Raw genomic sequence first — 72,089 nt, forward strand, 5'->3', positions numbered from 1 at the left:
GTTTTACATCATGAATATGAAACCTAGGTTTTGTTTCAATGGTGAACTCTTTTGCTTGTTCTATTTACCTATATTTTGTGTTTTGTGATGATGTTGGTTGTTTATATGAAGCGTTATTATCATGAAATTACTTGATAGTTTGAATTTTTGGCACTACCATTGTTGTTTATCATCTTCTTCCATGGGTTTGGGTAGTAGCATTTTTCCATTATTTATATGTAATGTTATTTATTTTATATGTAATGTTCTTTTTCAGAAAGGTAATGTTCTTTTTCAGAAAACATATATACTTTATGTTCGTTTGTAATGTATAATAATTATAACTTCGATTGTTTATTTATAGGTTATGTTCCCTAATTTATATGTAATGTTCTTTAATTTATAGGTAATGCAAGTATGTAATGTTCATTTATAAGTTAGGTTCTTTTATTTATAGGTAATGTTCTTTTATTTATAACTTTTGTTCCTTTATTTATAGTATAATGTTCTTCTGGGTGTACCATGCACATGGTACACCCGCCTGTACGAAACAATAATTGGTATCCCCTTTATATTTCTCTTAATTGTTGCAAGGAAAATATGCCAATTACTACTGCGTATCAAAGCCATAATGAAAATTACTATGGCAAAATAAAAAACTCTTGTGACTTACCACCACAAAAAAATTTCAAAAGTTTTATTTTACCACCAAGCTCCACTTCAACTCAATTGTGACGTCACTAACTCACGCTTGACCCCTGGTTAAGCAATTTAACAAAAAAAAAATCTAGCTAGCCTATGGTTTCCCCTTTAAACTAATTAAACCTCCCCTTTTCCATTCTTTCTTCTTCTTCACCAATTGTAAAAATCCCTCAAATTAAAGTTGTTTCTCTAAATTGACCACTAATTCTTCCTATCTATCCTCTAATCGATTTAGTTAAAAGTTGGATTTGTTTAATTTTCCTATCAAAAATTAAACTTTTATTGTTTTTTATTCTAGGGTTTAACGGTTTTTTACGGATTTTGTAATCTAGGGTTTTTTTTATTGCGATTTAGGCTGATTAACGTAGTGCTATTGTATTTTTCTTTGAATTAAACTATGAATTGAACATAATATGTGATGCAAGTTTGAATTTTTTTTTGTTTTTTTGTTTTTTTTTTGTTTTTTTTTTTTTTGTACTTCATACTTGTGACTGGAAGATGTTTAAGGGGATAAGGTCAATGGGTTGGAAATGTAAGGGTCTATTCTCTTCAACTTATTTTCAGTTTAGTTAAGTTCTTATCTTAATTTCCTTCTCTCATAAAATATTCAGTTAAGTTCAACTCTAATAAGTTCAGTTTAGTTCAGTTCAGCTGAGTCCAGTCAATTAGAACAAGCTCTAAGTGTGGGTTGAAGACTTAAATTATGAAGTCTTGGACCAAAGAAAATCCAGGAAGAAGGTTGATACCTTGTCCAGATTTTGATGTGGAAAATATTACAAAGGGACACTCTACTATAACATCATTCTTTTTACAAAGACTAGAATAGACTCGGTCTACAATAACTTATTGTAGACCCAACCTTCTTGTATATCATATGAATGTGATTATATCATACGAGATGTGATTATATTACTACAAAAGTGATTATCTCATTTTGAAACTGTTATACAAATGTATAACTCAAAAAGTGAATTTATCATTATAAAAAGTATCAAATAGTAAATTACATCATTTCAAAACATGATTTTAAAATTTTATCATCCTAAATATAATTATATAATCTCATTAAATGGTTTAATATGAGATTATATAATTCAAAAAATGACTCACAAAAAGATAATTATATCATCTAAAAAAGTGATTATATCATCCAAAATGTGATTATATTATTTAAAAGTGTCAAATTTTGGGTCTATAATAATTTATTGTAGACCGGGTCCATACAAAACCAATTGCATTCTTTTTGGGTCCTCCTCCTTCATTGCTCGCATCACTGTCTGCTTAATTTAGCAAAGAAAATATTTTTTTGCAGAGTAATTGTCACTTGCAAACTGTTCATCAGTGGAGTTCAAAGTCAGAGTATAGGAGAGAGAGAGAAAAATTGGGTTGGGTTAATGGGGTAACCATGGGTTAGATTAATTTTAATTTTCTTTCTAATTTGATGGTTAAATTGCTTAATTAGGGGTTAAACGTGAGTAAATGACGTCATATTTGAGTTAAGAGTGGAGATTTGGTAGTGGAATAAACATTTCAAAGTTTTAGGGGTAGTAAGTCACAAATTCTTTTTTTTATTTTATTTTATTTTTAATTTTTATTTTGCGGTAGTAATTTTCGAATTGGCTTTAATACATGGTAGTAATTGACCAATTTTCTTTGTTTTAATGATATTAGTGATGTCTTTAACACTTTAATGCTTTGTTTCGTAAAGGTTACATTACTACATTTGCTATTCATAATTAGCCTTTTTTTTTTTTAAAACAAATGCAAGAATATTTGGTAAAAAACAGAGGATTATTGGTCAAAGTTTATGTCAATACTCTCTCTATTTTTTTTAAAAGGGCTCCTTCAATATATATATATATATTTTTTAAATGCATCACTTGCATTTACACGGAGTTTTAGGTGAATTAATTTGCTTTAGTGATATTGTGCATGTGGTAAAATAGATGCTTAGTTTATTTGCTATAGGAGAATGGGTTGCTGGGTTCGGTGGCTGGTGGGCGGTGGGGATGAGGTGGCCAGGGTAGGAGGGTGGGGATGAGTTTCTGATTTTTTTTTGTTTTTTTTTTTTATAGTTTTTTCTTTTAATTATTTTAGTTTTTTAATAATTAAAAAAAATAATTTGACCTATTAATAGCTTACACGTGGCATATAACTTATAAAAATCGGTCATCAACAGGTAATGGATCTGTTAGAGAAGGTGGGGTATAAAAGTTGAATTTTTAAGGAATAAAACGAAGGTTGGATTTTTAGGAGGAAAAAGTACAAAGGTTGAATTTTTCTTTTCCATTTTTCCTTTTTTTTCCCTAAATGCATCATTTGCATTTACACAGAGTTTTAGGTGAATTAATTTGCTTTAGTTATATTGTGCATGTGGTAAAATAGATGCTTAGTTTATTTGAATAGAAATAAAAATACAATGGGACTCTAGATAGATACGAGTACCTCCGTGTTTTTAAATAAGTGAAACATTTAAGGGTGTGTTCGGCACAATATAGCTGTGAAGGTAGCTATAGCTGTGGAGATAACTGTTAGCTGTGTAGGTAGCTGTTAGCTGTGAAGATAAATAATTTAAATATGGGTGTTCGGTAAAGTAGCAGTTGACTAGCTGTTATGTATAAAAATCAATATTTTATTTTTAAAACTATAGATTAAAATTTTCAACAGCTATGTAAAAAGCTACCTCTAATTTCAAAAGCTAATCTTTCTAACTTTTCATAAAAGCTACCCCATCACTAAAAACTACCTTAACCACTACTTTGCCAAACACTCACATTACCACTAAAAGCTGCCTTAACCACTACTTTGCCAAACACTCACATTTTTTGTTAAGCAGTGGTTCACTAAAAACTACCTAAATGTACTCAAAAGCTGACGCCAAACACGTACACAGCTACAAGTATGATAAGCAAAGAATAAATGAATTCAAGATTTTACAGTTCCGAGTTTCGAGAAGCGGACGTTAGTAGTATTTGAGTTGGTGTTGAATGGCCGGCAATAACACCGTCGACGGAGAGCATGATTGGGTGGTTCTGGAATGCAGAGACCCCATTTTCTCCGACCATTCATCGGAAACCGCCGCCGAAATCTTCATTTCTACGGCTGATATTTCTTCCTGGAATTTGCCTTTTATTCTCACTCATCAAATTGTCAAAGTCAAGATCAATCGTTCTAGGTAACTCAATTATTACTCCAATTTTTATTTTTTTTGATTAAATTTCAGCTATAATTACGCTTTCTTTGCTAATTTTATTTCAGGTTAATTGAACATTCTTCTTATTTCCAGAGCTTACTTTGTGGAAGTTTTAGGTAATCAAGTTTTTATTTTTTTTTTTTGAAATTTGCTTGTATTTTTTTAACTTGCTTGTTTCTTTTTTCCTCTTTAATTATTCTCAGCTTTGGCTTTTTAGGAGATAGAATTATGTGTTTGTTTGCTCATTTTATTTATAATCGAGTTTTAGAAAGCTGATTAAACTAATGAATTCACTCTTTGTTAAGAAGTTTGAAGTAATTAATTATATAATGTGTTAAGTAGTTGTTACATTATTAGTTCAAATTACCCTATTAACGTAACTATCACTTTTTTTTTTTTTCGAATGAAAGCGTGAATATTACTTTGTGGAGGTTTGAGGCATCCTAATTTTATTAGACTTTTAGTAAAATATCAATGGAGGATATTGTCAATTTGAACTCACTGTGATTGTTCAATTTTGGGTAATGATGAGCAAGCCTATAGTCAAACCATCCATAATTTTCCGAGTTTTCTTTTACGTACTAATAAGTTAACAAGGAGTGGTAGATTTGTCCGTGATATAGAATTTACCGAATAAAATCTTTTTAGGTAAATGTATTGTATATTCTTAATATTTTAAGGCTTGAAACCAATTTGATACTGCAAATATATTGTATATTCTTCATTGTTTTCTGATTCTTTGGTTTCTTTCTCCTATTTAAAAACATTTCCTTTATGTGTATATCCTTGATCATCATGATTTTGTTTGACTTGCAGTGAATCATCCATGCTTTGCATTTCTATCCAATGGAACCGTGATACATTTCTACATATATTGAGGTTTATACATGGATGCCACACAGAAGTCACAATTTCTACTTTTCTTCCAATTTGTCATGTAAGCGTTTTTAATCCTGGAAAAGAGTAAAACGCAAAATTTAATGCTATTATTTATCATATACCAATTCACCTAGGCATACCCAATGGATATTGCATGTCAATTCGTTGCATAATAATTCAGTTTCTCGCATATACCAAGATACAAATCATGCAATTACCCCTTTCATTTTTGAGTAGCACATTTGATCTGATTACAAAACCGATATTATGGTCATATAACTTGTACTTGTAGTCTTAAACGTTATTTACTTATTAGTGATAGAGAAGTAAAAATGTTTAGTAGCCATCCTCTATATTTTTTGTTAAATAACACCTTATGCCCTTTTACTGGCATGAAAATAAAATGTGGATAGAATAAAGCGGTTGAGCCTCTTTGCTTGTACATATTTGTTCAGCTATCCGCAGTCCTATATTTACAAAATTGGGAAACAGTTGTGGTGTCACATAAGGAACTATTGACACTAGCTCATTGACATTGCAGTGCTTGACAAACAATAGCTATTACAAGTAATACCTCCAGATGTTGTATACTTGTATTTACTAATATTGTCAATCTCGCTTTTGCAATGACTTTCTGTTTTCTTCCCTGTCATGTGGCAGGCTGCACTTTACTTTGGATTGGAAAGGCTTGTTTCAGAGTGTAGAGATTGGTTTTCTGATATTTTAGTGATGGAAGGGCTTTCTTCTCAAGTAAAGTTGGATGATTTAATTCATTTTTGGGAATTTGGTTTGGAGCACGGTAAAACTTCCTCTTTATACTTCTGTATTTGAATAGCTTTATTTATTTATTTATTTTTATGATCATTTTTTGGCATTGAGCTTGATGTTAAGGTAAACATTTTATATTGCAGCTATCGATTGGATTTCGGGACTATGTATAAGCTTTGTTGTTAGGAATTTTGTATGTATCTAAATTTAAACTTATTTATTTAATATTTTTATTGAGTAGCCCATGTCACTTGCTATTCCGTTTGCTTATTAGTATATGGTCATAAGATAGACTGTATATGTTTTTCTCAGTCATCAGTGCTTCAGTTCTGAACTTGGCAATGTTTATTGTTATTTACATAATAATTGTATTTGGGATAGTAGTTTCAATTTAAGATTGCTCCTTGGATAAGCTTGTTCTGTGAACAGCCAGTCAGCCACCACACAAGGAAGTAGGAACGGCAACGGGTCGGATGTGGCTAAATCCGAATCCGATCCGTTTAGTAAACGGACCCTGGACTCGGATCCGAATCCGAGTCCGAATCCAAAAAATCCGAGTCCGAATCCGATCCGACTTGTAATTTTCGGATCCGAATCCGGTCCGTTTATTCGGACCTCCGAAATGGTCCGAATATTTTTTTTTTTTTATTTTTTTATTTTTTGTAATGTCATATACCTATAATTGCTTGTATTCTCATACCAATTAAAGTATAAACATAACATATTTAAATTATAAACTAAGTTACATAACAAATTTTTGCTACAAAACAAGCAAATAGTTGTCCCAAGTTATAGAGCATATGCTTATACTCTCGGATTCGTACTCGGATCGGACTCCGTCGGACTTTGCGTAGGGTCCAAGTCCGATCCACCTCCTATTCGGATTCAGATTTATTTTATCAGATTCGGATTCGGACTAATTTTAAATGGATTCGAATCGGATTTTTTTCCTTCGAATCGGATCGGATTTGAATCGAACTCGGATTAAATTGTCATCCCTACAAGGAAGGTTTCCTTAGCTTTTTGTCTATTGTCTATGCTAATTGTCATCAACTTTGGTCATCTACATTCCTTCAGTAAAAGTAATATGTTTGATTTATATGATACATTCTTTATTTCAGATGTGGGCTTGCTCCTGTGACACATTTGTAGACCTTCCATATGGTTTCCTTTCTACATGTGTAAAGCATCCTAATTTGACCGTAGACAGGTTAGTTCAATATGTCATTGTTCCCATTATTGGTAGTACCTTAGTAATAGTCTTAATGATTACAATTGACAGTGAAAGGCATCTCTGTGAAGCATTATTAGCATGGCTTCATGCAAACATGGAACCACATGGACAAACTAGTAGTGCTGATTCTGCTGAAGATGGTGGGAGTGACAAAGCAAAACAAATGGTTATGATTACCCATGATTGGACTAGTATCCTTGATGAGGTAATTGTGTAGGAAAGTATACTTTTTTCTCTTACCTTTATCTTTTTTGCCTTCCCTTTTCTGTGTTTTTGGGCTGATTGGCATTCCAAGAGCTTAGTTGCAGTATTTAATAGCACATCAACTGTATACTAATACATGCATGTTGAACTAACAATTGGCTGTTTAAAAAAAAATAGATTTATGGCAATAGCAACAATATTATTTTTAACAGTATAGTGACCTAATTGTTAATAACATGATTTTGCAAGAAAGTATTGTTTGATGACGATCCTCTTTGAAACTACACTATATTTTTGAACTAGGAAAACTTTCATTATCTTGAGCTTTATGCATCTACTTAGTAGTTGTAGTAACGGAAACCAAAGAGGGGGGCCACTCATGTGGGTAATTGGTTGGTAATTGGTTTTGAACATTGCTAAAAATTAGTGTTCAATGAAGTGAAATATTGTGTTTTGCATTTATGTAATGAATGCAAGCAATTTTTTTTTTTTTTTTTCATCTCACGTTTCCTCTTTTTTTAGTTCCAACACATTACCGCACGATTTGCAGTAATAGTGCTTCATGCTGTTTTCAATTCCAATTCCTAGACCTCAACCTCAGCCTTTGGGTCTTTTCCCATCGTTTCCCTGTTATTGGTTATTGGTTATTGCCTTTAGGTTGTTGTACCGTAGCTTCCGTTCCCATGGTTATGAGAATTACCTCCATTGTGATTGTTGTTCCTTTAATCTTCTTCTTTTCTCTATCCTCATTAATTTCCTTTTCCAGATCTCTCTATAGTGCCAATAGCTCTATTGCATACCTTTGTGAAGTTTGACATCCCATTACAAAGATGGGTTTTGAGTCTCAAAATTCAGTCTTCAAATAAACATTTCAGTTTCAGCTTGCTAATCGGGAACCATGGTAGGTGTAAACCTAGCTAATTCTAGTAATTTGAATGTAATAGACTAAGGCTGTAATTTAATAACAATGAAGAGAAGGACTGATTTCATTCAATGATCACAAAAGATCGGATACAAAGTAACTTGAGGTTACTACTCTCCAAGCAACTTGAGGCTGCTAGTCTCCAAGTTTTCCTCACAAATTTCTGAATGCCCTCTAAGTTGCACATACAAAATTACTTATACTAATGATCAGATTTGACCTTAGAAATTACATGTGAATACTAAGCTTAAAATAGAAAAACCATAATAAAACATACTAAAAGTTGCTTGCTTCTATTCCTTCTATTGCCTTGCTACATTGTTGGTGCCCGTGCTTGACTCTTCTAGTGTAGACTTTAATCGGTTGACCCGGTTGACTTGAGTTCATCACATGTTGACCCGGTTGACTTGAGTTCATCACATTGAAGTAATACTCCTGAATAGATATATTTTTTTACCATACCATAAGGTAGCAATTTCATCTAACTTTTGCATTTTAAGTATTTAACATTCTGTGGTCAGATAGTATGTGCTGTTAAAGCAGCTGTAGATGTCAACCAAATGTTTACTTCTCCTTGAAGGTAGTATGTAGCCATAGTTATTCTCTCATCTTCAGACATCCTATTTCCCCAAGCAGTCTTGGCTCTTATTGACCCTCAAAATAGGTGGATTCCTACCAGCAACCTTGTTATCATAGTCACATTGATGTAGATGTTGTTTGTTCAAATTTGTAGCACCATTGTCTGAGTATTGAGTTAGTTGTTGCAATTTCTTAGTCAATTCACCATCGGGGGTGCTAGGTGGGTGATGGCCTCTTTTAACATGTTTCATGCATTAAAGAATTGGTGCGGCCACCAATTATATACTATACTTATAAATTATACATCTATTCACTAAGTTAAGTAATACATCTTTGCACATTAAGTAAAGTATGTGGTAATCTCTTTTAATGTTCCAAACACTGGGTCATAACTAGACCTAGCAATCCTCATCCGACGCGAATGACCCGACCCGCAACCCAAAAGTTGACCCGAAATCATTGACCCGAACTAACCCAACCCGACCCGAAGTGGAGTTGACCCAAATGTGACCCGATGTCCGAAATGACCCAACTCGAATGACCTGAAACCCAAACTTGACCCGAAACCCGAATTTGACCCGACCCGATTTAAACACAAATTGATTGACCTAACCTGATTTTTTTTTTATTTTTTTTATTTTTTTTATTTTTTATTTATTTTATTATTTATTTTATGATTTTACTTTTTTTTTCTAACTATATTTTTTAAGTGAATATATTTTGATGACCCGACCCAAACTGACCCGACTTGAATGGACTTGACCCAAAATTGACCAGACTTAAAATTGACCCAAAAATTGGTCCTAAAAATTGACTCGACCTGAAGTGACACCACACAAACTTTGATCCCGATGTGTTGAACTAAATTTGTCCGAAACCTGAATTTATTCGGCCCTACTCAAATATTTTTTGACCTGAAATTGACCCGACGAAAGACCCGTTTGCCAGGTCTAATCATAACTGTACAAACAATGTTTGTATATAACATATATGTTTTGATGTCTATTCAATCTCATATGTTCTATATTGAATTTTAGATGTTGCACTTCTTCTTACACTGTAACCATAATATCAGCATCTTAATGTAGCCATCAGGTGATAGTGTCACTTTAATCTACTTAGCAACATCTGTGATTTAACATATACAATTTGTTGTTGAGTATACGGCAAATATTTTTTTTAAGTGATTATGACAATTTTGAACATATACTAGCATTTGTAAGCTGACGGGGAATATGTGGGCCCTACTGTTGTCAAGGCAGCCCTATGCTACCCTTTTATCTCATAAAAAACTAATTTCTCTATGTGTTTCATGTTAGGTAATTCTACAATTTCATGAAAGATGAAGGTTTTGAATCTTTTATTTGTTCTCTCTGGAGTTCTTTATTGTAATCTTCCTCAGGTCTTATTGGCTGAATTAACACATGAAGAAGATAACTATGGATTTTCAAGCGGTTTCAATTCTTGATTAGCTTTTACTTGTTTCAGCTTATTAGTTATACGATTTTAATGTTATTCTTTTAACAGGTACATGCCAACCTTTTACCCCTTTGGTTCCTTATGGGTATGTAATGTAATATCTTGTCACCTATTATTTGAAATATATACTTGTATTCAATTTCTCTTTCCTTATATCATTTGATGTATAACAACACGCCTGATAGTCTGAGTGTTTTGCAGGAAAATCTAGGTGTCATTATTATTCAGAAATTGCAAAGCAAGGTATTGCAGCAAGTATGACTTTGTTGAACAAATTGTCTGAGGATCTGAATCTAATTGTTGATGCCAGTGATTGGAGATGTATGAAAATTAGAATGACAAAGTATTCAAAGGTAATCTGCTAATTGGGCTTTTACATTATATTTCTTGGTAAAGATAGTTATGGTTGGGAAATTTTTCTCTCTCCTCGCCCCCTTTGCATTTTTTATGCATCATCACTGTCTTCTTTATTTTCCTCTTTTGTTAAATAATTTTCCTTTGTTTCTTTAATAGTCATGTAGGTTTTTAGGACTGTTGTTTGATATAATTATTTTGTATGGCTCATTGTGCTTTTGTATTATTTCTTGCTATTTGATTTATGTAGTGTGTCCGTGTGGTTAAAATTGGTTCAGATAATTTGCTGTTATCTTAGATTCAATTATAATCATCAGTTTCATATCCTTCTTGTGCATTATGTAGCAAGTTTGAAATTACCTTCACAAAGTTTGGCTTATAAAAGAGTTCCTTCATCATGGATTGTATTGTATCATCTTCATGCATATATGGAAATTAGTTATGATATAATCTCTCTATGAATTTAGAAATTACATATAGGTGGACGTGGAATCTATGGTATAATCTCTCTATGAAATTAGAAATTAGTTAACAAAACTATTTCTAGGTCTGTTGTTTGACTGCTACATTTGGACCACTTATATGCTCTGTTGAACTATATGGAAAGTGTGAACCCAATTCTGTCTACATTGAATAGCATGCAGCTTCTCAGGATTTTCTTTAACTTTTTCATTTTATTTTTTTATGTTGTGGTATTCTTCTGGATAGTAGTTGTTGATTGTTTGACTAGATTTTTGTTTATGCAGAAACTTGATCTCTCTGGATGCTCTCAAATAACGTCCTCAGTATTACTCCTTTCCATTCTTCATCAAACAACCTCAGTGAGTCCCTTTTTGTTGGAGAGTATAGGACAGAAATCAATGGATCTTGAATGTCCCAGATGGCTTTTGGGTTTATCTACTTTGTCTTTTGAAGGAATGGTGGAAGTTGATGTTTCCAAGTGTTCTCGGCTGCATCTTGGTGCTGCAATGGAATGCTTTCGGAAGTCATTTCCATTCTTAAGAACTGTGCGAATGGCTTACTTTTTGGATTTTGAAACAAAAAAGTTGTGCCAGTTAATAGAGAACTACTCTTCAGTCTGTGAAGTTGACTTGACTGTTGATTTTAGTCCTCTTACATTTCCAAATCTATCTGTTTTATTTTCTGAATCTGTTAGTAGACCTGCATTGAAAAGGTATTTTGATATGTCTCCATGTTCTGGAAGAAGTCCAATCGTATCAAATCTAACAAAGCTTACATTGGAAGGACGAAGTGATTTCTCAGGTGAGAACTTCATCTTTTGTACCATGGAGTTTCTATGCTTTAAAGAAAGAGGATGACCGAAACCATGGGTGAGTGTGGAGGGTGCATAGAGCTAGAGAAGGCAGATGTGATGAACCAACTTAAGGGAGGATTATTATGGGTAGTTTAGTATGTTAGTAGTAATCAATTGTAGTACATAAGATAAAATATGCAATGAACTAAGAGATGCCACCTGTGCACATGAGACAAAATCTCAGTCTATAATCATCTTAGGGATGGAGAATGTAAAAATATGAAAATGGAAGAGAGGTATTGGGAAGATGGGCATAAATTTGTATTGAAGGGAAACCTTAGAGAGTTATGGCCTCAAGCCATTGTTAGAGCGTGATAGCCTAAAGCTATTTTGAGAGTAATAGCCTAAAGTTATCAACCTATCTTTTGTAACCCTTTTGCCATATTCAAGCTTTAATCTTAATTACTTGCATTGTCAAATCTGAAATATAAAGCCAGAAAATCAGTCTAATACAGCAGAGCTAGTGAGGTAAGGGGAGGGGAAAGAGAGAATGAGTGCAAGTACCAGTCAAAATAAAAGGCAATGTCAGGTTTGCAAATGAGTTTTTTTCTTTGTTGAAGAACTTTGAAACTAGTAGCAGTTTCATAATCTGATGTTGCCAAACTAAGTCGATCGGCATGTAACAGATACTAATAATTTAATAGTTAGCATTAGTGAAAACAACTTTATGCAAGCTTATCATCTTGAATAACACTGAGCTCCATTCATTGGAAGTATGTCATTCTGTTTTTGGGATTGACGGCTTTTAGTTAGGTTTAAAATTGATGTTATATACTGACTTAAATTTTAATTTGTTGGCACCAGATCTGGTATTCAATCACATTGCAGAATTTTGCGTCTCTTTAAGTTTCTTGAACATTAGAGGTTGTGTATCAGTGTCAGATAGTGGTATTGCAAATCTCATACTCAGATGCAGGAACCTGCATTCAATTATAGCTACAGATACCGCATTTGGGAGAAATTCTGCTTCTGCTCTTTGCTCCAGAGATCTGGATAGTGGGTTTTCTAAGCTGGAGATGGATAATAAACATATAAAACTACCTGATCTTTATCTACAAGTGCTGCATATAGGTGGCTGTACTGGTGAGTAAAACTCTTTCTCAATTTCTCAAATTCTTCTATGTGGCTTATTATGGAGAACAAATACTACCTTTGTTTTTTTTTGGTTGACACGTTTTGACTTTAGCATTATTTACACACTTCTCTTTGACCATGTTATGTGATTTATACATAATAAATATATAGTTATGTGGGATCAATATATATTTTCAAAATTTTAACTTTTTATAATTTTTGCTTATCGTAAATTAAAGATATTAATGGTTGAATTTGTGCATTGGCAAGCATGACAAAAGAAACGTGTCAATTAAAAGCGGAGGAAGTTTTTAATTTGGCCTTTGGGTACTCAAGGGTAGCAAAAAGTTTTGTTACATGGACTCGAGAATGGGTGTCGGACACGGACACATGTCCAAGTGTCCAAGGTAAGTTCCAAAATTTTAGGACATGGGGACTCTGCCTGATATTTGGACACGGGTACGGGGACACGTCAATACCTCACTAAAATTTATATAAATAAATTATACTACCTCCGTTTTTTTTTATAAGTTGACACGTTTTGACTTTAGCACTACTCACACACTTCCCTTTGACCGTATTTTGTGATTTATATGTAATGAAAAGTATAGTGATGTAGGATCTTGTTAGAATCGTCACGATATATATTTTCTAAATATTAACTTTTTATAATTTTTGGTTATCGGAAATTATAGATATGAATGGTTGAATTAGTGCATTGGCAAACGGGATTAAAGAAACGTGTCAACTAAAAAGAAACGGAGGAAGTATATTCAAAAGCTTTAAATTTTTCATCATGTCTACCCCTATTTTTTTTATTATAATTCTTTCCTCAGTAAATTCTCCTAATAAATGGAAATCTTCTTCTCTCCATCTTCTCTATATTAATGGTGGTTTTCGAACAATGTTTTTCTTTCATGTTTCTTCTCTTTTTTCCTCCTCTTTCTTAATGGAAGTGTCCGAATGCATAGTGAAGGATCGGACACGTGTCATGTGTCCGTAAAGTGTCGTGTCGACATGGACACTTGGCGATATTAGCCGTGTCCGATTAACATAGGCAAAAACTTCCACTTTGGTGACCTTAATTTTTCATGTTATCATTTTGGGTGCCCAAGTCCAATTTTATCATCTTGATTACCTAGCCCAAAATTCCACCTTGGTGACAATGATCTTAATGTAGTCAACCTTCTGTGGCTCCATATAGATTGATAGTTGGACATCATTATCAATCTATCACAGTGACATGTTGAATTTTACTGATTAAAAAATAATGGTTACTCTTCCTTTTTTCTTCCCCTTCTTAGATAACCAACCTTCTTTCTGGCATGAATAACCATTTATAGTATAGCGCATAGGACATTGATTATAGTTACATTACTCATCATTCAGATGCCACATATAAGTATTATAGTAAAGTGTCCATCTCAACTTTTTAACAGAGTTTCCGTTGATAGAAAACTGAAACAAAATAGTGTAGGAGAGGGGTAAGGTAGATGAGTTTTACATTAACTATCTAATCAGCCTTGAAACTTGGCTCTTCTCTCTGTCTTTTTGTACTTGGGTTGGTTTGACAACCATGACTCCCTGCAGCCTTAGCCATTGTATTATGCAATTATTAATTTTACAAATTTGTCATCAACTCCTTTCTGAGTTGACAAGTGCAATGATAAATAGATTACTCTTTAATTCAAACAATAGCTTTATATTCAGGGGCAGGGTTATTGGTTTGGCTGCAGTCTGGGTTTGTTTGGAGGTTCTGCAACTGTTTGCTTGCTGCTTTAAATCCTCTTATGGTTTATTGTGGGTGTTAATATATTCCTTATTAGAACAATTCTATTGAGAGTCTGTGTGTAGATACAGGGTATGTAGTGATATGCTTTGTCTGTGTGAGATCTACTGATCTTTATATATTTTCTATGAAGGTGCTCCTATTGGAAATTGCAAAGTAATTGAACTCTAAATTTTGCTGACAGAGAATTTGATGGGCAACTTAGTCATGAAACAAATTAAGGGTCATCTGGGTTTCAGATAATATCTAATGGTGTTCTAGCCTACTGTTATACATTAGATGCTGTTACATGATTCAAGTAGCTGCAACACACTACAGTCTCAAAGCACAGCAAACTCACACAAAAGCAAGAAAAGAGATAACAAGAAAGGGCAAGTTGATTGATGTACACTTCATTACTAAATTTACTACATAACTACTACATCTTGTCTTCTTCCCTAAAAGCCAAAGTGGCAATTAATGAGCCAAACACAGCAGTTGCAGCTTTAGGATGGTGCTGCCCTATGTTGTGGAGTCTGGAGTGGTGGTATCTCCCTTAAGGTGTTATCCCTTGCTTCCCCTGCCTTGTGCTCTGCTGTAAGGGAAGCTTGGTTTATTGCAGTAGCACTGAATCACTGATGCTTTGGCATCTCCTATGGGCTGTTACATATGATGGTGACCATTACATTCCTTTTTTTAAAGCCTTTACTTAATAAGGGAACATTTCAAGAACACTAATGGGCCTGTTTGTTAGGCAATCATAAACAGTGGTACTAATGATAAAATTATACTTAGTAGTTCGTATATCACTCACATGACCCCCTATACAAAAAAAATTAAAAATAATACATTTCTTACAAGTGGAGAGGCAATACCATAGAAATTTTCTTAAGAGGTCTCATACAATTGTCAATTCTTCATGTATCATCACCTACCTTATGGACTTTATTAGTTTGCACAGCTTCATCATTTTTTAATAGGGTTCTTTTTAAAACTGCCATGATGTTATAATTTATGTTTTTCTGCTCTGAGAAGGATGGTTTTTGGTTGTAGCTTCTTACATCCCAAATTTTTACGAAGATTCATTGCAGGTGTTAGTGAAGCATCCCTTTGCGAAATATTGTCTAAGGGACGGATGCTCAAAAGTCTTTGCTTGAGGAATACATTCCTGGTGGACCACGCACTGTTTAGATTTCCTGGATCCTCATTGGAGATTCTTGATGTTTCTAACACCATGGTTAGTCTGCAATTCCGAAGTTGATATTCATTTCTGTCATAAGAATTGGTAGCTCTTTCGTTTAAAGTTTTCTGTATGCATTTTCTGTCTCTCTCTTTCTCTCCCTCTCTTGGAACTCATGCCAGTCTAAGACTAGCTGCATTGACCTGTAAGGCTGTAATTGGAGATCTGTGGGTGGAAACTAATACCTGTCTCTTATTCATAAAATTCTAGATTCAGCAACTTATTATAATGGAACTAGCATACTCTAATGGAAAAATACATTGATCTGGGTCTAACGGATTTTCTGTTTGAGTATTTTAAAGGGGTTTGTATCTTAGTGGTAGGGCAGGTGCTAAAATCTGTGTTATATTCTCTTATGAGGAAAATTAATAGAAAACAGAAAGAAATTTGACTACCTTTACTGAGGACTATACTTTATTTTTCTTAAAGGATCAAAAGATAATGTCTTAAATGTGAGTTTGAAAGAATCATAGTTTATATGATCCTATTAACTTCAGAACTTATATTTATTTATTGAATCACGAGAGTGATACCATGAACAAAAAGATGTTGCTTTTGGTTTCTGTAGCACATGTGATACATTCTTAATTCCCCAAAATGATATTTCTAGTGTTTTTATTTCCTTGCTGAAAAACAAAACCTATTTTTGATTGTATGCATCTCCATAATATCTTTTGGTTTCCTCTTCTAGATTTCAAGAGATGCTTTGTCGCATATGCTTAACAAAAATCCGGGCCTCAGATGTTTGGAAGCAAAGGGATGCAATAACTTATGTCCAAATCAAATGAAGAATGTTGAAAGCTCATTACCCTTTTCTCCTCATGGTAAATTGTTTAGTGTGCTGGGGCAAGACTGCAAGTTGGAGGAGCTTTCAGTTGGATGGGGATTTTCTTTTTTCTCTCTCAATTCCACAGGATCTGGATTAAGATTTTTAAAAGCTGTAAATCTGGGTTTAGGTGGATCATTAGGTCCGGAAGGGTTGACTCTGCTGTGTGCTCTATGTCCGCTGTTAGAATCTGTCACCATTTTATTTCAGGTATGATGTATCATCAACTACTAACGTGTCAAATGCCTATGACTATTATTCGACTTTGCCACTCGCTTAGATTTTACTATGAAGTGAACATGTCTCCTTGTTATACTAGTGGTTGGAGTCTTGGTGTTTCGGAGCTGGTGGTGGTGGTGGTGGTAGGAGGGGGGGTGTGGTGGTGGAGATGGGTAAGGGTTCTAAACTTTGGAGGTTACATGGACGACATGTTGATCATTATGGTGTAAATTAGCAAAGGGATTGTAACAACATTATCTCAGATGTTCTCACTCTTCAATTTTTGTTGTTATTGTAAGTGTCCTGTATCATTTTTTCTTGTTGTATCCCTTGCTCATAGAGATAACCTATTCTTGCTTCTGACCATATAGAAAATTGTTAGCAAGGAAGTAGGGTCCTTCAGTTCCATTTCATATGTGTGAATTTTTGTATTGTCGATGCTTTTTAATCTTATCCTTTGATGTCAATTATGTATGACGATTGAAAATTACCTTTATGTATGTACTTTTGTGTAAGGATCCAGTACTTTGTACAGAAAATATGGATTAATGTTTTAGATCATCTCAAGTTATAATACCATTTGGCATATACATACTCACAAGTACTCCTGTATGGGTAAGTTTCTTCTTTTGTGGATAAATGGAGGATGGTAGTGATAAGTGATTAGCCTTAAACCCGATGTGCTCATTGTTGAGACTTGATAGAAGGGGGGAGAGATAACAATGATGCACGGGTACGACAATGGAGTGTCGTTTTCCGTACCCGGAACGTATCGGGGACGGGTACGGTATGGGGACGCCTAGGATACGTCCCCAATCCGTCCCCATCAAAAGTGGTATGCCAAGTCATTTTGGGGACAGTTAGTGTCATGGTCGGAAACATTTCGGGTACGACAAATCCCAATTTCTGTCGTTTCCTATGAAGCCCAACCCAATTTTCTAAAATAAATCCAAATCAGTACAAAACTTACGTGAAAGTCGATTTCCCCCAATTCTCATTTTCGGGTATGTGGTTGTGGTTGTGGTTGTTGTTGTTGTTATTGTTGTTGTTGTTGTTGTTGTGGTTGTGGTTGTGGTTGTGGTTGTGGTTGTGGTTGTGGTTGTGGTTGTGGTTGTTGTTGTTGTTGTTGTTGTTGTTGTTGTTGTTGTTGTTGTTGTTGTTGTTGTTGTTGTGGTTGTTGTTGTTGTTGTGGTAGTGGGTCGGTTAATAAGTTGTGTTGTATGGATTTTTTTATATGGATTTATATTTTGCTGATTTTTTTTTTGCCGTATTCGAGCCGTACCCGTTTTTTTTTTTTTTTTTTTTTTTTTGCTGTATCCAGTCCCCGTGCCCGTACCCGTTTTAATCCCCGTATCTGTATTAGTGCAACCTAGGGAGAGAAAGTCAGAGAGAGGGAAGGGGGGGTATATATGTTTGAGATTTTTTTTTTATTTTTTTATTTGTGATCCAAAACATGAAAAGCAGACGAAGGTGAAGCTTATTTGGATTCAATATTCATCCACTTTTACCTTTTAAATTCAAAATATAACTGATTGAGCCTGTCTTTTGCAGGTGATATCTGATACTAGCATCATGAATCTGTTGGGAACACTGAGGAACCTACAGGCTTTGTCTATCTGCTGTTGTATTGGAGATGTATCTCCATTGTGTTTGAATCATAGTGTTCCAAATTTAAGAAAATTGAAACTGGAGAGGGTGACACCCTGGATGACCAATGATGACTTGACATTGCTGGTACAGAATTTTGCAAATTTGGTTGAACTTTCATTGGTAGGCTGCATTCATCTTGGTGTAGGTCAGTATGCAACTTTGACAGAATCACAAAGTACTTTAATTTATAATATTTTGTGGTTGTTATAGGGGATGGGGTAGAATCTTGGCTGTTTTCTGTCTGCAATATATTGTGCTATTCTGAAAGGGCCATCTATTTTTTTTTGGTCTTTTGCGTGGCTGCTATGGAAGTTGAAGACTTGAAGTCTTATGAAGTTGAACAAACTATATAAAGTTTCAAATCTGCCTGAATAGTTTATTTTTCTTGTAGATTCTCAACAGATCATCTCATCTGGTTGGCCAGGCTTAGTTTCTCTTCATCTGGAGGTACTTATGGGAATTTATGTTTCTATAATTCTCTTTTTGAACAAATACTACAATTTTATATCTGAATATGCCACTTAATCAAGGTAAGCACCCTTTCCACAGTTACATAAATGATTTCTATGATCTGTATTAGAAATTTAGAAGAATTGTAGACTATAGGCATGCCCCTTTCTGCAATATCGGCAGGAATTTTTTTCTAAAATCTATTCCAAGGTTTATGTGCCTATAAATGGGAGGCGCCATGATGCTAGTATGGATATATTGTGATGATTTATGGTTCAACGGGTGTTCAGTAGGTCTATAGGAAGGCAAATTCAATATAAGTTGACAAAGATGAGAAACGCACTAAAATGTTCTATGTGAAGCATGGCTTGAAATTAAGGTTTTGGTCTCGATCATAAGGACAATCATGGTGTTGTGGGACTGGAAATGATGCATTGATCACATACCATGTCATGTTTATGTGATATGAATTTGATTTCGAAGTATCTATAGGATTTTATATTAATTTTCCGCTATTAGAGTTGTTAAAATAGACTTTTAGAGGCTTAGAGCAAATATTTAGGAACTGTGGGAAATCTTTTGGATCTTTGAAAAGAAAGTATTGAGTTCAAACAAGCGATGTAACATTCAATTCGTACCGATTTGAGGTTAGTACATTTGATTTTGAAGAGAACACGGATTTTTAAAACACCCCTCATTGAACCAGAGAATTTAGGCTCAGTTAATTGAAAACCTTTACAATATGGCCCAACTGAAACTTTTAGTAGAGTATTAGTGGCTGATCTGGCTGTTTTGTTAAATTTTTTCTTTGATTTTGGTCGAGAATAGTGTCATTGTGTTTAACCCATGTCCAAGTGTCAAGGATTCAACACGGGTACTTAAGGTGAAATGAAGAGTTTAAGTTACTTAGCTCTTATGTACCCCATTGGAAAATCCTTTGGACGTGCTTTTTTTGGGGGGAGCTAGAGAGCAAGGGATGTTTTTGGAGCAAAATATTATTGATACCTGGGAATGTTTTGATGCTATTGAGTTCCCTATTAGTGAGCGTGGGATAATGGAACTGAGTAAGAGTCTATGAGAAGTCAAAATAGTACTTTGTGGTGTTTAGTTTAGTTTTATATTTTTATATTTGTTTCAAGATGTTAGTGTACAGTTTTGTGATATACAATTAGGCCATGCTTGGATTGGGGGTAATAGATTAAGGGAATAATAAAAGTCAAACTTGAAAAAACATAAGTAATTACAGGTGTTGTAAGAGGTATGGTGTTTACAAATGAAATAAGATAGTTGTTCCGTGAGGAAAAGAGAGAGATGGAGGAATTATTATCCTCATAATGAGGCTAATAGTTACACACCCTCCCCCTAGTGTAACTATTACCCCCAAAATGAGCCTCTTTCTTCACCTCATATCTCACCGTTACTACATAATTTTTATTACCCTAGTAATACATTTCCCTCAATCCAAGCATGCCCTTAACGGAATATTGTTTTCAGACTGTTTGTGTTGTCAGCATGTTTAGCTCTCAGATGCTTGTGCTTTATTTCATATTTTCTTCCTTCAATCTTATGATTATTATAGTGACATGTACTTTCTGTTCTTTCATTCATATTAGGATTGTGGAGCAGTAACTGCTGAAGGAACTAGTTTTCTCTTCAGTTGCAAGGCCCTGGAACACGTTCTGCTCCGCCATAATGTAAGCTTTTCCAACCCTATCATCATTTTTTTTTACCAGGACCTATCATCAAAATTAAAAGTACTAAAGAATTTGTTTCTTTAAATGGAAAACATATTCCGGCGAAGGTGTTTTTTTTTTCAATTTTATTTATTTGTTTATTTATTTATTTTTACCATGGAATACAATCTTAAGGAAAAAACACAATTATAAAATAAAATTTTCCTAACCTTGCTTGGTTACAAGAAAAATTATTGAGGAAGAAGACGGGAGTGAAGATAGAAGATGAATGGGAACATAGGAAAGGGATGTTAGGAGTAAGGAGGAAAGTATGGCATTTCTTTCTTTTAAAAAGAAAATGTTTCCACTATTGGGAAGACTTTTTTTCTTTTGAAAAATTGTTTCCCACTATTTACAAGCTAAATAATAGAAAATAAGTCAAAACAAACAGAGCCTAGAAAGAGGTTACTGCTATGATGAGGAAAGACTTGTTGCTTAGGCAGCTTGACATCTGCATTTAAAAAGTGGTTTATCCATAACACCTTGACTTGAAATACCCCCAATTGTTTGCTACTGCACAATAATGAAATAGCACATGTAAATTTGTGAGCTATAATGTCTTAGTCCATAATGACATGCATAAACCTGTTGAAACCATGATTATATATAAAACTGAGAAACCGCTTTTGAGTTTTCAGTCAAATAGGCCCTAAGTTATTTGATTTCTGGCATATCATCCCAAAACAAAGAGAAAAGTAATGCCTAGTGAGAGAAGCTTTGAGAGAATTTATGAGAATGAACTTGTGTGTAATTAAGGTGCGTGTGGGTGTGTATTATTGTAACACTTTTTTTTTTTATTTATTATTTAGTAAAAAATTTGCAATACATCCAGAGATATGAACACTTGCAACATTTCCCTAACACTGGTATTAGAGCGAAGTTGGTAAACATTCAACGTTCATAGATTAATCGTCACAAACTATCCAAAGAAGTCAGATTTTAAGTGGAAACAGTGGTCGTAGACAAAAGGAAATATTTATGATCGCAATAATCTTTATGAATATCTCTAGAGAATGAATTACACAATTTGGAAACCTATAGATAAGCCCTTGTTCAATTGAAATTATCGCCTAGGTTGCACTAATGTGGGTTGAGGACATATACGGAGAATAGGAATGAAAAGCATTACGCCTCGCATGCCAGTGCCCGCATGTATCCCGGTTGGGTTAGCAGTTGGTGTTACGAGACCACGCTGGTGAGCACTGGCTGGAGTGTCACACAGGGGTTGATGCGGGCTGTTGGGTGCAGAGGAAGGGCTGAGAGGTGTGGAGTGCAGTCCACTCCGCGGGGAGGGGGAGGGTGCGGCCTGGGAAGATTCACTGTAGCGAGCAGTCTGGTTGGCTGCATTCGGTGAGGTAGGGACGCCTAAAACATGGTTTCTAACCACGGGATTAATAAGAGGACTTTAATAAGAGGACTTGAGACATAATCTAAAAAATCGTACGTGTGAGGATTAGGAGTATGAATCTTAGAGAAAGGAAAGGACGACTCATCAAACAAAACATGCTTAGCAATAATAATTTTCCGAGATGATATATCAAAGCATTTGATAAGAACCAAATGGTCCTAGTGCAAGAGGAGGGCATCAAGGACAGGTGGAAGGGGTACTTCGATGAATTATTTAATGGAAGTAATGGAGTTGTGATAGGAGATACCTCTATGAGTGATGAAGAAATCAGCATGGAGTATGTGCGAAGGATTAGGAGAGTAGAGGTGGAGATTGCACTGAGGAAGATGAAATCTAAGAAGGCGGTTGGCCCTGATGGGGTACCGATAGAGGTGTGGAGGTGTTTGGGTAAGATTGGTATTGATTGGTTAACAAACCTTTTCAACAAGATATGGACGGCTACAAGGATCCCACAAGATTGGAGGAAGAGCACCTTGGTCCCGGTTTATAAAAACAAAGGAGACGCTCAAGATTGTTCTAACTATCGAGGAATTAAGCTTATGAGCCATACTATGAAGTTGTGGGAAAGGGTGATTGAACAAAGGTTGAGGGCATGCACAAGCATTTCAGATAACCAATTTGGTTTTATGCCTGGGAGATCTACTATGGAGGCAATCCATTTGATAAGACAAATGATGGAGTTTTATAGGGTAAAGAAGAAAGATCTTCATATGGTCTTTATTGATTTAGAGAAGGCATATGACAAGGTGCCAAGAGAGATACTTTGGTGGCCAATGTTGAAGAAAGGTATCCCACGAAGGTATGTAGACCTAGTTAAGGATATGTATCGGGATGTGTCAACAAATGTGAGGACATGCGGAGGGTTGACAAAAGATTTCCCTATTACAATCGGATTGCATCAAGGGTCTGCATTAAGCCCTTTTCTTTTTGCAACGGTTCTAGACGAATTAACTAGACCAATTCAAGATGAGGTTCCATGGTGTATGCTGTTCGCAGATGATATCGTTTTGGTGGATGAGACTAAGGATGGGGTTAATGTCAAGTTGGAGCAATGGAGGCAAAGGTTGGAATCTAGAGGGTTTAAGCTAAGTCGGAGTAAGACTGAATATTTGGTATGTCGTTTTGGCACTCAGAGGGGGACAAGCAATGAAGTGGTGAGTTTGGATGGAAAGGATTTGACCATGAGTGAATGTTTTAAGTACCTAGGGTCGATCATCCAGAAGAATGGTGACATTGATCAAGACGTGACCCACAGGATTAAGTCAGGGTGGCTTAAATGGAGAGCGGCCACGGGAGTGCTATGCGACCGCAGCATTCCCTTAAAGTTGAAGGGAAAATTCTACAGGACTGCCATAAGACCAGTGTTGCTCTATGGTACAGAATGTTGGGCTTCTAAGAAAGAGCATATTAAAAAGATGGAGGTTACGGAAATGCGCATGTTAAGGTGGATGTGTGGAAACACTTTAAGAGATAGAATCAGAAATGAGGTTATTCGCAAGAAAGTAGGTGTGGCGGGCATTGTAGATAAATTAAGGGAAAATCGTCTGCGTTGGTTTGGACATGTAAGACGGAGACCCGAGGGTGCACCGGTGCGAAGAGTGGAAGAGTGGGACCATGGAGGGATTAAACGAGGAAGAGGGAGACCAAAGATGACTTGGTTGGAAGGAGTGAGGAAGGATATGAAGTGCATGGATTTACGTGAGGATGAAGTTTTGGATCGTAAGGGATGGAGGAGAAAGATTTATGTTGATGACTACACGGAATAATCAAATTTGGTTCATGTTAGCCGACCCCACTTTTGGGATTAAGGCTTTGATTGATTGATTGATTGATTGATTGATATATCAAAGCATTTATACCCCCGATGATTGGACGGGTATCCAAGAAAAACACGAGGAGAAGATCGAGTTTGAAGCTTCTGAAGTTCGGAAAAAGGGAAAAGGGGATAGCACAAACAATCAAAGACTCGAAGATGAGAGTAGTCGGGTTGTTTTTGATATAAAATCTGAGTCGGAGAATTATAATTAAGAAGCTTTGTGGGCAAAATATTGTGAAGATAAGTGGCCATTTCAAGAGCATGATGCCAAAAAAGATGGTGGCATGGATGCATGACAGAGAAGAGTACAAACAATATCGTTGATCGTTTTAATTTTTCTTTCTGCCTTGCCATTTTGAGGAGAAGTATAAGGAAAAGAAAGACGGAAACTCATCTCATGTTGGTGACTAAATTTTTCAAATGGATCATTTTTAAATTCAGTACCATTGTCGCATTGGAAAGACTGAATTTCTCTCTCAAATTGAGTGTGAATATATGTTCGAACACGAATAAATAAATTAAAGACTTGTGACTTAGAGGAAATCGGAAAAGTTCGAAAAAAATTCGTGTAATTGTGAAGAAAGAGAACATAATATTTATAAACAAGAGAACTAAGAACAGGAGAGGTCCACGGATCACTGTGTATAATATCAAAAGGCATAGTAGTGTGAGACATAGAATCATAAAAAGTCGAATTTTTTAATTTACCAATTGGAAAGAATGACATACATGAGTGACCTTATTACATTGAATGAAATTACTACTACGCAATGAACTAAGAATTGCATTTCCCGAATAACCTAAACGGGAATGCCACACACTAGGAGAAATAACCGCAAAACCTCACAGAGTGGAGGATGAAAGGATGTGACGATCAGTGAAGAAGGGATAAAGATCGCCATTGCTATTACACCTCACTAGCTTGCTCCTCGTTTGCAAGTCCTTCACAGAATACCTAAAAGGGTCAAACTCAATGGAAACATTATTGTCAATAGTGAATTTCCTAACAGAGATGAGATTTTTGACTAATTTTGGAACTTGAAGAACATTTTTGAGGTGGAGTGTGTTTTGTTTCAAAGATTTGTGACCATAACCATTAACGGGAATTTTGCTACCATCATAAACATAATTGAATTATTATGACTATTGCTCAAAGGAAAATACGATGTCAAATTACCTTGAGAATTTGTCATATGAGACGTTGCACCGGCATCCATTTAATAGTTCGGATCGGTCAAAGTCATAGTGTGCATCGCATGTTCAATGTTGGTAGGCATGTAACCCGGAGATGGGGGAGGCAACACTTGTATGCTTGAGGTGGTTGTGGCCCAAGAACACCAGCTTGAGTATGCTGCTGCTGCTAGTTAGGGACCCAAGGTGGGGGGATGGCCCAAGGGCCTTGCTGCCGGTAACCCCAGGGTGGAGCATAAGCCAACCCGGCTGCTGGGGATTGCTGCTGCGATGAGGGACGGTGCTGGGGCTGCTGTGACTGCTGCTCGGAGCCACCCTTGCCCTTGCCGGAGCCACCCTTGCCCTGGTGTTTTTCCGGCCATTTCGCTGAGTTGTTCCACGAGATGATGATTGAGAATTTTCAGCAAGGTTTGGGGATGCCGTTTGGGTTTGCGTGAGGTGAGCCTCTTCATGAGACTCAATAGAGAAATCAGCGGCATTTTCTTGTTCTTCCAATTCAAGCATTGAACAAAGAGCATCAAAAGAGGGCAAAGGATTGAGATGACGAACGGACGTCTAAAAGGGTTTACATACCTTCGAGAGACCTTTCAATAGTTGATGAGCCATTTGATTGTCAGAAACCTTGTCTCCGTCATTTCTCAAATTATGAGCTAGGGTTTTGAGTTGAGTGCAATAAGACTTAACACCATCGAATTGTTCAAGCCGAGTGTTTGTAAATTGCGCATCAAATTGCAAAGCTCTCGCGAAATTGTTGTTGAGGAAAAAATTCTTCAACTGGTTCCAAGCATCAACCGCCAAGTCATCGGGATTAAGGATAAAATTGAGTAATTTACGAACAATGTCATCAAGTCTTGAAGGATCAACTAACGGAGGTATAATATGGTCAATCACCATATTGGCGCAGTTGAAAAAGCGTAGACCAGTTGTATTGCTTCCCTTCATAATCAAGGGTAATAGGTATGCAATCCTTGATGTTAGGAACAAGAGTAGTTGGATGAATTTTGCTAGTGTCGGCCATGGATGAGAAGAGGAAGAAGAGAAGCGGAAGCTAAGGTTTAGGAAAGGAGATAACCTAGAACTCGTGATACCATATAAGAATATTTGTCGTGGATATTATTAATCATTAAGGTTAGTTATATACAAACTATGAGCCTTGAATTAGGCAAAACTATAGGCTACTAATAAGGAACTAATTAATAGCCCTTTGGCTATAAGATATACAAGATAATTACAAAATAATTATAAGAGATTATTTATATAATCTAACAATGGACATAAACTAAACCTTGCTAACAAATTAACAATGACCTTGCAAGGTACATTAGTGCTCCAATTGCACTTATGTATGAAACCTCGGGAGCTAGAATTAGAATTTCTTTCATTATCCTGAGTTAGAAAGGATTTTTCTCTACATCAAGTGATCTTACAAATATAGGGCTGCGCAATGGATGTGCTTTATCCATAGAAAATCCCTTAAGGATTTTTTCTATGTATGTTAATTGATGCACAAAGATTCCATTCTCTAGGGAATATTTATAAAAAAACCAACCCTAATAGAGAAGAATCATCAACATATACTCCAATTATAACAAATCCTGATCCAAATGTCTTTATAAAAATATATGGGCCGATATGATCATTCTTATAAACTTCTTTTAACAAATACTCACTTAGATAATTATACCACATACGCTTAGATTGTTTCAATTCAGAAAGGATTTGTTTAATTTAATTTAGAAATGTTCTCGAGAACAAGATTTTTTTACTGCTTCTCACAGCTTAAATCCTTTCAGGAGCTTCATATAAATGTCATTATTTAGTGGGCCATACAAGTAAGTTGTGACTACATCCATCAAACATAGGTCAAGTCCTCTTATTCTCACACTAATCAGAAATCTAAAAATAGTTGCATCTACCTCAAGTCCACCATAGGAGAGTATCAATGCCAAGTCGAGAATCCTTGTGTAACTAATCGTGCTTTATATCTTACAACTTCACCCTTTTTATTTCTCTTTCGTGCAACGACTCATTTATATCCCATTAGCTTTACATCTTTTTTTCAATTGCTTCTTTCCATTTTTGCCAATTTTGTCTACATACTTCAATGGATTTTGGTTCATGATCCTCATTATTATCCATAACATTAACATCTAATGCTACATTGTATGCAAAAACATCATCAATGTAGATTTGATTTCGGTTCCATGTAATTCCAGACATGATATTATTTGTCGAAATTTCTTCATTATTGAGTACCTACATTTCTTCTTGTATCATGTCTAAAGTCTCTTTTGGACATTCTTCGGAAATTGTTTCTTCAATTTGACCATCATCAATAATTGCTCCTTTCCCAATACTAGGAGGAGAAATTATTAATCACCAATTGAAGAAATTATTAATCACAAGTTCTTCTTGTTGAATATTTGCTATGAATATTATTAATCACCAAGGTCAGTTATATACAAACTATGAGCCTAACTATGAGCCCTTTGACTATAAGATATACAAGATAATTACAAGAGATTATTTATATAATCTAACACTATTCATGAGTAATGCATGAATAAAAAAAAAATGTTGCATCACTAAAACAGAGTCATGATAATAAATTAAATCAGTAGCAATCGTGATAAAATATAGTAGAAGTTACTAGTGTACTCACAAGTGGTAATCAAATTATAAAGTACAATACGGGTCATTTTATATAAAGTCTAACATTCTCCTAATATATGAAGTCTAATACAAAGGAAATATGTTGTTTTCGGGAAAAGTGGCATTAAACTAAGTTGGGAAAACTCAAATATAAGTCTGACATAACAATATGTAGGAGTTTTATTATCAATAAAAGTCACTTATAATACTTATCGATTAACACAATATCATATGATATCAAAATCAACATTACATGGAATGTGGGACGTTGCGGAACTTGGTACGGGAACGGAACGTGGACTGTAGCCATTAGAGTTCCCGGAACGTATGGCCGTTTATTTTAATAGTGTTTTGTTAATTTTGAATTTTATAATTGATATTTACCGTAAATTAATTACACATACAATTCAAAAAAAAAAAAATTAAAAAAAAAAATTAGCTAGAAATTGTAATTAATGTATTGCTTAATTGCCCATGCTATACAGCTTTATAAGTAAGAAGAAAAAAGATTAGAAAGAGAAGGGAACATTGGGTCATGGGAGTCCATAATCTTTATTTATTGCTCTAGACTTGTTTTCTTATCACACTTTACGCATTTCTTCATCTCCCTCATCAATTCATGAAACCTTTAAAGTGTTTTAAGCTTTATTATACCTGAAATTCAGTTCCTGTCATCGATGAATCAGATCGTGAGCCACCGCGAATGGTACGGACATTTCGGTACGGGGAATGCACTATTGTCCCGCGTTCCGGGTAACAATAATCAAAATTACAAAAGATATTACGTGCTAACATACATATACATGATTATTACAAAAATAAAAAAATATAATTACGAATCAGTGTGTACGTGAATGTGTGATCAATAATATAAAATTTCACGATGTACATTATTTGTATATTATCTTAATCTAAAGAATATGAATATGTAATAAGTAAATGCATGGTCTATCAAAATTTGTAAGAACTTAGGTAAAATTGTTCTTAAAACTTTCATAGATGATTATGATTCCATGTTAAATTATTTAATGATGGATTCCTCCGATTTTGGATAACTAAAGCATTGGTTTTGATAACGTGTTACCAATGTATAAGAAAGCTCAAGTCGTGCTGAAGCGAGAAGGGTCATGCAGCGCCTAGGTGCACCTTAGTGCGCCTCTTTGTAGTGAGGCGCACTGTACAAGCAGTTAAAAATTTTGGCAGAAATGTCTCCAAGTGCACCTCACTTGTGCCTTTTGCGCTTTTGGTACGCCTCATGTGCCTAGGTTGCGCCTTACCAAAAAGCCCCGCCAGACCAAGTTAAGCGCTTACCCCATTTCGCCTTGCGCCTTAGCGCCTTTGGCGCGCTTTTTCAAACACTGTGTGTTACAAAATAAGGAATCAGTAAAAGGGAATATCGCCTTAAAAAAAAAGTAAAAGAAAGAAATTAGGCTCAAAGGAGCTATGTAGATAAGAATGTAGAAATAGAAAGAAAATTACGTAAAGAATTTTTTTGAAAGATTATTTTAAAAGATTACCTAAAGATTATTTTAAAAGCTCTAAATAACAAAAAAATATGCCTCAATCATATTTTCCAAACGTTTCGGTAATTGGTCTCAGGAGTGGGGGTTATATATGGGTGGGCGGTATTGGTTTCAGGGTAGGCAGATGTGATTTTCTATTGGGTAGAGGTGGCAGTGTTGGGGTGGTGCGGGTAAGGTGATTATGGGTGGAATTTTGGGTTGGGCGGTGATGTTGGTACATTAATGAAACAATGAAAGGGAATGGAAAACCATGTGGGGGTAGGGAATTAAAGTAGAGGAGTTTGGTAGTCGTGTAAAGAAATGATGAATAACTCAATAAGTCATAACAAACGACGACAAAGGAAATAAGTCTTGTTCATCCCCTTTTCATTTTCTAACTATCACAACCAACCCTTTGAAACTTTTATATATTGTTTAAATCAAATGAAAGTGTTAAGAACTTTAAACGAATGTAATATAAGGAATAATTTAAAAGATTCCCTCAAATTATGAGCTATTGCTAAGATTCTACACAGGAACGTATAAAAAAATAAAAAAAAAAAACCCAGAAGGGTTGCATATAATTTTGAGAACATATCATCCTCCCCCCCCCCCCCCCCCCAACACACACACCCCCATGCCCTAGGACTGTCCCTTTTCTGTCATTAGCTATTCATTTATCTTCAACTTTGCCACGGTTATGAGATGGAGTTAGGAGGGAGAGTGGGAAATTTTACAATCATATTTTGTTCATCAAGTTTTTATTCTATGCTCTGAGAGACTTGTTGAAGTAACATACGGAGGATATTTAACTATGAAATGCTGGTTGCAGGGTCCTGGAATCAAGAAAAGCTTTATACTTGATGCTGCTTCGCGAGTAAGTTTATTCCTGTAGTTTTGCCACCTTGGAGCCATAAATGCATCGCAAAAATTTTCTTCGCTGTAATACTAAAACATCCTTCTAAAGGAATTTTATGTTAAATTAGAATTAATATGAAATCCTTTTTCTTGATTGTAACAGCTGCCGATGCTTCGAAGCATTTCATTAGATTGGTGTGATGCAGGTGAAGGTGACTTTGATCTGCCACATGTGAGTGGCAAACCCAATATTACTTGCTTTATAATTAATCTCAGTGTTTAACATAATATGTTTGGTACTCTGATCTTATATTAATAAAATTCCCTGCCTGGTTTAATTAAATTAGTTGACAAGCATTTCATGCCCCTCTTTTGCGACTATTTGAACATTTTTTTAATTGTCATTGAAAATGTTAGTATATTATGCTGTTGTGTGACATCTTTGGCTGTGGCTACAGGTTATTCTGTTAAACCCCTATTAAAAGTATAATCTGCTGACTATATGTACTTGGTATGAATATTTCATTTGTGTTGCGAGAATATGTAGGTATTTCGTGGATGATATGCACATGGATCGCTATCAGTTGCTTTACTACTGCATAAATGTGGCCAAATGCATGACTTCTTGTTTGAACCATTGATTATTTATGATGCCCTCCAAAATGCTTCAATTTTTAATAGGCCACCACTTGTCTTAGAAAGAGGTTTCCAAAAGTAGGGGTGGGCAGTGTGAGATAACTGCACTATCTTAGTAATTTGCGTAACCAGGCCAGTAAATCAATTAGACCCTTTGTCACTGGTAGTTTTCCTTGATCTGTATAAATGGATTCATTCCTCACACAAGTTAATTTGTGAAGTAATTTAGAATCTACTGCTAACTAATTCCATCAAAAGTGGTCCATGTTTACGTATACTGGCAAATTATGTCTTAGCTTTATTTTTCGTTGTTTTAATGCAGTATAACTTTACTGGGAATCGCTTTTTCCCCTTAATAAATCAGAAGGGATTTCATATTTTCATGTGCTCATTCTTTTGTTGTTGTAGTTTGCTGACAAGTTTTCACTTAGCAATGTGAAAATTTCAAGATGCAAGCTGCGAAAATGCACATTAGACTTCCATCATGTAGGGGCTCAGAAGCGGCCTGTGCACAAGGAAACCCTAGTACTTGTGTGGAACAGCTCCAGCCTCCAGAGGACAGTCGTGAAAGAAAGAATCGCATAAACTACACTGTGAAATGATTTTCTTAGTCGGTGTGATTGATGAGTAAGCCAAAATAGAAAAGCTTCATGCTTGAGTTACCAAGATGAGCTATGGCTGCAGACGAAAGCCTTACATCATGCAAGAATCAATGCAGCGGCAGAGCTGCTTATTCTTCCACTGAGTTTTTTCTCTTTGAGCTTACTGAGTGTTTCATAGAATGTACTTTAGAAGGTAATTTGTGGGACGCAAGAAGGCAGAAGAAAACAGAAATCCTCAACATGCTTCCTGTGAAGCTTATTACCTGCATCGTGCTTCATTAGTTAAGCTTAACTTGATAGGATGTCATCTTCTTAACACAATCTAGAATCCATGAGTGAAAACTTGTGTTTCTATTGTTTGAAGTTACGGGATTTAATTCTCTATCAAGTCTGGTAGCCGCCGTAAATTAAATCAGTTGTAGAGTAATTTTCTGCTGTGGTAATATATTGTACATAACTCATTTTCCAACAGTTATGTAATGCAATCATGTTATAAAATTACAGTATATGCGTACCTTTAAATGTTGTTGAGACTTGATTCTCCGTGCAGAACTATAGCATTGATATTGTGTTATGAAGTAGAGGAGGACGAGGAAAAGAGGAGGCACAACCAGGCAATCAACCTGATTGACGAAATTTGTCGATCAGCCGCTGGTGTGGGCCGTACACCATGCTTGCAATTAATATTATATTCATTTGTTCGGGTTTTTTTTAACTGATGCAAAATTCCCGTTAGTGACGGTGGCAAGTAACGATCAGCTGATGGTGTGGGCCGTACACCGTACTTACAATTAATATTATATTCATTTGTTCGGGTTTTTTTTTTACCGAAGCAAAATTTCCGTTAGTGATGGTGGCAAGTAATGTAACAACAACCACCACCATCTTCTTCTCAGCCGCCATCACCATCACAATACATCGCAACCACCACCATCTTCGCGTCCATCACCATCACAGTCCATCGCTACCACCACCATCTTCGCGTCCATCACCATCACAGCCCTGTGATTCTCTTTGCAACAACGACCCCGAAGCGGCGGTTACAAAAAGACACTCTAGTAGCAAACGGTGTAAATTAGGGCCATATCAACCCCTTAGGGAAAAGCCTTACCATCGCAGCGGCATTTTGAACTGCCACAGGTGGTTGTATGATATCGTTGGTGTGCAGATTTACTGGCTTGGAGGAAGAAGGTGGATGGGAATTGGAGAGTGGAGGAAGAAAGATGAAAATACAAAAATACCCTCAATTAAATAACTGAAATGACATTAATACACCCTGATTTACATCCCATATAAATTGATGAATTTAGGGCATGTTCTCATTGACTGAATTGAACTAAACTTATTATTGCTGAACTGAATCGAACTCAACTGAACTGAACTGAACGGAACTTATTAGAGCTGAACTGAACTGAACTGAATTGAACTTATTAGAGCCGAGTTGAACTGAACTGAACTGAAATGAATATTTTATAAGAGAAGGAAATTAGGAGCTTAACTGAACTGAACTTATTAGAGTTGAATTGAACTGAACTGAATTATTAGAGTTGAATTGAACTGAACTAAAAATAATCTTATCTTAGATTTCTCCGAAAAAGAGAATTAGAAAAGACATTTCATATACTTTTCTCAGGGGCATGTATACCGGATACGAGAGAAGAGATTTGTCTAGGAACAAAACTTGTTACACACTAGAATATATAAGGAAACTAGAATTAATTTTTTTTTTTTTTTTTTTTTTTTCAATAGTACAATGCATATTGTGCGTCTAGCATGGAGGCCGTGTCTCAAAATACTACAAGCCGTAGGAAGAATTTTGTTTCTTTGTGTCAAAAAAAAAAAAAAAAAGTATTTTGTTTCTCAAGATGTAAAATTACAGGCAAAGTAGTGATTTAGTCAATCAACAATATAAAAATGCATTTATTACATATTTTTTTTCTCATGTTGAGAAACTTAAAAATTCTCTCTAATATGTATCAAAAGATATTGGAGACTCTAATTGATATAAGTCTCATACAAGAATTTTTAACAAGATGATATGAAGTATAAATTTTTTTTTTTTTTTTAAAAAGTTTTATATAAATTGACATTTTTTTTTTTAAATGATAAGTTGACAAGTTTTGACTTAAAAATATTATTTATATCACTTACTTTGACTTCCTTTTTTTTTTTTTTTTTTTTTTATATACTTAATCAAAATGTATTCATGTAGAGATGAAGGATCCTGTTACACTAGTTTTTATATGTACGTAATATGTTTTTTTTTTTTAAAGTATAATTGAAGTTATCAATGTTACAAATCAAGTCTTATCAAAGATGTTGTGAGGAATACATTTTTTTTTTCTCATACTTAGTTTATATCTTAAATAGTGTAAAAATGAAAATGCGTCAAATTATTAAAAAAATAAAAAATAAAAAAAATTCCTACATTTCTAGTATCCTAATAATGCATTTGTCATAAGTTGACATAAGAGGCTTCCTAGGGAATTTAATTGTCAAATTTGATAATGAAGAACATGTACATAAGTAGTGAATGCGAAAGTAAAATATGTCAACTTCTATTATTTAACAAAACAAGTGATAGAGAGAATTGAGTTTGTCAACTTAATTGAACGATGATATTGTATTTAAAGTGGAAAAAAAAAAAAAAAAAAAAAAAACCACTTCATAAAGAAATATTTATGGGGAAGAGGTTTTTCAACATTTGTATTTTAAAAAATAAGATTTGTCAACTTAATTCAGAATAACAAAATAATAATACTAAAGTAGGAAATGAAGAATTAATAGAGGAGGAGCATATCTTTGGAAGAATCCCTACAATTTCGGGGTGTTGCGTCCGTACACTCTGTCCATCTTACGTTACTCCATGCTACTCTCGCCAGTGATATTCATGGAACCTCCGACGTACCCGGCTACTTTTTTAATTATGTTGAATAATGCTGTTGCATCGTGTTCTCTGTCCACTTGTTGCTAAATTATTATTTTTCTGATCATCCATCGATCAATTGATCATAATGCAGTTCAGACCTGGTTATCGAACGGGATATCTGAATGTATATAACATTTTAATTAAGGTTAAAGGATTTTGAATGGATCAATGAGGTTTTAGTAATGAGCATGATCGTTATTGGCGAATGTCAAAATATTAATCCTAATAAATAGAATTTTAAAATAAATAAATTTTGGCTGATATAGGGTTATAATAGGAATTTTATTACAAAAAAATTAATAAACAAGGTTTTACAATTTATAAGAGTTGAGAAAAATGTCATCCAAGTAATCTCATTCTATGTATACACGTATATACATCATTGATCTTACATACTTGAATGTCAACCATTTGATTATCATATCCCATATCATGCCACAAAAGAGAGTAAGAGTCACAATGGCTATTAGATCAATCATGTCCTTTTTTTCAAAGGACCGGTACAAAATAATTCATGTATCTGATCTCCTATAAAAAAATATAGCCTTAGGGCCTGTTCTAATAGACTAAAATCTGCTGAACTGAACTGAGCTCAACTGAATTGAACTGAATTGAAATGAATATTTTATAAGAGAAGAAAATTAGGAGTTGAGCTGAACTAAGCTGAGCTGAACTGAACTGAAAATAAAAGTATGAGAACAGGCCCTTCAAAATATATGAGTTGGGGTTAGTTTTCATGAATTGTCATAAACTGACAAAAGACATCGAACGGTTTCTTATAGTTTAATGTTAGGTGATTTTAAATCATTTTGGGAATAAGGCATTGTTGTTTATACATAAATAATTAGAATTTAAAATGTAATAAGGTTATTTTTTTTTTCCCAAATATTATATTATTAGTAGATAGATTTCTAATAGAAACATTCTCTCAAAAAATTCCCGTTTCAAAAACAAAATATAGGAAAGACAAAAGAAAAAGGATGAAGGCCATATTTCTTATTAACTTTTTTTCAATGCTTTATTTTGGTTGATGTGAGTTTTAGTGGGATATAATTAAATTTTATAAATTTTAGGAAAATTTTTAAATTACCACCCAAAAATATAACCATTTTTGAACTAACCACCCGTTTAATTTTTTATTTTAAATTACCAGCCCTTAAATTAAATAAATGCTCAGATTACCACCCATTTCAAAAATCCGGTGGATTTTTCATCTGTGGGCCCGACCTAACGCTTATTTTGACCCTTTTGACTGATTTTTCCCCGATTTTTCTCTTTAAAAACGCTCTCTTAGCTTCAATTCACATTTTTCTCTTTGAACTTTGGTATAATTTTGTGAAGGAAATGAGAATTAAAGTTTACAGAGCGTTTCTAAAGCGAAAAATCGGGGAAAAAAATCAGTCAAAAGGGTCAAAATAAGTGTTAGGTGGGGCCTACCACTACAAGAAAAATCACTTTTCGTAGCGATTATTTCGTAGCGATTGTTCATTCGCTACAATATGCAAGTATGTGTGTGAAATAATTAAGGATGTTGTATCATTTTTACAATCGCCATGGTTTTCCCATATAAAATCGATACGGAAAGCATAATAATACATATACACACTATTTTTACACATTTATAAAATTTTGAGAAATCGTATCATTTACAATCGCCACTAAATCCTAAAAATCGATACGAAAAGCCTTTTCAACACTAGATATATAAATATTGTTTGACAAAGAATACATAAAATATGTCATAACTTATTGGTGAAACATTTAATATAAGAGTTTGAGGTTGCATGTTCGAATCTTGTAAAGATCATACGCATGTTTTTTTTTTTTTGAAGAAAATGAGTTGAACATTTATAGCGATTGTAATCGCTACAATAATCACCACGATTGGATGTAGTTTTTCGTATCGATTGTTGAGGCCAACCCCAATGATATTGAAAACCACTACTAAAGGCTAAGGCAACGGGGGATATTGTATCGAATGACCATTCGTTGGGAAAGCTTTTTGTTGCAATTACAATCGATACTAAAGGTTAAAATAATCGCTACGAAAAGGTTATTTTCTTGTAGTGTACAGACAGAAAATCCACCGGATTTTTGAAATGGGTGGTAATCTAAGCATTTATTTAATTTTAAGGGGTGGTAATTTAAAATAAAAAATTAAACGAGTGGTTAGTTTGAAAATGGTTACAAATTTTGGATGGTAATTTAAAAATTAATCTAAATTTTAAAGCAACAAAACAATTTTTCATTATTAACCCAAAATCATTTATGAATCAGCTAAATTTAGCCTTGAATTGTGTAGACATGATCCCAAATAACCTTGAATCATGTATGAATCAGCTAAAACTAAAATTATATTCTTAATTATCAAGGAGTATTTTTGTGATTATCCCGCTTGCCCTGGCTGCCAGGAGGCAAAACTCAATTTCAAGGAAAATGGCAAAAACCCAAGTGCTCGGGCAGACCGGGTAAGCTCGCCCAGTCGGGCGTGAGCAACATCATTTGGTTGAGCTTGCTCGACCGGTCAGGAGTGGCCATGCCTGGTAGGGCACGTGGGATTCCAAGTTTTGGAATGTCTCTTTGCCTTCTTCTTGGATTCCTTTCTTGTTCTCTTGTAACCCCCGCAATTTTTAAGAAGAAGATTAAGGTGATTAAAGCTTCATCTTCATCTTTCTGATTTATTCACCCCTCATTAATGCTTGAGATTCTTCAGTGATCTTCCATGTTCTTCCTTCCTTCTCTATAAATGGAAGATTAATTTTTTGATTATATACACTTGAACATAACCTTCAAACACTAGCTTAAACAAATACTCCATATTGGGCATAAGTTACTTGGCTCCAACCTTCCATCCAACAATGTCTTTGAGTGAAGTGGTGTGTTAACCTTAGGGAACGTGCCAGTGAATTCAATTGTGCACCCCAGTTGCGTCGGAATTTCGTTTTCAAGTCAGTAAATTTGCTTCACGACACAACGTACTTTTTTCATTGTCGTAAAATCATCTTTTCGATCTTATTGTAGCCTTGAAATACCTCATTATATTACAACAAAAACCTAAAACAACTAGGAAAAAAAAAATCCTAACTTAGTAACTTGTAAATATATGGTTTTGTAGATGTAATTTTTAAAAGTATTGTTGAGATCAGGGTAAAAGTTTACTTATAATTCTATAAATATGCCATAAAAGTTCTTCCATGCATAACAAAATAAGCATTGATAAACTAATTCTATAAAAACATGTATACTGTACTTCTTAAACATGGATGCATCTTAGTTTATTATTGCAATTATTGTGTGAATAGCTTAAAATATTATTGCAATTATCAAAGAGCAAATGAAGTACATGCATGCTTCAAAACCTGGATTTTAAAGATTAATAAATTAAAAAGGGTCAATGCCTACCGAAAACTAATTGGGTTTTTGTCACAACTCCCTAAGCTAGTTAGGGACAAAATTTGAATCCATTATATAAATTAAACATTAGTTTGTTCATATAAATCAATGAGATTAGTTACTCACCACCTTAGTCCAACACTATTAATATATTTATATATACAATCACAAAGCACAAAATTATCCACAATTATTACAATATATCTATCACATAATTACAATGAGATCGCCATCTTCTAAATTCAACAACTAAATCACATCCAAAGATTACATCACCTAATTGGCCATTTAGTTTGATATAGAGATCATTTGACTATTTGAGTGATATGGTACATACCGTAAGCCATGACATAAATAAGTACTCCTACGTTAGCTGGTACATAAGAGAACGACTCTACATATACCATACACATTTTAAAATAAATTTTACAACCTCAAAAATTTTAGCTTAATCAATCTTAGAATATGGTTGGGTAAAAATTGGTTGGCCTGGTTCGATTTATGATTTTATGTTACTTTCCAACTGCGTCAATTACAAGTCGAGTCATCAACACAGCGTATCTAATAAAAAAGGGGTTAAAAGTTACTACGAATTACTTATGTGTCAATTAATAGATGGATCATCAACACATCGTATCTAATAAAAGGGGTTACAGCCTTATAGGTCACCAAAGATTGGGTCAGCGACAATAGTGACAAGTTTTGTTGGATTAATTACAATCAATTTTGGGATCTAATTAATCCAGTGCTCGCGCTAGTTTGATTTGGGTCGATTGCCCATTAAAACTAACAAGCAATAAATCGAGTGTAAGTTCAAGTTCAGTTGTTTAATTATTAAGTATTGTTCCTGCAAGGCTCCGACAACCCGGTTCCAAAGTCCGAAGCTCGAGTATGCAACTCGTTAAGCTCCTATCGGCCAGATGAGAACCTACACAAAGAGAAGAGATTAGCTAACCCCGGGGTGATCCAGGGATAACCACTCCGATGACAAAGTTAGAAAGTGTTTAAGAAAGAGAAGTAAGAGAAATAAGAGAGAGAGAGAGTAATAGATGCTAACCTCATTAATGAGGCTTAACCTACTATTTATAATAATTCTTATCAGGTGGCTTCATGGCATGCAGGGCTTTCCTTGCCAAGTGTCAAGACGTTGCTGCCACGTGCCGAGTTCCGACAAGCCGATATGTCTGCTTTATGAAACATACCAGCCCATTTGACAGTCATACTGAGTCCATATCCACATTTTCTAAGATGTCGGCCCATTTTACATATCTCCCCATACAACTAGCCCCCCAAGTGCATCTATATTTTGCTTCTTGCACTCTGTCGAGCGCTTTTCTATGGTGCATCTATATTTCGTTTCTTGCACTATGTCAAGCGCTTTTTAATAGTTATGAAATGTAATATTTAGGATGACTTCTTGGAATTTTGAAAGGAAGATCTGATTGTAATTTCTTGGTATATATATTAGATTCGTTTTATGTATGGTTCTACTTTTATAAATTCTGGGAGCGAAAAGACTTCGTTTCACCCCCCCAAGTGACCTTGTGTGTCGTTGTGTGCGGTAAGCATACAAGGTCTACTTGAATAATCTGGGAGCGAAAAAAACTCCGTTTTCCCCCCTAAGTGACCTTGTGTGTCGTAAGCATACAAGGTCTACTTGAATAAACTGGGAGCGAAAAAACTCCGTTTTCCCCCCAAGTGACCTTGTGTGCCGTAAGCATACAAGGCCTACTTGAAAAAACTAGGAGCAAAAAAACTCCGTTTTACCCCCCAAGTGACCTTGTATGCCGTAAGCATACAAGGTCTACTTGAAAAAACTGGGAGCGAAAAAACTCCGTTTTCCCCCCAAATGACCTTGTGTGCCGTAAGCATACAAGGTCTACTTGAAAAAACTAGGAGCGAAAAAACTCCGTTCCCCCCCCCCAAGTGACCTTGTGTGCCGTAAGCATACAAGGCTTGGAAGCGAAAAAACTCCGTTTCCCCCCCAAGTGACCTTGTGTGCCGTAAGCATACAAGGTCTACTTGAAAAAACTGGGAGCGAAAAAACTCTGTTTCCCCCCCCTCCCCCAAGTGACCTTGTGTGCAGTAAGCATACAAGGTCTACTTGAAAAAACTGGGAGCAAAAAAAAAAAAACTCCGTTTTCCCCCCCAAGTGACCTTGTGTGCCGTAAGCATACAAGGTCTACTTGAAAAAACTGGGAGCGAAAAAACTCCGTTTTTCCCCCCAAGTGACCTTGTGTGTCGTAAGCATACAAGGTCTACTTGAAAAAACTGGGAGCAAAAAAAAAAACTCCGTTTTCCCCCCCAAGTGACCTTGTGTGCCGTAAGCATACAAGGTCTACTTGAAAAAACTGGGAGCGAAAAAACTCTGTTTCCCCCGCCAAGTGACCTTGTGTGCTGTAAGCATACAAGGTCTATTTGAATAAACTGGGAGCGAAAAAACTCCGTTCCCCTCCCCCCAAGTGACCCTGTGTGCCGTAAGCATACAAGGTCACTTAATTAATGCATCTAGAAAATGAATCGTTTATTAGGTTTTGAGGAAAAGAGCGGGAAATGCGCATTGAGGCAAGACACGTGTCACTAATCTAATGGTCTCATTTTAATTTTAAAACTACCCTAACCGTTAGATTTCTGACACAATTGTCACATCAATCGTCTCTTTTTTTAAAAACCTTTCCCCTTCATTTCTCTAGTTTCATTTTCATTTTCGAAAAGGAAAAAACGGTTTTTTGAGAGAGGATTCCAACAAAAAGGAAAACAGTCGCGCATCAGTTAGTGTCGTTTCTAAACGATTGCCTGTCTTTTTGTGTTTGTTTTCTAAGCGTAATCAATTTGTCGAAGCTCTCCGTTGTTGGCGAATAGTTTAAAGTATTTACAAAACCTTGATATTTAAATTTTCATGTTTATATGTCGCTTTCTTTTTATTTTTAAGTTTCTAGGTCAAAGAATTAGATGTCTAGTAGTAGTATTAGAACAACCTACCCTTAGCACTGCTAGGCGCCGCCTTATTAGACAATCTTTAGGAAAAGATCTCGGCCAAATCGGAGGAACTACTTCCTCCCTTTCTAACAATATTGACGATCCATTTCAGCCGTATCTATAGAAGAACAAAAGAAAGCCTTTTACCGTCACAAACTATTAGCCGATTGCGAAAAGGCAGTCCGTGCTACTAACCCTAGCATTCCGGAAGACACTGAAATCCTTGAGGTCGAACCGATTAGTGTCCGTTATCATTTGAGGAGTTTTGCTAATACTCAATTTGATCAATACGGTTCAAACATGGGTAATATAGGTGTAAACACTATGCCGAGAGTAAAGCGCACCAGTTACCAACCTGAGGTCGCCACCCGTGATGCCGCTGAAGAGGCTGAGTCAAGCAAGAAATTTGGGCAAGCTCAGGTTGTGAGTTCTTTTGAATCTGACGATATGGAGGTCCTTCCAAATCCCTAGGAAAATCAGCCTTCTCTTGTTCATGACTCTGCTCTTAACTCTGTTCTTGGCGATGATGATGCTCAAGAAGGTAGTGTTAATACTGATAGCAGGGATGATATTATTGATATGACGGCGAAGGTTATTCAGGAAGAGAGTCTAGATGAGGGGTATAACTTTGAGAAAGACGGTGCTGAATGCCGACAACCCCTTGTTTTGGCCGCTAAGGGCAAGGTCGCAGAAGCCAAAATAAGCAACAAGTTTAGGCAAATGGCATTGGAAAAATATTACTGCCAACGCGCCAAACATTTTTATAAGCTCCCTAGCGGGTATGAGCTTTCTCTTCCACCTTCCGGATCTTCGGTGCTGGACTGCCCCATTGGCCATGTCGCCATTTACGCAAAGCACATTGATTTCGGCCTTCGATTCCCTCTTCATCCTTTTGTGGCCAAAATTTTAAAGGCTTGGAACATATGCCTAGTGTAGCTAACTCCTCCCACTATCCGCGCCGTTATTGCTCTTGTTTGGGTTATGTTGCATAGAAATTACCCGTTAACCCTCAATGCGTTTAGACGACTGCTAACTTTAAAGAGAGATGGTCAGTCGGAAGGGTGGTGGTTTTTATATACCCAACCCTGTAAATATATTGTACATCCTAAGTTGTCAAGCTGCAAAGGCTGGCAAGATAAATTTTTCTTTATGTCGTTTCCTGAGGATTTTCCACTTAGGAGAACTTTTTTTAAACCTCATCCCAGGTTTGAATCTATTCCTGAGAGAGATCTCGGCAAACATGAGCGTAGAGCCGTCAACCATTTTGACATTATTGAATCTGATAATGGTGATGGCAGGGTCCGTATTACCCCTAAGGTGTGGGTGCCAAATGCAGGATATATTCTCGGCAACGCTCCTTTATCTCACGTCGGTCTTTGTTGGACTGACCGTTATGGTATTAATTCATTCATTTTTAATTAAATTCATGCCCTTGCACTGTTTTATACCTTTATTCATCCTTTTATAATCAATGAAATTTTAATTTTGGCTATGCGCACATTTCAGGTGTTGATAAGTTGGACAATAAACTGCTCGGGCTCTCAATTGACGGAAAGAAGGTTGTCAGGCGTTGTCCCAAAGCTACGAAGCCTTTGTACGACACCCTTGTCTCCTATTGTAGCTGTTCTCCTGCTGTCAAGGGTAAGAGAAAAGCTGAAAGAATGGCTGACGAAAACGCCAAGAAAAGAAGGCTGACATCTCAGGGGAATCGGCGTGGTGGCGGTGTTAGAGTTAACAGCCCAAGATAAACTGAAGGGCGCGTCTCAAAGAGAAATCAGGCCGACAACCAAGAAAAACCTCCTTCTCTAAAGCCAACTGAAGTTGAAGATAAGACGGTGGTTCAAAGCTCTGAGCCAGTCACTAAGAAGATGATGGGAGGGGTGGAGATTGAAGATCTCACCAATATTCCTGAATCTCCTCCAACCCAACTGTAGGGAATAGTTTCAAGCTTTTAAATCTCACTTGCTTAAACCCCACTGTGATCATACACTAAAGTACGGTGGCGTCCAAAAGGGAAGAAGATAGAGCAAAAGAGTCGCCAACAAGTTTTTTAGGAACTTGTAAATCGTTCATAGGATAAAGGTTACACCCCTTAACGATCCAAGAGATCGTCAACTCCATAAGGTCATGAACCAAATAAGGGTTCGGGGATGAAGGTACAAATCCAACCTAAAAGAGATTGAACCTGCCCTAATAATAGGCCTCTACTTTATTCTGATCGTATTCATGTGCACTTTCTGATTAACATGCAATCAATAAGATTAACCCTAAACCTGTTTATCTATGTTGGTTGAATTTAATGCACAAATAAACTATTATTGGCGATCACTTGAAATTATAATCACATTAACCCTAACAAGATTATTAATTATCTTATTAAGCGTGATTACAAGTACCAATTCCCTTTAAACATACATAAAAGGTGTGATCAAGCAATAAAGAATAAAATATCAAGCAACATAATAAATAATAATCATGAATAATAATTATAATAATCATAAATAAAATAATCATCATTAAAATAATAATAATAATAATAATAATAATAATAATAATAATATTCATAATCATTATAAATTATAACAATTATAATCATATTCATGTTAATATTAAAGCATAATAATAGTAGCAAGATCATAGACATGATACTAACAAGATTAATAACAAACCCTAGCATGTCACTAAGCAATAAAAATCAAATCTTTAACCCTAACATGATACTAACAAGCATAAATATTAGGAAGAACATAGGAAGCATCGTAACAATCATATTTAATATTAAAATTAACCTAGACATGATACTAGGAATATCATAATAATAATATAAACATGATTTCTACATCATAACATCAATAAATCAATTAAAGTACTTACTTACTTTGATGCTTCGTATCTCTTTCTAATAACAAAATACACACGTTAGTAACTTCAAGGAAAATAATAATCAAAACAACTAAATTAAATAATTGAAAGAGAGATTTGGGACCAAACCCTCAGAAATTAAACCTTTCATGTCTAGGGCGAAGGCAACTTCGAACATGGCTAGGTGTTTCTAGATCTTGTGAATGCGGAATTTTGTATGAAAACAAGTAAAAAAGAGTTGAATGAAAGATGAATGCTAAAGAATTAATGATTGTTGAAAACTGATTGTAGGTGAATGTAGATGATGAATTGGTGACTGAAAATGGAGTTTTTGATACGATATTTATAGAGAAAATCAGCCAGAAAAGATAATTTAACAAAACAAAGTTGGCGCCAACCCTGGCTAGCTGGCGCCAGCCACCAATGGCTAGCGCCTGGCGCCAAGCCTGGTTCCAGGCGCCAAGGCCTGGGGTTGGACGCCAGTCTTGATTTTAACGCGTTTTCGAAAATCCGATAAGTTTACCGTACTGGAGGATAAAATAATATAATTTCTTCGAAAATGCTATTTGATTTTGATTAAAACTCTGAAAAGTTAACAAAATCAACTTATCAATGCTAATTGAATTAGGAATGAAAAGAACCTTCTAGAAGATTCTAGAAGACTAAAACCATTCCTAATTGCATTAGGAATGATAAATCATATTAGGCCCTCCCCTAGATCATTGGGCCGTAAATAAAACTCAAACCGGGCCCAGTTCAGTAAATTGGCCATAACTTCCTCAATATTCATTGGAATTGGGCTTATAATATATCGTTGGAAAGGTCTTTGCAAGCCCCATCCAACTACACTACTATTGGACCCATATCATGGACCAACCAAACTGGATTGTCTGTTTTCTTTAAAATAAAGTTTTCAAAAACAGAGAGAAGAGAAAAGAATTAAAAACTATCCGCAACACTAGACTTTCCACACTTTCACTTCATTCGATTATGATTTGACGTGAAAGGTACTCATCACTGGGTTTGGTTTTGGGGAGACACAAATGGGTGTCTACAGAAGCCCCCACTTTGACTGAGTTTGGAGAAACGCAAGTTTCGAAAACAAAAGTCAAAGTATCGATAGGGACGGAGAATGATTCAGAACGTTCTGCGATCCTAAACCAATCTTGTAATGCCGATACCTGCAAAACTAGCGTTAGTTAAACAGATAAAAGAGTCAAGAAACGGGTATCTTGCACCGTCGAGCACACGTCTCTGAAAGTAACCAATTTGTTGCCGCTTTGCTGTTGTTTTGATGACCTTCTGCAAGCTAGAGAATGCCATCCCGCTTGAAAACTGCTACGCCCGTAATTGCTTCCAAATTAGAAGATTGCTTCGCCTGAAACTATCCTCCTCCGCAATGATAGTATTCCACATCCTAGGGAATACTATCGAAGATTGCTTCTCTTGAAACAATCTCCATCCGCATTGATAATATTCCGCGTCCAAGGGAATACTATCGAAGATTGCTTTCCTTGAAACAATCCTCAGTTGTTTGTGACAACTCTTTATAATCCAGGGAACGCCACCTTGCCGTTTCGATGTTCACTCGTCTCTGAACAAAGAGCTTCCTTTTGATATGTTCACGCGCCTCTGAACAAAGAGCCTTTTTTTTATATGATCTTCTGAATGATGTGTCCACGTATCTCTGAACAAAGAGTTTAATAATAGGATGCCCACGCGTCTCTGAGAAAAAAAGCTTGAAAATAGGAGATCTTTGATGATATGTTCACGCGTCTCTGAACAAAAGAGCTTTTGAATGATATGTCCACGCGTCTCTGGAGTAATAGAGCTTGAAAGAAATGTCCACGCGTCTCTGAACAAAAGAGCTTGAAAAGGATTGTCCACGCGTCTCTGAACAAAAGAGCTTGAAAAGGATTGTCCACGCGTCTCTGAGCAAAAGAGCTCGATTGATATGCTCACGCGTCTCTGGAGCAAAGAGCTTTGGTGGAAATGTTCACGCGTCTCTGAACAATAGAGCTTCAGTCTTGAATGTTTGTTGCGATAATGTTCTGAAGAAAAATTTCCGAAGACCAACGTTTGTCGATCTTTAAGGCTTGTCTGAATTTTATTTCTGCTAAAACCAGTATGTCAGTGTCTCCGTGATTAGGCGCTTTTAGCTAAGTGAGACGATCTTTCATCAGGTCGACCACTTATTGTGATTGTAATCAAATTGACTACTTAATCATGTCAAATTGCTTATAGGGGCTAACTGGCGCACCAAGGAACCCAAAACTGCTGTATGAAGTCGAAATCACCTTTCTAAGAGGCTTCGAGCTCTGTCGTTGCTGAGATATTTCTGGCGCCAAGAATTGATTCTGTCGCCGAACGCTGTGATAGGGTCTTCCCTCTGCTACACCTGTATTTATTTTGACTATAGAACTTTGCCAATCTCTTTAATTATCTTAGGGTTGACCTAAGGTTTAATGTTGCTTGACTCGTCGGCTTGACACGACTCAAGGTATAAACTTGACTCTCTGTGATTGATTGACTCGAGGTTGACTCGACTCAAAATGTTTGACACATGTGTTAGACTCAGATCAAAGTGATATGACACGACATGACTCAATGTGTACATGACTCGTGTGCGCATTGTAACGTGATCATGCGACTCGAAAATGCAAAAAGCAAAAAGCAAAAATTTCCGTCATTTTTATGGAGGGTACCGACTTTCTCCTGAAAAAGAAAGACGCGAAAAAAGAATCGAAGTGTTGAAGATGCATGTTGAATGAGCATAGTCAAATGTCATTGGATACTGTCTCTCAAGGTGCAAGGATTAATCCATCCTAAGCTATCTCAATGGTTGACTCAATGATGAAAGTATTTGGGTAACTTAGGCACGGAGGCTAAGCACTTCATACTTCGTGATGCAATGATAATTATGATGTGATGTTGATATGATAAGGTATTCTTCAGCATTACGATTTCATGACAAAGGGTTCCTAGGGGAAGTATATTTTGTCATGTATCCGTGCAGTGTGTGATAGTGGTTCTAAAGCTAAGCCACAACAGCTAAGTGTGGAAAAAATATTATTAAAAAGAGTCAAATGGTGGTGACTCTTAGGCTAGGTAAGCTAATTATGTAAGGATCAAGCCCCCAAGTCTAGCTCTAAATGAATAAGGATGAGCATAGGAATTCCCTTGATATGATCATGGTGCAAGTGTGTGAATGTGAATATGAATGCATGTTTACTACGGCCGCACCTCGATGTGAGGTTGCCTACGTATCCGTTAGGAATCAGGCCGAACGTAGCTCTAGCCGAACCTCGCACAAGTGTGCGTATACCTCAAAAAGGTCTTTTAAGGGTTGTAACGTGGTTAGGCTAAAGGTTTGAAGAAGAAGGGGATAAAGGCTCAAGACCCTAGATACGCCCCCAAGGTGTGCAACCTTGCTTTTGAATATTTGTATTTTTATGCTTGAGGTTTTCTACTCTTTTTTTTAGCTCTTTCTTTTGCTTTAGCATATATTTCATTTTTATAAGTGTGGGAAATCCCGATCATGCGGTCTATCACTCACCTGGCATTCATGTTTCTCAGGCACGGTACCGAGCACTCGATAAGAGACGCAATCTGAGACGTGTTCTTATCGAAGATATTTTCATATCAAAGACATTGGAACACTTGCCCTTTTGTACACTTTTATTTATTTTTTGCTTTTGCTTATTTCTTCTATTTTAATTTTTTGAAGCACTCAAGCCTTTTTAGAATTGCATAAGTTACACACCATCCGATCCCAAGGTTAGGTAGATGTAGGTTGAAAAAAGAAAGGTTTATCGTTAGACGAGGCTCAAAGTGGTTTATGAAGAAAGGATTGCATATTCGAAAGGTGAAAGGAGATATGATGTGGCTACAAGGGTTGCATTAAATCATTGGTATACCTTGTGTTTAATTCGACATTTTTTTTTTTGATGCAATATAATGAAATGATCATATGTAAGAAAATAAATGCTCATTTTTATTAAAAGAAAAGGAAAAAAGACTACAAAAATTAATCTAAAGGAAAAGAAAAGGTGCCTATGCTAGACTTATATAGGAAAGGAAAAATGAAAAAGAAATAGAAAAAGAGGTCATGAACTCTTGTCGTTGAAGCTCGTCTCTTGTCTTGTGTTGTTTCTTTTATCATCACTCGCTCTTCTTGTTAACTGGAGGTATGGGAAGCTTGTTATTATCAATCAAATGTTGGATAGCCTCCTTTAGCTTCCAACAGCTCTCAGTAGTATGACCCTTACCCTAGTGGTACTTGCAGTGTTCGTCTGGATTCCAACTAGGCAATCTTTTCTTAAGTGGGGGATCTTTAATAGGTCCTATGGGATGGGAGTAATGATTCCCTAAGCATGGAGTCGATCGAAAGCATCATCGTAGCTAGTTCCAATAGGGGTAAATTCCCTTTTCAGTTGCTTTCGATTTCCCATAGCTAGGATCTCACTAAGGTCGAAAGTACCAACGCTATTACTAGAGTAGGTGTTTTCGGAAGAAGAAGGATAGTCGTTCTTCTTCCCTTTACAGCCACTGATTCTATTGTTACTAATCTTCGCCTTCTTGTCATGCGGAGGAACATGAAGGGAAATGAGATCTTGAACACGATCTTTGAGAGCAAGGCATACTTCGGTGGTGTGACCATGACCTCTATGGTATCGACAATAAGAATTTGGATCCCAATTGGGAAACCGTTTTTCAGGTGGAGGGTCTTGACTGGGACCAATGGGGTGGATAAGATCTTGATTGTGAAGACAGTCAAAAGTTTCATTGTAAGTCATTCTTATTGGTGTGTATTCTTCAATGGTCCGTTTTGCTTGTGGCTTAGGAGCATTGAGTTCTTCATTAAACTCTTGGCAAGAATATTGTTCAATGGCCATCACCCGATTTGCTAATCCTTCTACCACATTCAAGAGCATGGCAATGACATCTTGCAGTTTTCGAATGTCCTCTTTTAGACTTGACGAGTCTTCCTTATCCTCCTCAATTATAGCCACTTCGTCGAGAGAGGTCATATAAGTTTTCTCGATCATAGGCTCTCCTAAAGGTGTGATAAGAAGTGATGGATCAAAGGATGCTTGGTCATCTTCGATGGCTAGAATCTCGGAAGTTTCATTGTTATCGATCAGATCTTGAATAGCTTCTTTGAGTTTCCAACACTCTACAGTGTCGTGACCCTTTCCTTGATGATATTTGCAGTGCTTATTAGGGTCCCACTTAGGTGGCCTAGCTTCTGGAACTGGATCTTTGATGGGCCCTATGGGCATGACTAGTCCTTTGTGATGTAGTTTCTCGAAAGCCGTTTCATAACTCATACCAAGTGGAGTGAACACCCTTTTTGATCTTTGGATTCGTGGTTTAGAGGTGTTTGTAGCATGTACCTCACTAGAGGAAGAAGAAGGATGGTCGCTCTTCTTTCCTCTCGCACTATTATCTTTCAGAAGGTCATCTTCAATGTCAATGCCTATATTATAAACAGCTTTGAAAGTATTCAAGTCATGTTGGTACTTTAAGTGCTTTGAATACTTCCCTTGGAGATTCTTGATAAACATCCTCACAGATTCTTTTTCGGTAGGAGCCTTGACCATATTAGCAGAAGTTTCCCTCCATTTATTGAAGAAAGTGAACCCTTCGTTTTCCTTTTGTTTTAACATCTCAAGTTGTCTGCGGTCTGTTTCGTCTTGGATGTTGCACTTATATCTATCTATGAAAGCGTTTGTTATCGACTCCCAAGAAGAGGTTTTTTCTTTCTCGAGAGAAAAGAACCATTGTTGACAAACGGTTTCGAGAGATAGTGGGAACAGAGAGGGGAAAACCTTCTTATCGATACCCTTAATGCTCATTATAGTTTCAAAAGCTCTTAGATGGAAGTAAGGGTTATCTGTTGCCTTGAATTTAGGGATGTCAGTGGCGTTGAACTTATGCGGAAGAAGTTCTTTGTCCAGCGAGACCCCTTACGAACTCATGCCCTGAAATTTATAGTCACTAGATAGCTTTCTTAGACTCTCTTGCATGAGGTTCATCTGTTGTTGCTTCACGGGGTCATCGACCCTAAGTGCGAGAAGTTTCAGTGTCTCAGTCACAGTAGCCAGTTGGTTCTTAAGATCATTGACTTCTTCGTGAGTTGCCATTATCTTCTTAGCCTTCCTCTTTTGACAAATCGGTTTATCAAAAAGCGAGACTTGAATAAAGAGGTTGTCCTTGATTAATCGCCCTTCTCTCCTTGACCAAGTACTGTGGGAAAGGAATTTGGGGATGCTTATTGTTAATTATTGACTCAAACTTTATTCAACATGCAATTGATAGAGGAAATGAAGAAAAATTGGAATAAAATGTGAAAGAAGATTTAGATGGAGGGATATGAAGAATTAGGAATAGAATGTACCCCCCAACTCAAATGACGAAAATACCGACTCATGCATGGACCTACGACATGGTCATGGCGATGTACTCAAAGTGTGTGCTAAGACTAGTGAGTATATGTGACATGTTAAGACTCGTGTCATGACCATGTGGCTAGACTATGTGACCAAGACTCGATTAATGACTTGACAAGATGTTATTGACAGCGAAAATTAACCGAATTAATTAGAAAACTGGTTAATTAGACCCTAGGTGATGACTCGACCAATAATCCAAACTGTCGGCCAAGCGACAGGACTGGCGTCACACTGTGGAGCTTGGCGCCAGACAACTTAGCTGTCGTTTGGCGCTACACACCATAGTGTGGCGCTACAGCTCAGACCTTGGCGCCAATAGTGGAGCTTCGGTCTGGGAATGTTTTCGGTATTATTAGTCAACTGGGTTAGCCTAAAGTCGTACTAGGTCAATTCCGATTGAAAAAATTAGACTTTATTGACTCAAATTAAATAATTAATTAATTAGGCAAAGTTTTTTTAAGTCATTAATTTATTTAGTCTCAACACAAGTTAACAAACGGTTAAGAGAAGCATAGAATATATATGCACAACAAATAATGCACAATTATTCAAGTAGGCACAATATGATGCAATGCGTTCGCAACCTAACCATGGCTCTAGTTCTCTAAAGTTCGAGATATGGTTTAGTCAATAGAGGGTCCATGGTTAATTATCCGGATGCACCGCGCGGAAGCCTAACCGTGAAGGGTTGGCGCGAGTGGATGGGACACCGCGAGTTTTAGAAAAACGCGCTTCCATGGTTTGGTGAATTCAACATCTCGGATGTACCCTTTGTTGCATAGAGCGTTCAATCAGGTAGATGGAGCATGAATTCCCAGAGGGTTATGTCCATATGTAGAACACATATGGGTTTCAAAAAAGTGAGAAAAAATTCAATCAGGAAGTAGGATCGAGCAAACAATACGAAAAACTGGTCGAAATTAGAACGCATATTTCTGGCTCGGTATTGGGGGAAATTGGCTCCAGCAAACAGAGACTGGCGCCAGCTTTTAACTGTAGCGCCTGGCGCCAATGCTGGCGTCTGGCGCTACAGCTAAAAGTCTGGCGCCAAGCTCTGGCCCCTGACGCTACTTCCCACATGCCTCAGTAGCTTACTGTGCTCGATAAAATCTTTCAGTTTTGCGCGGTGTTATTTCAGTCCTAGTTGTGAAAGATATTTCTTAAATTTCCTACGTGTAAAATCCTATGTTTTTGACTCATTACGGATGGTCTTTCCAATGAGATCCTTTCTATGCATATGACAATAATGTTAATCAAAATTACGCACATGAAATGCTTAGAACTTTTCGAGTCTCATCCACTCATTCTAAATCATTGCCGAAACAAATTAAGGAATTAAAATAGAAATCCTCCCCAGTGGAGTCGCCAAAAACTATAGGGAATAGTTTCAAGCTTTTAAATCCCACTAGCTTAAACCCCACTGTGATCATACACTAAAGTACGGTGGCGTCCAAAAGGGAAGAAGATAGAGCAAAAGAGTCGCCAACAAGTTTTTTAGGAACTTGTAAACCGTTCATAGGATGAAGGTTACACCCCTTAACGATCCAAGAGATCGTCAACTCCATAAGGTCATGAACCAAATAAGGGTTCGGGGATGAAGGTACAAATCCAACCTAAAAGAGATTGAACCTGCCCTAATAATAGGCCTCTACTTTATTCTGATCGTATTCATGTGTACTTTCTGATTAACATGCAATCAATAAGATTAACCCTAAACCTGTTTATCTATGTTGGTTGAATTTAATGCACAAATAAACTATTATTGGCGATCACTTGAAATTATAATCACATTAACCCTAACAAGATTATTAATTATCTTATTAAGCGTGATTACAAGTACCAATTCCCTTTAAACATACATAAAAGGTGTGATCAAACAATAAAGAATAAAATATCAAGCAACATAATAAATAATAATCATGAATAATAGTTATAATAATCATAAATAAAATAATCATCATTAAAATAATAATAATAATAATAATAATAATAATAATAATAATAATAATAATAATAATAATAATAATAATAATATTCATAATCATTATAAATTATAACAATTATAATCATATTCATGTTAATATTAAAGCATAATAATAGTAGCAAGATCATAGACATGATACTAACAAGATTAATAACAAACCCTAGCATGTCACTAAGCAATAAAAATCAAATCTTTAACCCTAACATGATACTAACAAGCATAAATATTAGGAAGAACATAGGAAGCATCGTAACAATCATATTTAATATTAAAATTAACCTAGACATGATACTAGGAATATCATAATAACAATATAAACATGATTTCTACATCATAACATCAATAAATCAATTAAAGTACTTACTTTGATGCTTCGTATCTCTTTCTAATAACAAAATACACACGTTAGTAACTTCAAGGAAAATAATAATCAAAACAACTAAATTAAATAATTGAAAGAGAGATTTGGGACCAAACCCTCAGAAATTAAACCTTTCACGTCTAGGGCGAAGGCAACTTCGAATATGGCTAGGTGTTTCTAGGTCTTGTGAATGCGGAATTTTGTATGAAAACAAGTAAAAAAGAGTTGAATGAAAGATGAATGCTAAAGAATTAATGATCGTTGAAAACTGATTGTAGGTGAATGTAGATGATGAATTGGTGACTGAAAACGGATTTTTTGATACGATAGTTATAGAGAAAATCAGCCAGAAAAGATAATTTAACAAAACAGAGTCTGACGCACGCAAAACAAGGTTGGCGCCAGCCACCAATGGCTAGCGCCAGGCGCCAATGGCTAGCGCCTGGTGCCAAGCCTGGTTCCAGGCGCCAAGGCCTGGGGTTGGACGCCAGTCTTGATTTTAACGCGTTTTCGAAAATCCGATAAGTTTACCGTACTGGAGGATAAAATAATATAATTTCTTCGAAAATGCTATTTGATTTTGATTAAAACTCTTAAAAGTCAACAAAGTCAACTTATCAATGCTAATTGAATTAGGAATGAAAAGAACCTTCTAGAAGATTCTAGAAGACTAAAACCATTCCTAATTGCATTAGGAATGATAAATCATATTAGGCCCTCCCCTAGATCATTGGGCCGTACATAAAGTTTAAACCGGGCCCAGTTCAGTAAATTGGCCATAACTTCCTCAATATTCATCGGAATTGGGCTTATAATATATCGTTGGAAAGGTCTTTGCAAGCCCCATTCAACTACACTACTATTGGACCCATATCATGGACCAACCAAACTGGATTGGCTGTTTTCTTTAAAATAAAGTTTTCAAAAACAGAGAGAAGAGAAAAGAATTAAAAACTATCCGCAACACTAAACTTTCCACACTTTCACTTCATTCGATTATGATTTGACGTGAAAGGTACTCATCACTGGGTTTGGTTTTGGGGAGACACAAATGGGTGTCTACACCAACCCAACGTAGTCGGCCAACCAATAGGTCAAAGCGAACCCACTACTACCATCGGTTCTAACACCATTGTCCCTGGGCTCATATACCGGTCTAATCAATGGATTGAGCGCCCTAATGGGAGGTTTCTTAAAGTAGTTTTAAGAGGGTTCTCTGTCCCTACTGGCCATTCTGGAGATCGGTGGCAACCTGATCTTGACGTGTACCGAAACGAATCACTCTTCACCAATGACCCCATGCAAGGTGGTAATCTTGGTTACCGTCTTCTGTGCAACCTGACTCCCCCCATGGACAGGCCTGTAGGTGAAATTGGTCCTCTTGCTACCGTTCATATGCACAATATGATGAAGGTACTCGATTTGCATATTATTTATTATTTTTTATCATTATCATCACTCTTCTTCTTTTTGTATGTTGTTTACTATACACCTCTTACAGACACGTTATGCTACATTTATGTTATTATTTATATTCTAATAATTAGATAATATATTCTTTTACGTAGGCTGTTATGTCTGGTACCGAGCTTGTTGAGATGTACCGCTACTATCAAGAGCAACATCATCAAGCTTCTGCCAACTAGAATGCCCTGCAAACGGCCTTAGACAATGCTAAAAGGGCTCTGAATTTGCTGAAAGAGGCTAAACAAAGAGATGATTTGGAGATGGAATCTCTCAAGGCTAAAGCTGTCAAACTAAGGGACTTGAAAGGGAAGTTCAACTGTTAAAGGATCAGATTGCTGAGAAGAACCAAGCTCTTGAGCGTCTTCCCTCCCTCGAGAAAAATCTCAATGATGCCAAGGATATAAGCCAAAACCTTGAAGAAAAGGTTCAGAAAATGGAGGCCGACAAGCCTGACATTCAGTAAAGGGCAGTTGGTCGTTATTTGGCCTCCAAGGAATTTTGTACACGACTCCAACACCGTTTTAACGGGGGGTGGACAGCTGCTCAAAGATGTATTGCCCATGCTGCTGGCTGGAAGAAGGAGGACTGGGCTAAGGTCAAAAAAGCTTTTACCGATGAAGCTTACAAGATACCTTCCTACTTTAAGCAACAATAATTTGCTGAAGAAGACCTTTTTAACTATGAGCCAATTTTTGATGATGGCCCTAAAGATCCCAGCATCCTAAATTCTCCAGTGCTTGAGAATAGACAAGCTTGAAGGGGCGAGCAGTCATCACCGGCATCTTCTTGTGGGTCTTGCATAGTTAGGCCTTATCAGCTTTAATTTGAAATGTATTATCATTTACTTTTGTTGAACTATTTTTTGACAATGTTGTTTTATTAGCATATACCCTTTTTTGTGGTGGTGTCTGTCGATTGTCATCTTTTATTAATGTGAACACGTAGCATTGTTCTTAAATTTCAATATTTTATGCTGCATCAACTTCATAACTATCAATTACATTTATCTTAGTTATCAGCAATTCTTGCCTTCCATCACAAATTTTATACTTAAATTATTGTATAAAAAATTTCAATGTTCCGTAATTTAACTAGTAAATTAATTCACAAGCTTGTAACATTATCGGTCTTAATTTAATTAAACACACAAGCTTATATCACTATCGGCCTCGCATTTCGAGTGATCCTATCAGTTGTTTATTTTCCCTGTTTTCATCCTATCCATATTATCTTATCTCTTGCCCCCGCAGTGCATATGTTTGTTATACAATTATATGCACTTGTTAATGGTTCACTGTACAATATTGATCACCCAATGCACTATTTTCATAGTCAGCTAAGTATCCTTTCGGCGATCGCACTCAAAGTTAAGCCTCATTTCGGCATATACCCGAGTCGATTTTGCCGGCATTATACTTTGAACCAACAACCTCGTGAGTTAATGATTACAACTGATCAGGTTATAAGCGCATTAACTTCACAGAAGTTGTTTTGAGTTGTCCGTCCCACTTAACGATGGTCTGTTAAGTGGAGGATGCCTATTTCTAACAATTTTTTTATAACTTTCCTGTATTCATTACTGATATTTTTCAGATTACATAGTAATATCAGCTTCATTGCTTACAACGTGTTTTTACATCACCTTGCTTACACAAAATATTTATTTAACACTGATGTATTCCAAACATTTTTCAATGGCTTTCCATCCATTGTCTCCAGGTAAAATGAACCTTGCGTTACCATATCTCTAATACGGATGGTCCTTCCTAGTTTGTCGTTAACTTTCCATCTTTATTGCCCCTTCCTGTTGCAACTGTTCTTCGCAACACTAGATCTTCCTTAGTCAATGGCCGATAACTCACCCGTCTGTTTTATGCCCTTGACATTCTATCTTTATAAGCAGCTGATTTAACTCCTGCTTTCTCTCGCACTTCCGGTAGGAAATCCAGTTGTTGCCGTAATAACAAATCATTTTTCGCTTCGCAGTAGTGCTGAATTCTGAATGTTGGCAACCTCACTTTTGCCGACACCACTGCCTCTGTTCCAAAGACCAATGTGAAGGGTGATTCACCTGTTGCTTCTTTGACCGTTGTCCTATTTGCCCACAATATCTCAGGTATCAAGTCTGCCCACAACCCTTTTGCATCTTCAATTTTCTTTTTTATCGCTGTTCGTTATGATTTGTTTATTTGTCGCTTCTGCCTGGCCGTTTGACTGCGGATGATAGACTGTCGCATAGGCAAACTTGACTTTGTACATTGACAAGAGTTCCTTTATCGGCTTATTATCAAACTGTGATCCATGATCAAATACCATTGCCATCGGTAGCCCGAACCTTGTGAAGATGTTTTTCCAAATGAACTTTCTCACTTCTGATGCTGATATCTTTGTTACTGGTTCAGCCTCTATCCACTTCGTGAAATAGTTAATGGACACTAGAAGAAATTTTCTTCCACCTATTGCAGACGAAAACGGCCCTACTATATCCATTCCCCACTAAGAAAATGGAAATAGATTAAGTATTGGCATCAAATCATTTGGCGGTAAGTTGATAGCAGGTGCGATTTTCTGACATTTTTCACATTTTTTCACATATCGAGGGGCATCTTCATTCATAGTTGGCCAATAGTACCCGGCCCCCTTCTCATTGCTTCTCGTGACAGAGCCCTTGGTCCGAGGTGGTAACCGCATGTGCCCTCATGTATTTCTTCAATTAACCTGGCCGATTAAAAATCAGTTATACATCTCTATAACGACAATGAAAAGCTTCTTTTATACAACTGTCCCTGATGCCTAATGAACCACACATTATCCTTTCGTAGCTTCCTCGATTCTCCCTTATCTTGTGGCAATGCCCCATATAGGAGAAACGCTAATATCTTATCATACCATTGGGTGTCGTTACTGATACAAAGTACTTGTTTTGACTCTTCATTTATGCTCTTCTGCTTCAAGAACTTCTACCATGATTGTTCTTTCCAAGTCATTAAAACTCGAGCTGGCCAACCTAGCCAGAGCGTCGGCCTGCGCATTATGTATTCTCGGTACAAGCCTAATCTCAAAGTATTACAGCTGCGCTGTTAATTGGTTCATCTTTTCAAGGTATTTAATCATTGTCGGCTCTCTTGTTTCATATTCTCCAGTATACTGACTAGACACCAGTTGAGAATCAGCCGTCAGAACTAGCCGTTTTGCTTCAGCCGCTACAGATAGTTGAATTTCGGCTACAGCTCCTTCATACTCATCCTCATTGTTGGTGGCCCTGAATTTAAACTTAATTGCATATTCAAAAAATCTTTCCATCTGGGGCCGTTATAACTATTCCTGCCCCCGACCCTGTTGATGTTGCGGAACCATCCACTGAAACCTGCCACGTTTTAAGATGATAATAAATATTTCATACCTTAAACATTTATTGCAAAATGCTATAAATATTAAAAATTTTAAATTGTTTTAAAATCGCAGATCTTAAACTATAAACCATTGAAAACCTGCCAAGTGCCCAATTCTTCTTCTTCGTCACTGTATGAGGTTTCTACAATGAAATCAGATAAGGCCTGTGCCTTTATTTAACAGGCGACCTGATGTATCCATCTTGTGCAGCGATTTTTCCAACGAATGGTTTGTCAGAACATCTATAGGATGAGCATCAAAATACGGTCTCAATTTTCTAGCCGCTATCACCACTGCCAATGCCATTTTTTCAATCACAGGATATCTGCGCTCAGTCGTATTAAGAACGTGACTAACAAAATATATCGGCATCTGCTTTTTCTTCCTCTTTACGAACAACACCGCAGCTACCGTCTTCGAAGAAGCTGAGATATACAATTGCAACAACTCTCCCCTTTCCGGCGTTGCCACCGTCAGAAGGGATTTCAAATGGTTCCTCACCACTTCTAGTGCATCGCTTTGTTCTTTTCCCATTCAAATGCTTTGTTCTGCCGTAAAACCACAAAAAATGGGAGTGCTTTATCAGCAGACTTGTTGATGAACCGCGTTAATCCCACCATTCTGCCAGTCAGCCTTTGTATATCTCGAATAGTTTTCGGTTGCTTCATCTCAAGTACCGTATTCACTTTGTCAGGATTTGCATCTATTCCTCGTTCACTAACCATGAAACCCATAAACTTCCCTGATCGAACCCCAAACACACACTTTTCTGGATTCAACTTCATCTGATACTTCCGCAATGTCTCAAATGTTTCTCTTAAATCATCTATGTGATCCTCCTTTTCTTTACTTTTAACAATCGTATCATCTACATACACCTCAACATTTTGTCCCTTTTGCTTCTCAAAAATCTTGTCAAACAACTTCTGGTAAGTCGCTCCGGCATTCTTCAACCCAAATGGCATTGCCTTATAACAATACACTCCAGCGTCTGTTATAAAGGCTGTTTTTTGAAGGAGTTATGTCTTCGCCATGTGTAATTACTAGATATATAAATGTATCAAATTATTGAGACAATTAAGTTCGTACATTTGGGTCGTCGTTTTGCCATAGCTAGAGGTACTAACGATCTTTGGACTAGTAAAATAGCCCAAAGCCCAATTGGACGGATCCTATAAGGTCAAACAAAGGGGCTAGATAGAGCATTAGAGGACGAGGCCCATCATGGGCCTCATCACTCTAGGTGGCCGGCCATATGGGGATTAGAAGTGGTTTTGGGCTTCGTGCCCTAGTCTAATTATAATGAGATTATAAATAGACTAGGTGCCTAGGTTTGCAAGCAAGCAATTAACTGATCAGTGTGATCAAACCCTAATTAGCAAACACGAAACTCAACCCAACTCAAAGTCCTCTCTCTCACGGCTCTCTCCTCCTCCTTGGCGCACGGTGGTGTCTCGTGGTGGTGGTGGTTCGTACGGTGGTCGGTTGTCCGTAAAGGTGGTGATCGCGGTTTTCCTCAATCACTCGACCAATCTAGTATTGGTGGACGGCTCGTTCAAATCTCGTGGACTAAGTAGAGGAGCAACGCTTGGGGCTCTATTCTCTCCCTAATTTGCCTGTCGAATAGCTTCGTGGAATTCACGCGTCAAAGGTATGATTATGTGTCTTGTGTGTTATGCATGTGATCTTGGGATTCACTACTAGAAAATTGTTGTTTTTCGACGGAAAAAATCCCTCGGAAACACCCTGTTTTCCGTCGGAAAACGTGTTTCCGACTGAATTTCGTCGGAAACTGTCATCAGAAAACCTTTTGTAGGAAAATAGACATTTTCCGATGAAATTTCCGTCGGAAGAAAGTTTTTGGCCCAGAAAAAAACCGTCGTAAATTTCCGACGGAATAGTACTCCGTCGTAAATTTCCGACGGAATTTCCGTCGGAAAATGTTTCAGCCAAGATAAAAAATAACACGCCGCACCACCCCTGGCACGGCGTGTCACCACCCTAACCCCCAGCAGACCACCACCACCACATCATCCACTACCAGCCCCTAACCCTAATCCAAACCACACCACCACCGCCACTACCCCCGCCCCTCACACCACCAGTCCACCACTCACCCCAAACTAACCCTAAGCCCAGATCAAAACTATCCCCACCCTTACCCGAACCACACTACCACTCACCTTAGCCCGAACCACACCACCAATCACCCTAGCCCAGACCACACCACCAATCAACCTAGCCCGAAAACCAGCCACCACAAATCACCCTAACCCGAAAAACACCACCACTCTCCCCAAACTCCTGACCAGATCTGCACCCATCGAAACTCCTAACCCGGATCTGCACCCACTGAAACCCATCGGAAACAACTCCAAAATCCAAAAAGTTCCAAAAAAAAAAAAAAAAAAAAACTCAGAAAAAATCGAAAAATAAAAACATACCTGAAATTGAAATATGCTTCAAATTTCACCACGGAAACGGTTTAACAAGGCCAAATTCGGCCATGAAAAGTCTAGATCTAGGCTTTTAATGGTCGAATTTGGCCTAAAAAACCTTTAAAATATGTAAAACAAAACCTTTAATGGTCGAATTCGTCGGCTTTTGTTGGTGTGGTTTGGGTTACTAGTCATTTAGTCAACCGTGGAAGAAAAACATCACATGATAATCTCGAGTCCTTAATAGAAAAAGGGAAAAAAAAGGAACGGGGAAAGAAGAGAGAAGAAAACAGAAGAGAGAGGAGGAGGAAGAAGGAGAAACAGTGAGAATGAGGGGAAACAAGAAGGGGCGGAGAACAAGAGAGGATGAGGAAGAAGGAGAACAGGAAGAATGAGGGGAGGATAGAGAAAGAGAGGAAAGAGAAATGAAGGGTAAAGGCAGCTGAGAAAATTTATTGAGTTAGAGAATTTTTTTAATTTTAAAAATCAAAATTCCGTCGGAAACACATTTTATTTCGTCGGAAATTTTCCGACGGACTTAATTTCGTCGAAAATCACTTAATTTTCGACGGATTAATCCGTAGCAAATTTCTTACGGAATAAAATCCGTCGGAAATTAAGTATTTTTCGACGGATTTAAATTTCGTCGGAATTTTCCGACGGAATTTCCAAATTCTTCGGAAATTTCTTACGAAAATTAAATCCGTCGGAAAAATAGTAATTTTCGATGGATTTTCGTGTCCGTCGGAAATGATCCGTCGGAATTTGACCTTTTTCTTGTAGTGATTGGTACTTGATTGAATATGATTCATATTATTTCCGTTGCGTAGTACTTATAAACTCCTATAGTGGTATCGGTTAGCCTCTTGCATGAACGCGCTAGATCATTATAATACGATTATTTAATGTCCACGTTAATTTTATAATCAATTAAGAGGGAGAAATTAATTTAATTATAGTTCAATTATTATTTTTAATGTGATTAAACTTTTGGAATCGATTAAATATGATTTAATTATGCTCAAAATAGCCATGAAAAGACTGATTTTAGCCCTAAAGTGTTCGAAATTTTCAAACACCCTAACCCTAATTTTTGAATTTTTCGAAATTTATAGCCCTAAAATATGATTTTTGTGCTTGATTTTGATTTAATTCGATTTATTTTATGAAGAACCCTAATTTTAAGATTGAATGTTGATTTAATTTTAATTTTTGGACTGATTTAATTTAATTTTAATAAATGTTATTTTAATTAAATTAAAAACACAAAAAAATTTATTTTGGTCAGCAACCGCGGCTGGGTGGCGCAGCCACGTTGGCTGCCGACCAGGTGGCAGTCCAAGAGGGAGGACAGGCGGTCGATGGTGGTTGTGGGCAGCAGCGTGCAAGTGTTGCACGGCTGCTGGCGCTGCTGCCCTTGCGGCAGTGGCTGCCGTCAAGGCAGTCAACCACTGTGGCTAGCTTCGGCTAGCCAACCACGGTGGCCGGTGGTGGCGGCTTGCGATTTCTCAAAAAAAAAATCTGTTTTGAAAAATTATTTCAAGATAATTATGAATTATTTTGGGATAAAATCAGTTTTATTTTGATAAAATATTTTGAAAATATGATATTTTATTTTAAAAGATAAAATTGGTTTTATTTGGATAAAAAATTTTATTTTAGGATAAAATCAAATATTCCAAAGTTGTTACATTTGATATTATCCATATTTAAAGTTGTTAAATTGGTAATTATCCTAATTAAAGTGGTTAATTTTGGATAAGAATGATTAGGATATTCTGTGCATATTCCAAAAGGGTAATAATTGATTTAAATAATGTGATTATCCCATTATTATATTAGGATATAATTTATTTTAAAATTATTTGATTGGCTAGTAATTAAGATAGAATCTCCTAAATTTGTTAGGATAATCATGGAAGATTAAATATGATTTATCTTTCTAGATTAAATATGATTTGATTCTATCTCATGACTAAATTAAATATATGATATTATAAACGGTCATGAATATGATATTATCTAATTATGATTAAATATGAGATATTTTAGGAAATGCATTGACTTTATTATGAACATTCGATGTTGTAGTTTAGACAATCATGTTGAGTGATTTATTATATGGCACTTTTATATAATATATGATATTATGTTACTATATATAGACTAGTATGGCCCATAGATTCTTAAATACGATCTGCGCATCGTGAAGTATTTTTGTAATCTAAATACGGTCTGTGAACCGTTAAGTTTTTTTTTGTAAATTTTATTTAAAGTAAATAGAATAGTTATATAAATAGTGTTCGTTCAAAGAAGCCCATGAAATGAAGGCCCAAAGGAGCAAGGTGGATGGAGATCCATGATGATTCAAGTGGAGCATTTTCATTTCTAGTTTTCTTAGGACTAAGGGGTCATACTATGTCATGCTTTATTTTATTGCATTAGCAGATTATGCATGCTAGATTTTAGTTATGTTGATTGATGATGCGCTAGAGTTCACTAAATAATCACAACATAATGAATCTAGGTCCCAATAATATTGAGATAACTTTTCCAATTAAAAACCCGATGAAACCTTTGATATTTTATGATGGGTCATGCCTCAGCTGGGTGTCATATTATATCTTTGGGGAGTTGGGGTAAATCACGCTTTACACTTTTAATTGGTTATACTCAACAAGGTTACCTAAAGGGTTTAGAACCTTGAAGCTAAGGGTAATAATTAAGCATGTGATGATTAATTATTCAACCAAGAGTTACAAGAGTTGTAATCAGTAAAGAGTTTACTCACCTTGAAAATGTAATGGTTGATGGTAGGGCCTCAGTCCGATCAATTATTGCATAAATAAAGGATCTTGGAATCACTTAAAATTCAATTGGGATTAATTAATTATTGAATAAAGTACTTTAAAGTTACCTAACGAATGCGTTTATGGTACTTTAATTATTTAATTGAACATAATTATTAAACTTTGCCTTATTTTAACATAGATGGGTAGCCGTAATCACAATGACAACAACGTTTACAATCTTCGACCATTCCTTGAGAAGGATAGGTTGACAAGGGATAACTTTTCCAACTGGGAAAGAATGCTATGGCTTGTTCTGAAATCTAAAGGTAGAGAGGATGTCATTGACACCCCATTGTCAGGACCTCTGCCAGAAAATCCAACTGCGACAGAGATCAAGAAGCACAAGGAAGCTCATGACAGAGCTATACCTATCACTTGCTTAATGATTGCTACCATGGAGCCTAGTCTTCAAAAGCGTTTTGAGGACCAGGATGCCTACTCAATCATGCAAGAACTCAAAGCTTTGTTTAATAAACAAGATAGAGTTGAAAGGTATGAGCTCCATCGTGAGATTCTGGATTGTAGGATGGAGAAGGGCGCCATAGTTCATGATCATGTTTTCAAAATGATCGGCCTAATTCAAAGTATGGAGAAACTGGGGCACCCATATAGTAATGATTTGGAAATAGACATCATTCTCCATTCACTACCAGAAAGTTTCAACCAGTTTATCATGAATTTTAACATGACTGCCACTGCAAAGACTATGAATCAATTGCATGCAATGCTGGTTAGTGCTGAGAAACAAATCCCTAAGGAACCTAAGAAGGAAGTTCTTATGATTCAAAAGGGAAAGGGGTTCAAGAAGAAGGAGAAAAAGGCTAATGCCAAGAGGAAGGGCAAGCAAGTTGCTAAGGCTCCTAAAAAGCCTAAGACGACTCCAAAGCCCAAGGCTGCAAGTGAAAGTGAATGCTTTTACTGCAAGAAGAAGGGGCATTGGAAGCGAAATTGCCAGAAATACTTCGACTTCCTCAAGAAGAATGGAGCATCAACCTCAGGTATTATGTTATAAACATTTTAACTTTCACTTAGTTATGTGATACCAAGCTGCAGTGCTGAACATTGTGATATTGCGCAGGAACTGCAAATAAGTGAAACTAGCAAGGAAATGGAGCTTGAAGGTGCACTAGAAGTATTTGAGTGGCCAAAAATAGCTTCATAGTTTTAAATTTTGATTAGTTTATCATGATTTTAGAACAATTTCCAGTTTTGATGAGACAATATTTCAGTTTTGTTAGAATACTGATTTGGTTTACTTGGCTTGGACAAGTGTTGATCCATGACAAAGGTAATAAATTGCTTTCATTTTGCTAGATATGAGTTAATTTTGTCTTATGGAATTGATATAAGTAGATCACAAAAGTAAAATTTAGATTATCCAAAGTACACTTACTTATAACAAGTAAGGTTAGGTCACATTAACCATTTGCACATCCAAAGTTTTGGATGGACTCTTATTCTTATATGATTATGAATCACTTGAGAATTAGAAGTCATGCTTTATAAGTTAGAATGACCAAGTTGCCTTTTAGTATAAGGGTAAAAGAAGATAAAATGACCTTTTGGTACTTATACATATGATGTATGTGGACCAATAAGTTCAAAATAAGCAAAGAGATTTAACTATTTCATTGCTTTTACTAACGATTTAAGTAAATATATCAATAATTACTTAATGAAGTAAAGCTTGGAAACATTGAAATGTTCAAAATTCCAAAATGAAATGTAAAATCAGTTTGAGATAAACAATTTAACACCACAATATGATTGTTGTGATAAATATTTAACTCAAAATGAATGATCATCTAAAGGGAATTGTTGAATTAATTTATAATCCAGAAACATTACAATTAAAGTGTATGTTTATGAAGAAGGAATGAAACTTTGCTTGCCATTGTTCGATCCAAGATTTAGTGATTTACAAATATCGTTTTGAGGATATACATTACAATAACAATTGCGAATATACTAAACAGAAAATTTAACCAAAGCATTAGAAAAGGTGTCATAAGTGTTATGATTTGGAAATGTTCCAAAAGTTATCTTTTCTAAACAGGATTAAGGGTTATGAAATCAATGTAAAATGTTTACAAAGATGACATAATGCACCCTAAATCAGAAAAAAAGTTCTTCATGGGTTTTCTCATGGAAACTAAGAGGTATTATTCCTACAATCACGTAGAAACAACATGTTTGTTACTCGCGATAGTGTCTTTATAGAAAGATTGTCTTCCTACAAAGCCAAGTGGGAGTAAAGTTAGATCTCGATGAGATTTGAGACCTACAACAAATGGATGTGGATAACACTACATCAGAGACGAAGGCATATGAAATCAACTAATTTGTTAAACCATGTGTCGAAGCAAGCTAATTCAACTAGCGAGACTTCTATCGTCTCACAAGAATGAAAGGCTTCAAAGATTTGAAGAAAATAATTCTATTGTTGCTCATACCTATCGTAGGTTACTTGGGATCAAAACAAACGGTTTGTTGAAATTCTAAGAAAAGGTGGATTCTAAAATTTTCTTATTAGAATGGTTAGAATCCATGCCCTACAAGCAAGCTTTGGATAAGTGCCAACTCAGGAAATGGCTTACGACCATGAAATCCAGTATGGACTCCATGTTTGTAAAGATGTTTTAGTCCATAATAGTCTTACAAATAGGATCAAACCTATTAGATGAGTAAGCCTATTTGGATTCTTCTAGTGATTGCTGATTTTGATTACAAAGTTTAGCATTGGACATCAAAATCACCTTCATGAAATGTTCTAGATGGATGGTATGTATATGATACATCCTAAGGTTTTGAAATCCAGAAATCCTAGAAAGCTTTGCAAACTTCAGAAATTCATTTATGGATTGAAGTAAGCATTAGGGAGTTGGAACATTCGTTTTGATTAGGAAATCAAACAATTTGATTTCTTTAGTAGAACGAAAAGGAATCTTGTAGAGACAAGAAGTTTAGTGGGAGTAATTGGTCTCCTTAGTCTAGTGTGTAGTTGACACACAGTTCATATGAAATGATATATCAATGCTTGAGTAAGTCAAGCAGTGGTTAGAAAGATTGTTTTCAATATGATAGACTTAGGAGATGTTGAGTACATATTGGGAATTAAGATCCATGAAGTGAATCTTAAAGAATGATTGGAATGAATCGAGAGACTTATGTTGATAAGGATCTTGACAAGTTCATGAAGCAAGACTCTAAGAGAAGATGTGTTCCCATGTTTCATGGTATTATACTCAGTAAGACTCAGTGCCTTCAAAAGCTAATAGAGTTGAGTTGTATAAGTAGTGTACCTTATGCTTCTGCAAAAGGATCCATTACATGATCCATGAAATGTACAAAGCAAGATGTTGCATATGACTTGTGCATGTGTAGCAAGTTTCAAGCAAACTCAGAATAAGCATACAGAGAATTACCAATAATAGATCCTTGAGTACTTGAGAAGTACTAAGAGAAATTCTTCTAGCTATTGTGTTAAATGGTAATTTAAGCAAGTTGTCAAAATATTACACAAATGCAAGTTTTCCAAACAGGCAAGATGATTCTAGATGGTGATCTAAATGCATATTTGTGTCTGGATGGAGAAGGACAGTGAACTTGAAGAGTTCAAAGCAGAGCACTGTTGCATACTCAATATCAGAATATGTGTATTAAACTATAGTAAGATAGTTAGAGAGGAAATTCGAATTAAAATGTCATGTGACTAACAGGTCACCTTTGCACAAGAACAAAGGAGCCAGAGTCACATCACAAAACCAAACAAAAGGATATGAGATATCACCTCAATTATGAGATCATTGACCAGCGGAAGGTCATGTTCTGCAAAGTTTTATTATGAGTGAGAAATCACTAAACCCCTTCCATAGACTAAGGTATGAGAGTCATATTAAAGTCTTAGGATTGAAGCAAGTTATGTAATTTAAGTTGTATATGTTTTGAGAAAGCACATTACATGAGAAATACATCAATTTGCATAATTATGTTTAAAATAGAAATTATTATTTCTCTTATTTAATTATGGTTTTGGAAATTAAATAAAATGTCCAAAATAATTATGAATTGATGGGCTCATCAGGTTAATGACCTGGTGAATTGAAACCCCACATGTGAACAAAATTCATATATTATTTGAGTTCCTAGTTCGAGATCATTAAAGTGGACATAAATGATTTCAATAAATGAACTAGCATGTAAGATTGATTGGATAGCGCAGTTTCATGGCCTATAAGGGCATAGTGATGCTCGATCAATCACTTGGATATGCATGAATGATGCATGATCGAACTATTGACCTACTTTAAATTTCAAGTATAGAGTTTCCGTATATATTAGTGGATTCCTTTGACATGAGTGGAACATTGATTTCATTCAATGGATGTTGTGACTGTGGTACACTCAAACGTCTAGCCGTAACTGGAGATTATAAAGGGTGTTTCCCGGTTATTTCAGAAGTTGAGTGGGAGTCATCTTACCACAAGATTGGATATAGTCTACCTATTAAATTAGGAAATGTGTCATGGCCGCTTGAAGAGGGAGAATTCACAAAATACGTGGTCGCGTTCAAATGCATTACACAGTAATCATTTGGTTTTGTAATTCTAACTCAGATTTCAAGAAACGATTTGTAGATTAATATGATCACGACATGTGATGCAATCATATTATCAAATCGACACATACATTGACTTAAGGAATTTGAATATTGCACCCTTGTCTCAGACAAGTGGGAGATTGTCTTCGTCATGTGCAATTACTAGATATATAAATGGATCAAATTATGGAGATAATTAAGTTCGTACATTTGGTTCGTCGTTTTGTCATAGCTAGAGGTACTAACGATCTTTGGACTAGTAAAATAGCCCAAATTCCAATTGGACGGATCCTATAAGGTCACACAAAGGGGCTAGATCGAGCATTAGAGGACGAGGCCCATCATGGGCCTCATCACTCTAGGTGGCCGGCCATACGGGGATTAGAAGTGGTTTTGGGCTTCGTGCCCTAGTCTAATTATAATGAGATTATAAATAGACTAGGTGCCTAAGTTTGCAAGCAAGCAATTAACTGATCAGTGTGATCAAACCCTAATTAGCAAACATGAAACCCAATCCCTCTCAAAGTCCTCTTTCTCACGGCTCTCTCCTCCTCCTTGGCGCACGGTGGTGTCTTGTGGTGGTGGTGGTTCGTGCGGTGGTCGGTTGTCCGTGAAGGTGGTGATTGCGGTTTTCCTCAATCACTCGACCAATCTAGTATTGGTGGACGGCTCGTTCGAATCTCGTGGACTAAGTAGAGGAGCAACGCTTGGGGCTCTATTCTCTCCCTGATTTGCCTGTCAAATAGCTTTGTGGAATTCACGCGTCAAAGGTATGATTATGTGTCTTGTGTGTTATGCATGTGATCTTGGGATAGGTACTTGATTGAATATGATTCATATTATTTTCGTTGCGTAGTACCTATAAACTCCTACATTTTTTCCCTGTCGGCCTTATGAAGACTGACTTGGTGATACCCCGAAAATGCATCTAAAAAATTGAGCATAGCATGGCCGGAAGTGGAGTCCACCAATCTATCTATTCGAGGCAACGGATAACAATCCTTGGGACAATCTTTGTTCAAATTGGTGAAGTGCACACACATCCGCCATTTTCCTGTCGGCTTTCTCACCATTACAACATTTGCCAACCATTACGGATATGTGCATGGCTCAATAAACCCTGCTGCTAGGAGTTTATTAACCTCAGCTTGTATGGCCTCTATCTTCTCAGTCGAGAAATTATGCTTTTTCTGCCTTATCGGCCTGAACCGTCTGTTTACATTCAATTTATGTTCCATCACCTCAGGGTGAATCCCTAGCATCTCACTAGCCGAGAGGGCAAAAACATCCGCGTTCTCACGCAACAAACTTATCAAATGGCATCTCATATCAACATCCATATCTGCCCCAACCTTGACTGTCCGACTTGAATCACCTGGATGCAACTCAACTTGCACTGTCTCTCCACCTGGCAACGGCCTTGGAGTTGCTTCCGGCTTCGTATCAAAATTGCTCATGGCCAAATCCCGTACCGTTGGCTCTAATTCCTTTTTAGGATTACTCGGCACCGGTCCATTCCCAACCGGATTTTTCAAAGTTGTTACATAACAAGACTTTGCCATTACCTGCCCTACGTGAACCTTTTCTACAGCTCCCAAATTCGACACATAAGCTATCGTCAGGTGATATATCGACACTACTGCCTGCACATCATGAATTATCGGCCTACTGATAATTGCATTATAAGCTGGCGGTACATTCACTACTAGGAATTCTGCCATCACGTTTCTCGTCGTCGGCCTATCACCTAGTCGCAGCCAATCACCTAGTCGCACCGGTAGAACAATACTTCCTTCCGGTCTCACCGTTGATCCATTGAACCCAATAATTGGAAAAGGAACCTGCATAAGATATTGCCTTCCAATCATCTCATTGAAAGCTTTCATGAACAAAACATTTGCAGAGCTGCCCCCATCCACTAGGACTCTTTTGATGTCAGCCCCATTAATCTTTGTTATCAGTACCAACGGATCATCATGGGGGAAAACAATTCCCCTTGCATCCTCCTCCGTAAACACTACGTCAGAAATTGAAGTCAATCGAGGACGTTTATCGGCATCTAGGGCATTCACTATATGACGATGCTCGGACAGGTGCTTCTTAGCCCCACTGATGGTTCCTCCATGCACCGGCCCTCCCGTTATCACATCTACCCCTCTTCTTGTTGATAACGGTGGCATTACTCCACCTCCTTGTCGGACCATTCCACCCTGCGGCCTCTCTGTCCTTGCTTCTAGTTGTTGCCTTTCAATCTGCCGGGGCGGCGGCTGGATTTCTCCTGCACCCAACCGATACTGAGTTAAGTGCCCTTTTCTTATCAACTCTTCTATATTATCCTTTAATTGCGTGCATTCTTCGGTATAATGACCCACATCCCTATGAAACATATAGTACTTCTTGGCATCTCTCGGCTTTGCTTTTATTGGGATTGGTCTCACCCATCCTTCTCTATTCTGATTTACAGAATAAATTGCTGCTCTCGGAGTGTTGAGGGGTGTATAAGAGCTATATCGCATCGGTGGCCTTGCTGCCCTAACTTCCTTCCGATTTCCTCCCCTACCTGGGGCCAGAGCTCTCGGCCTTGCACTTCCGGAGGCTGCACCTTCAGACTAATATTGCCCCTTACCGGTAGACACATTCTTGTTACTTGTTTTCATCAATCCTTCACTTTTGATGTAATCATGCGCTTTGTTAAAAGCGGCTGCTAATGTCGGAAAATTATATCTTATGAGGTAGCGCTTGAATTCAGAGTCATTCAAGCCATTCATCAAAGCCATTACAGCTATCTCCTACTGCAACCTCGGAATTGTGTTTGCTTCATTGTTAAACCGTTTGATATAATCCCTCAAAGACTCATCCGGCCTTTGCTCTACCTCCATCAACTCCCCTGAAGTTCTCTGTCACACGTTGTTGCTGATGTATTGCCCAACAAACATTTCTGTTAGCTTCTCAAAGCTGTCTACTGTTCCATTTCCTAGGTTGTTAAACCAATCTGCTGCAGACCCAGTCAAAGTGGTTGGAAAAACCTTACACCATACGGCATCTGAATTGGTGTACAGAATCATATGCCCCTCATAGGAAGTTATGTACCGGCTAGGATCTCCTCTTCCATCGTACCGACATGTCGGCATTTTAATTTTCTCCATAGGCTAATCTAGGATGCTTTGCGCAAACGGTGACGCCCTCAACTGGACTACTGTTCGCACTGCACCTTGTTGCTGAGTCCCTGTACTCACAGCAGGACCTGAGGATTGAGCTTCTGATTCCCAGCGAATTGACTGTGATCTTATCGGCGACCTTTCATGTCGACGTCTTTGTGAACTTCCAGCCCGATTAAACTGGTTGTCGTGATCTGTGATTGGCACCCCTCCTCCATCTTGGGTTGCCCCTGCCTCCTTCCTTTTCTTGCTCATGGCACTCATTACCCTTGCTGTCGTTTCTAAATCTTCCTGCGTGAACTTAGCCATGGGATCTGGGTCCTCCCCACCTTGCCCTTCCGGGGTTAACGGCATATGAAACTGGTTACCTTCTAAAGTATGGGTTTCGTCCTCAATCTCAATTTCTGGGTTCGGCACCCCAGCCCCCACTCTGACCTTCTGGTTAATTACCTTTTCAGCTATCGGTGTGCTCTGATTTTCAGGCATTTTTTTTTTGAATTGAAGGATGTGAGGTTCTTAGGCGATAGAAGCAATTATGTAGCTTCCCCTCCTTCTAGCGCCAATTGTTCCTGCAAGGATCTGACAACCCGGCTCCAAAGTCCGAAGCTCAAGTATGCAACCCGTTAAGCTACTATCGGCCAGACGAGAACCTACACAAAGAGAAGAGATTAGCTAACCCCGGGGTGATCCGGGGATAACCACTCCGATGACAAAGTCAGAAAGTGTTTAAGAAAGAGAAGTAAGAGAAATAAGAGAGAGAAAGAGAGAGAGAGAGAGAGAGAGAGAGAGAGAGAGAGAGAGAGAGAGAGAGAGAGAGAGTAATAAATGCTAACCTCATTAATGAGGCTTAACCTACTATTTAAAATAATCCTTATGAAAGGTGGCTTCATGGCATGCAGGGCTTTCCTCGCCAAGTGTCAAGACGTTGTTGGCACGTGCCGAGTTCCGACAAGCCGATACGTCTGCTTTATGAAACATACCAGCCCATTTGACAGTCATACTGAGTCCATATCCACATTTTCTAAGATGTCGGCCCATTTTACATATCTCCCAATACAAGTATTAAGTCAAAGTAGTTGTTGATTAAGATTTTTTCGGGTTTGATTCAAGAATCTAAATTCACTCAATATTCGAGTACGGGCCAAATACAAGTTATTACATGTTCAATCTTATTATTTAAAACCGGATTAATTTTTTTTTCAGGGGGCGTACAGAACGAAGGGCGGTGCAAGTTGAGCGACCGTGCATGGCCTCCTAAATGTTGGAGCCTCGAAATAAGATAAATAGTTTTTTTTTTTATGAGTATACAATGAATTAGAAATCTCCTTGGTTTGCTAATTAAATTAGGAGCAATCAGTTTCAAAATGGTAGTCAATGGTTCAACCCCCCCTACTTTTTTTTTTCCTTTCTCTTTCTACACTTATCTCTAGCTTTATTATCTTTAATTTATTATATAAAACTACACATAATTTTCTATTTCTCAAATTCACTAGTACAATCAATGATTAATTAATTGGTTTTTTTTTCCTACAATCTATCGTATCTTGTTTATGAACTAAATTACCAAAGTTTTTAGATATACAACACTTGCTTCAAAAGTTTTTATAATAATGTCTTTTTCTATATACTTGAATTATCGAGACAATTGGCTTGGCCTTGAAATTACTCGTAAGATGTGATGGTTTTATTTCTTGTCATTTTACATTATTTAATGTCACAGTTGAATTTAATATTTACAAAGTACTTCCTTCGTCCCTAAAAAAATGACCCTTTTGGTCAAATTTTAGTCCCAAAATATTCATCCTATTTTTACATTAAATACCCTCCTATTAGCATTAATATTTGTGCAAAATCAGCTTTCCCATGTAAATTTTTCTTTTTCTATGTACTTTTATTACTTTCTCTTTCTACATTTTTGCAAACCCTATATAAATTTATTTTTTCAATGTACTTTTATTAGCTTCTCCATTCATTTATACTTCCAA

The 72,089-nt window shown here is 36.5% G+C and overlaps 1 protein-coding gene across 1 annotated transcript; it reads left to right on the plus strand.

The window, feature by feature from the left end:
• The first annotated feature begins 3,624 nt into the window (after positions 1-3,624).
• Positions 3,625-31,783, plus strand: LOC145623794 (BTB/POZ domain-containing protein FBL11-like). Its single transcript, XM_081676663.1, has 19 exons — positions 3,625-3,856; positions 3,940-3,990; positions 4,691-4,811; positions 5,414-5,552; positions 5,665-5,714; positions 6,643-6,731; positions 6,804-6,960; positions 9,988-10,024; positions 10,141-10,292; positions 11,040-11,556; positions 12,413-12,691; positions 15,542-15,687; positions 16,382-16,726; positions 18,287-18,530; positions 18,777-18,832; positions 20,449-20,529; positions 29,970-30,014; positions 30,159-30,227; positions 31,040-31,783. The coding sequence occupies exons 1-19, from the start codon at positions 3,669-3,671 to the stop codon at positions 31,214-31,216; spliced, it is 2,943 nt and encodes a 980-aa protein (XP_081532789.1). The 5' UTR covers positions 3,625-3,668; the 3' UTR covers positions 31,217-31,783.
• The last annotated feature ends 40,306 nt before the right edge of the window (positions 31,784-72,089 follow it).

Source organism: Chenopodium album, chromosome 3 (assembly GCF_948465745.1).
Source record: "Chenopodium album chromosome 3, dcCheAlbu1.1, whole genome shotgun sequence".
Lineage (NCBI taxonomy): Eukaryota > Viridiplantae > Streptophyta > Magnoliopsida > Caryophyllales > Amaranthaceae > Chenopodium > Chenopodium album.

Bases quoted from the DNA above. Each gene is read 5' to 3' on its own strand.
- LOC145623794 (XM_081676663.1), top strand. From the start codon at position 3,669: ATGGCCGGCAATAACACCGTCGACGGAGAGCATGATTGGGTGGTTCTG. The intron at 10,293-11,039 runs GTAATCTGCTAA...TTGTTTATGCAG, and splicing joins GAATGACAAAGTATTCAAAG to AAACTTGATCTCTCTGGATG. The intron at 15,688-16,381 runs GTTAGTCTGCAA...TTCCTCTTCTAG, and splicing joins TTGATGTTTCTAACACCATG to ATTTCAAGAGATGCTTTGTC.